This window comes from Capsicum annuum, chromosome 2, assembly GCF_002878395.1.
Source record: "Capsicum annuum cultivar UCD-10X-F1 chromosome 2, UCD10Xv1.1, whole genome shotgun sequence".
NCBI lineage: Eukaryota > Viridiplantae > Streptophyta > Magnoliopsida > Solanales > Solanaceae > Capsicum > Capsicum annuum.
The window spans coordinates 1311801-1383889 of NC_061112.1; the positions used below are offsets into that span (position 1 = coordinate 1311801).

The 72089-nt window shown below is 35.7% G+C and overlaps 1 pseudogene; it reads right to left on the reverse strand.

Annotated features, from left to right (window-relative positions):
• Positions 1-707: 707 nt before the first annotated feature.
• LOC107857675 lies at positions 708-39290 on the reverse strand (annotated as a pseudogene).
• Between the last annotated feature and the right edge of the window lie 32799 nt (positions 39291-72089).

Sequence of the window (72089 nt, forward strand, 5' to 3'; positions counted from 1 at the left end):
ATCTCCTGGTCTTTTTGTTAGATTTAGAGTTTAAAATGCTCCATGTCTAGGTTATTTTGCTTATCCTTGATAGCACTAGTGTCGAAGCATATTGCCTATGCTTCCATCTCTTTCTTCATTATTCATTCTTATGGTTTGCTATTACACGCTGTTTTCAAAAAGTAACATTGCTTTGATACTTCTTAATAATTTGTATATTCCACACAAAGGAGCAAACACATTTAAGAATAAACACCGTTCTCGTATGAGATTTTCATCCCCGATAGAATATAGCTTCAACCTTCCTAATGCAAATAATATTACATGTTTACAATCATCAACAGGAAAAAGAGAGAGTCCAAAATCATGTATTATACAGTTTGATAAGAAAAAGTGATTTTAGGTATCGGAGAAAGTAATTGAGCATAGGATGAAACTAACCAAAACTGACAGTAATGCTGAAATATTTTGTAGCCTCAACAATATGCTTCGAGAGTGCCAAAGAACCTATCAGAAAACTCATGACCGATCCTATGCACTTAGTCTGCAAGTTGATCGAGAATCATACACGTATCTTTCAAGGGAAAGCTCAGAATCTCTAAAAGTGTTGTTGCACACGCATCAGGAGGGCCTGACATGCACACGATGACATTTTTGAAGAGTCAGAGTTACGAATTCAAGTTATCATCAAGCTATATATGTTTTGGTTAATTACCTGACGAGTCTAGTCATTCTTCTTTCTGTTGAACAACGTGTCGAAGTTGATATTTTCCCAAAACCTTTCAAATATGATGATAACAGAAATAAGTGTTGAAATTGATTTTATAGATAAACAGTTATGTGTCTGGATAAAATTGTTGAATGTGATTATAAAAAATCGATGAATTTGGTAGAAAGTGATGATAACGCTTCTGTTAGAATAGTAGAAACACCCTTTACATGGAAAACAAGGACAAATATTGCAGCAAAATAAAAGATGTTATGTTGTAGAATGATAACTTTTGATAATGTTTATAAAGAAATATTACCTCCCATATCTCCTGATCAGTGTGCTCTGACAAGGGGTCAAGATTTTATCAACTGTACTGCTAAAAAGTGTAGGATCTTGTGGAATGATGGATTAAGAAGATCGAAGATCATGAATATCGATTGTTGAAATATTTAGTCCATATATGATGATCCTTCCTTCCGTTGGCTCTACCAAGAGAAACAAGGCACTAATAAGAGTTGTTTTTCCACTACTGTCCTGCCAACAATTCTAACTTTATATCCACTTTCAATTATGTAGCTAATGCCTTGTAGAACTAGTGGAGCATTTGGCTGATATCTGACCTGGCGTCAATGAATACAGGAAGATGGAAAACTAAGGAATTTGGATACTAACCTTTAAATCGACAATCTCCACTTGACCAGTGGAAGGCCAAGAGAGATCAGGTCTGTTGCCTTGTATTATTTCAGGCCATTCACTAGGAATATGCATGTATTTCTCTAGTCTTTCTAATGAAATGATGGAGTTTTCTAGCATGCATTGGTTTTGGACTAAAGCAAGTAGAAATATATTTAAGGAAAGAGCGTACGATAGAGCCATGCCAATATATCCTGAAAATTAAATGCCAAAATCTTAGTATATGAATTGAAATTTATTTTGTTCTAGTTTAGCTGCATGATATAATGAACTTCATTACCTGAGTCAGAAGCTTCAAAGGGAAGTAAAATCATGGCTAAGGCCGACGATAAAAGGACTATTGCGTAGAGAATTTCTAGATGTTAGATCAACCACTCGGTTGCTGAAAAATTGTGGAAAATACGATTGAACTTCTATCAATAAGGTGTATCTATTCTATACAAAAATGGTCCTCCTCCTCGAAAGCTCTTATAGTCATTTCTCCTGCTATGGTTTCAGCAAGATTGCAAGCAATCGATAAATTTGTTGTACCATCAATTCTCATGTTTCTTTGCTAAAGCAAAGTAGAATCTCTATGCAGAACATTAAAACAGTAGACTAAAAGTTTGAGTAGACAGTCGATATAAGTACTAGTAATGAATCATGATTAGGTAATATATGCATTTGTAAAATCACTGTTATATAAATTATTGGTATAATAACAATCAAGATTTGCCAGGTAAGAGCAGCCAATAGTCCTAAGCTGAAGTATGTGGTGAAGGTTGAGGCCAGGGTTTGACTGAATCAAAATGACATGTCAAGATCTAAAACACTGAGGTCTGAGGACAACTGCAAAAAAAGGTTATGTTAGTTCTATATATACTCTCAACTCTCAAGCGTTGTTGTTATAAGTTAGCTTAGGTTGTCATTTCTTACTCGACTAAGTATTCTTCCAAGTAGGGTTGAATTGTAAAATGACATTGGTAATCAAAATATAGATATTAGTAACTTAGTAAAAATAGATTTTGATGACTTAAGGACTAAATCAATCGCTGCATAGGACCTAAGTAACAAAGTCAGTGATATACCAAAACCTATGGGTGAGTATACTAGGATGAGATTAAACTTGGTGGTTTTTGAACTCTATAAATCAGCAGCTAACAAAAATTTTTGTACTAGCTGGCCAACCATAAATATGAGGTGTGAAAATATAGAAAAAAGGAGATAGAATGGGCCATTGCTTTGGCCAACATTGTTTGTATGACTTAAGACCGATGTATCCTAATTCTCTTTCTTCTTGTTTGATCAACTACTCACTAATGGGGGTTATTAGTTGTTCTTCTGCAGACAAGTAATGAATGTTTTATTCTGAGCTTTTGGTCATTCCTTTGGGGAGCACACCTTTGATTACTCTCACTTTTAGTTGCTTTGCCATGTGCATGAATGAGGTTTTAAAACTCTTTACTAGAAAGAAGCAGCGGACTAAGGAAGCTGACTGCATAATGTTCCCTTCGGACAGTCTCTTTAGACAAAATAGAATTTTGTTAAATCCCACACTTGTATAAAAACAACTAATTAAGTGCATCAAACAAGGTCATCGTAATCGAGAGAAAGTTTGAAATTATTAATTATAGGATCATCATGCATAGTAAGTGAGATTAAGCTATCCAAAATAGATTACTAACCAATATTGAATTAAATGTGGGAAGGGAATCTACTTGGTGAGTCACAAGCAAGACTGTCTTTCTAGAAAGAGATCCCATGACATAATACTGATAGCATTCCAATTTAGCAACTTTACTAAATGTTTTCGGTCTTTAGTTTGTCGAAATGAATGTTCTTACATTAAACAAACATGTTGAGGTGTGTGTATCAAATATGCTGAATAGATCATCCAACAGGTATATGTTAGAATCTTGATACAGTGCATGTGCCAGCTGAACTCGTTGTTTCTATCCACTATTGAGGTTAACACCTCTTTCTCCAATAATTGTGTGGTTGCCAAAAGAAAAAATTTCAAGGTCCTTGACAAGAGAACACCTTTCAAGTACTTGTTGGTATTTGGTCTGATCCAGGGTGGAACCAAAAAATATGTTTTCCCTTATTGTTCCTTTTTGAATCCATGCATTCTGAGAAACGTATGCGACCATTCCATGAACTTGGAACCTAAAAATTGAGAATTCAATGAAACAGGTTTATAATTTAAGATCTAAGTATTATAGAAAAATTTGATAGTTAAAAGAGAATGAGAAGTTGACATAAAACTTACCAGGCCATCAATTTATGGAACCTCTCCTAGGATTACAGCTAAACGAGTTGATTTACCAGAACCAACCTCTCCACAGTTGGCTAGATTTTGCCCTTGTCTAACATGAAGCTTTACACTTTTCACTGTAGGATTGGGAGAGCTTGCAACCCATTATATCCCATTGTACTTGATGATTATGGAAGGCTCAAGTTCCTTTCCCCAGTACTTCTGCTCAATACGTCTGTTTTGCAACTTGAGAGCCTCAAGAAATTCCATAATTTGAGATAAGAAGACTTTTGCTTCTATGAATACTCCAAAAATATTAGGAACTGACCTAACAGGTTCTTGAATAATGCGTAAAGTGGCAAGAAATATGAAGACATTAATGGTAGTAAAAGGTACTTTGAGTAAGTATCAAGACCAAAAAGTAACTACGGATACAATGATTGGCGTTGACCAAAACAAAACCAGGTAATAGCCTTTCTGCATATACACTGCTGATAACCATCAATATTCTTCTTCTTTAGCTTTTCAATGGCATTTTTAAAATATTTCTCCCACACGTACAACTTCAACACTTTCATACTAGTATGCTATTCTGTTATACCCTTTTAGCATTCTATCTTGTGTAACCATAAGCTCTGTCAATTACTTGTGCTGATATTTTACAATCGAAGAATTTAGTAGCACACTTGCTACAACTGATAATAGAGCTGGTATGGTAGCCAGTCCTACAACATAATACATTATGACTAATGCAATGCATATTTGAATATATATTGTCCATATTTGATGAAACCAATATAGAAATTCTCTAACTTTAAAGGTATCAACTATGGCATAGTTTATTATCTCACCAGGTAAATGAGTATTCTTAGCCGCATTTGAAATGCAGAGTTGTTTATCATAGATAGCTGCAGTTAACAAAGATTTAACCTGAAGGCCTATTAATTTAGTCTTGAAAAACCATTGCGCCTCTGCTAATGATTCTATGTATTTAGCAATAAGGATTGCCCCTGCTAGCACATAACCTTTATATTTGAAAGCTCCTTTTCCTTTGGCAACTTCAATGAAGGCATAAAGAAATAAAGGCCCTATTGACACCATCACTGTCTTGATCAGAGCAAAGAATACAGATACCACAATGGATGGAAAATTTCCATTGACAGAAGACTATCGGTAAAATACAGAAGGCTGAGAAGATAAGGTTCTATACACCTAAAATCACTAGACTCTTGCGGAAAGCTCAAGAGAGCAGAGCAAAAATTATGATAGAGTTGGAATATTTATTAGGCAGGCATAAACATTAACATTCAAAACTCTCTATTACGTATGTGTCCCCTATTTTGGATCCATTATAGGCAAATCATCTTTTATCATTAACATAACAAATTATAAATCTCTATGTTATCTCTTGTTACAATTCATGACCCAAAAGCTAAGTTTACCATAATGATTTAGAGCGACAAATTACAAAGATGGATAAAAAATGATGAATAAACAAAACATAATGACTCTTGGTACTTATGGCAATGACTCAACCCTAATCACAATGACGAATAAATAGAAGACAAATGGTGGTTTTATGCTAGATCTGCTGAAAGCATTCTCAAGTACCAAATTTATCAAAAAGTAATTATAGTATTCAAGAATTAGACATACCCAGAACAATATAAATAAAATTTTACCAAACCAGATGAAAAACACACCAAATTCATTGAAACTAATGCAAACTAACACTAGATTCATGATAAAACACAAAACAAGTTAGAGAGGAAAAAGAGAGTAAAGTAGAGCTCACCGTAGGGAGTCGAGTATCAGTAAGTTTGCGCACGTGAATCCTACTATCAATCAAAGAAACTAGCTAGGGTGAATTTCACACTGTGAGAAGTTGAGAATTACGTGCACAGTAAAAAGAGAAAATTGAGATGCAAATTAGGATAAATTTGTTATACAGAGAATATTAAATGAATTTTATTTTTATTAAAAATTTTACTAGAGTTTTGGGGGTATTTCTTTCTAGCTTAAGATTCTAAATTATTAGAGACTAGTTAAATTTTTTTTAGGACCAAATTTTATATCTTCACAATAAATTGCACAATTAGGGACGAGAATATATTCTCGTCTCAATAAATATACTTTTAGAGATGAGATTATATTCTGGTCCTTAAATATTGGTCTTAAATAGCACTTTTTTTTGTAGTGTTACTCGAGGGAGTATCCCTGGGTGAGATGATTGAGTCTTTGGTTCAGCCTATACCGTCGATCAGATAAGTACTGCCTACAATTAAGAATGGTGCTCAGGGTTATAAGATGGTCATAAAGGTTTGAGAAGTGGTCCTTAGGGAGGTAGGACAGGCATTCGAGCTCCGATAATGGACAAGGTTGTTTATATGTTGTACTAGGTAAAACAAAGGATGGGACTTTGGATGATGTGATTACATGTATTAATTCAAAATTCCATCAAGCTAGATTTTACTTTATTTGATCCCAGATCATATTTTTGTATGTTTCTTCTTATATGCACCACATTTGGGTTTGTCTTTAGGGATGTTATTTATGTCTTTGTATGTAGCTACCCCCATGGGTAATTGGTTAGTAATGGATTGGGTATATAGATCATGTTTGGTGACTATTAGAGAGTATGATACTTGAGTTGATCTTATTGTGCTGGATATGGTGGATTTTAATGTAATTCTAGGCATGGAATAGTTATCCCCTTACCATACAATCTTGGATTGCTTCGCTAATACCATAACCTTAGCATATCTGGCATACCCCCAATTATGTGGTAGGGTTCTTTAGTTGCACTTTGATGGGGATTATTTCCTGTATGCGGGCTAGGATACTAATATTGATGGGTTGTGGGTCATTTTTTCTTATGTTTGGGATATTAGTGCAAAGAGTCCTTGGGTTGACTCCATTCCTATTGTCTATGATTTTCCCAATGTTTTTCCTATTGACCTACCTAGCTTTTTTCTTGAGCTATACATTGAGTTGGATATCAACCTTGAGCCAGGAATATGACCTATCTTTATTGCTCTCTATCGAATGGCTCCTTTTGATCTAAAGGAGCTAAATATTCAGCTTTAGGATTTTTTAGGTAAGGGCTTCACCAGACCAAGTGTATCACCTTAGGGTGATCTAATTTTGTTTGTGAAGAAAAAAGATGGCTCTATGCATATATGTAGTTTGACCATCTTCAGGGTGCAAAAGTGTTTTCTAAGATTGATTTGAGGTCTAGTTAGCATCAGTTAAGGATCAGGGTTGAGAACATCCCTAAGACAAACTTTAGGACCCATTACGGTCATTTTGAGTTCCTTGTTATGTCTTTGGGTTGACTAATGCCCCAACAACATTTATGGATTTAATGAATTGCATTTTCAGGTTATATTTAGAATCCTTCGTGATAGTTTTCATTAATAAGATCTTGGTATATTTGAGGTTCGTAGTTTTATTTGGTTAGCAAGATACTACAGGTAGTTCATTGAGAGAATTGCTTCTATTGTAGCTCTTGTGACTAGGTTAGCTAGGAAGGAGGTTCCATTTCAGTGGTCCACAAGTTGTTAGGTGAGCTTTCTTAAGCTCAAGTACTTGCTCACTTCAGTTCCTATTTTGACTCTTTTAATTGAGGGTGAGGGTTTACCTTGTATTGTGATGATTCTGGTGTTGGTTTTTGGTCTGTTTTAGTGTATTAAGGCCGTGTTACTATATATGCATTGAGGCATTTGAAGGTACACAAGCGCAACTATGCCACTCATGATTTAAAGTTGACAACAATAGTCTTTAGTACAATATGAACCTGAGAGATCTTAATTTGAGGAAGCAATAAATAGATTAAGTTGCTGAAGGACTATGATATCTCTCTTCTATACTATTCGGGCAAGGTGAATATGGTAGCATAGATTTTTATCTAGAAGTTAGTGAGTATGGGTAGCTTGGACTTTATTTTAGTTTTGCAATAGTTATTGGCTATTGATATCTAGTCCTTATCTAAATTAATGGTTCATCTTGATGTTCTTGACCCTGGAATATTTATTGCTAGTGTTCGAGGCTAGGTCTACTCTATTGGAATAGATATGGAGTCATTAGCTTGAGGATAGCAGTCCTCACAATATTTGAAGGCAGGTTGAGAGGTGATTCTAGGAGGACTACCTTAGATTCTATTTGAAAGATTGCTGTATTTGTGTTTTGAGAATTTGAAATTTGATTTAGTGGAGTCTACATGAGACTCAAATCTCTTAATATTTATTTACCCTATGAAAACTAAGATATATAGGGATTTTAGGCAGCATTACACATGGAGTGGTATGTAGAGAGATATAGTAGAGTTTGTGGCTCGTTGCCTTTATCTTTTATAGGTAAAAGTTGAGCATTAAAGACCTGATAGATTGCTTCAAGGCTACTCATTCCCAAGTAGAAGTGGGAGTGGGTTACTATGGATTTTATAGGTAGATTACCACATACTTCTCGTGGTTTTGATATCATTTAGATCATTTTGGCTTAATTGACCAAATCTACTCATTTTATCCCTATTTAGATATCCTACAAAGCTAAGAGGTTGGCCCATATTTTTGTTTGAGAGGTTCTTCACCTTCATAGGGTAATGGTGTCTATCATTTCAGATCAAGGTTCTCAATTTACTTCTGTAACTCCTTGAGTGTTTGGTCCTTGAGAATTTCTAAAATTTTATCCTAACTGCCCTGACTACAACTCCCCTGACGAGTCGTAGGAAGATATGGCAGGTCGTAAGGACCAAGTCGTAAGGTGTCCAATAAGTTTGGCCCAAGACACTGTCTTTATTATGAATTGAGTCCATAAGTCATAAATACTCATGACGAGTCATTAAGTCCCCATCGTAGGGTGTACACCGTGTCATCCCAAATTGTTGCTGTCTTGAATATGAGAAGTGTTTATGAGTCGTTAAATGTGGTTACAAGTCGGTGGTATGAATTGTAGCCAAAACAGTATGGGTCTTTGATGGTTCGGTCTTGACTACAACTTCTTGTGATGAGTCATAATTTATCCTTATGAGTCGTACGGTAACTCGTAGTTACTTGCGATAATTTTTAGTCTTTTCATTAAGGGCACTTTGGACATTTCCCCTCTACCCCAATTTAACCCATGACCTAAAACCCTATTGGGAACCCCTTTAGCATTGCAAAACTTACTCAAACACTTCTAAATCTCTCTTAAAATTCTCTCAAGCAACCATAGTTAGGGTTTCCAAGAAGTAGGTCATCAATGGGCTCAAGGGTTGAATTTTTTCCATGAAACTTGGTATTTCAGGCATGTTATTGTTCCCTCATTATTAATTTACCTAAAACATATATTTTAAAGTATTGTTTATGAGATATTGATGTTGGTTTTGAAACAAGGGTTGAGGGTTTTGAATGCTTATTGTTGAACAATGTTTTCCCATGATTATATATGCTTTAAACATGGTTTTGAACTTGTACGTTAATGGGTATGGTGAATGATCTAGGAAATTGTGATTTTCAACAAACTTGTGACTTTTAAAGTGGTTATGACCCCAACCCCATAAAGTTTGTTTTAATTATGAGAAATGTGCGAATTTAAAGTATTCTTGAACATTGCATTATGATTTTAAATTAAACTTTATGGAGATTTTGTAATTCCTCAAGATAATGTAAAATTTAACCAAGGGGGTTGTGAATTCCTCTAAGTGATGTAATTGTGTTGGCATGTTGTTATTACCTTGAAAGTCTAGTTGGTATGACGATATCAATAATGTATGCCTTAATGTGAAATACGGTTCAATGAATGGAAATGTGTGATACTTGTTTTAAATTGGGCTTAAAAGAGGGTTGTGTAGCTGGTCCCTACAATCTCCTATAATTTTCGTATATTTGATTTTCAGGTCATGGTTCTAGAAGATTTCATGTTCATGAAAACTCTTCTGTCCCATCTAAGGACAATGTGGATAGGGCTCATCCTACTACAGGAGTTCATACCCGGTCTAGGATTGTTGCTTTTGATTTCCCTGAGGGAGCCCCACCAGTACGCCCGATCCCTCCTCAAGAACCTTAAGCTGATTTGTCTAATGATAAGTTTCTCCATTCAATTAATTTTCTTACCTAGTTGGTGGCCTCCCAGACTGAGCATGTTGCTTCTATTTCTTTATCTTCTGAGGCCACTATAGTTGGCCAATTTATGAGGCTGAGTCCTCCTACTTTCACTGGTTCTAAAGTTGAGGAAGATCCTAAAAACTTTACTAATAAGATAGAAAAGATATTTTGTATGATGCATGCTACTGATGGAGGATGTAGAGTTCGCAGATTATTAGTAAAAGGATATAGCATACCAATGGTATGAGGAGTGGGACCAGTCTAGGGGTGATGATGTTGAGTTTGCTTTTGGGATGATTTGTCAAGTGCATTCCTTGATCGCTTCTTTTATCAGAAGTTGAGAAAGGCGAAGGCCGAGGAATTTGTGAATCTGAAGTAAGGCAGGACGTCCATAAAGGAGTATGCCTTGAAGTTTCATCAGCTATAACATTATGATGCAGAGTTGGTATATAGTATGAGGGCTAAAATTAGGAAGTTTGCCTCTGGGTTATCCCGTAGTTGATCTTAGAGATCAAGGCTGCTTTGTTGAATACGGATATAGACATCTCTATACTTGTATATGCTACAGGTAAAAGAAGAAAAAAAAATCAAGTAGAGATGAGTGAAAGGCATAGTAAAAAGATTTATTATTTAGATCAGATTAGAGATCAGCAACAAAGTGGTAGAGACGGTGGAAAATGGTCTAAGAAGAAGTAGGGCAATTCTAGTTCCTACTCTACGTCTAGTTCTCCTTATCTAAAGCCATCGGGTGATCATCATTCTCAATGTAATAGTGAGTTTAGAGCACCAGAAGCCTAGCCTTAGGCTAGCAGGTCTCAGTCATCTCCGTCGTATCCTCCTTGTAGATTCTGTGGTCAGGTGCACTGTGTTGTTTTTGAAGAAGAGAGGAACAAGTGCTTTTAATGTGGTTAGATTGGTCACATGCAGATAGATTGTTCTTCTTAGGTTGTTTCTGGGTCAAACAAGATTCTCGTTGCTACTTCATCCGCTCCTACATCAAAGGGTGCTACTTTTGCTTCTGCTCTTGCCACCCACTAGGATTCTGAGGTATCCCTCAATATTTTTACTAGTAAATCAAACTCTTTTCTCGTGATGTATATTGTTTACTTTATACAGGGTCTACTTTCTCTTATGTGACCCCTTATGTGGCTATCTATTTTGGTTTTGATCTTGATATATTTCAGACCCTTTCTTTGTGTCCACCCCCATGGGTAATTCCATTGAGGTTAGAGGGGTTTATAGGGGTTATCTAATATCGGTCTATGGTAGAGAGACCTTGATAGATTTGATAGAGCTTGACATGTTAGACTTTGATGTGATTTTTGGATGGATTTGTTGCATTCATGCTATGCATCTCTTGACTGTCAGACCTGAAGGGTCAGTTTTCATTTCCTAAATAAGCTAGTAATTGAGTGGGAAGGTAGTTACCTAGTACCCAATGAAAGGTTTATTTCGTATTTTAGAGCCCAGAAATTGGTTTCTAAAGGGTGCCTCTATCACTTAGTGCATGTTACGAGTTCTAGATTCGAAGGTCCTTCTTTGAAGACTATCCCTATGGTATATAAATTTCTCGAGGTATTTCCTAATGATCTTCCCTGTATTCTTCCCGACAGAGAAATTAACTTTGGGATTGATCTTCTTCCAGACACCCGTCCCATTTCTATCCCTCCTTACAGAATGGCTCTGACTGAGTTGAAGGAACTCAAAGAGTAGTTAAAAGATCTTCTTGAAAAAGGTTTTACCTCCCCTAGTGTGTCTCTGTGGTTTGCTCTAGTTCTTTTCATACATAATAAAGATGGGTCCTTTTGGATGTGTATTTATTACCTCCAATTAAATAAGGTGACCATAAAGAATAAGTATCTCCTTCCGAGAATTGATGACCTATTCGATCAACTCCAGCCTGCTAAGTTCTTTTCTAATATTGATCTTTGGTCGATTTACCATCAGTTAAAAATTAGGGAGGTAGATATCCCTAAGACTTCTTTTCAAACCTGGTATGGTCATTTTGAGTTTTTGGTGATGTCCTTTAGTTTGACCAATGCCCTGACCATTTTTATAGATCTTATGAATTGAGTTTTTTATTAGTTTCTAGACTTGTTTCTCATTGTCTTTATCGATGATATTTTGGTGTATTCGAATAGAGAGGCAGATCATGCCGATCACACCCTTAAGGAGCAATAGTTGTATGCAAAATTTTCTAAGTGTGAGTTCTGGTTGAAGTCTATGATCTATCTGGGTCATGTTGTTTCTAGTGAAGGGAACATGGTAGATCTATAAAAATTTATGATGGTTAAGAAGTGGCCTAGACCCATGACTCCTTCTGACATTCAGAGCTTTCTGGGTTTAGCTGGCTTTTATAGAATATTTATGAAGAGTTTCTCTTCTATTTCTTCCCCATTGACTAAGTTGACCTAGAAGAAGGTGAAAGTTTTGTAGTTTAATGCTTGTGAGGCTAGTTTTGAGAGGCTGAAGGATAAGTTGCCTTCAGCTCTGGCCTTGACTCTACCTGAGGGCACTGATGGTTTTATTGTCTTTTATGCTATGTCCTGGGTGGGATTGGGTTGTGTGTTGATGCAGCGGGGCAAGGAGGTTGCTTATGCTTGTAGGCAGTTGAAGGTTCATAAGAAGAATTATCTAACTCATGATTTGGAATTATTAGTTGTGGTGTTTACATTAAAGATTTGGCGATATTATTTGTATGGGGTCCATGTTGATATTTATTCTGATCATAAGAGCCTACAATACATGTTCTCTCAGAAAGATCTAAATCACAGCAAAAAGGTGTCTTGAATTGCTCAAGGACTATGATATGAGTCTTCACTATTATCCAGGTAAAGCTAACGTGATTGTTGATGGTCTTAGTAGGTTGTCCATGGGAAGCTTGTCTCATGTGGATGAGGAGAAGCAGGATTTGGTAAAGAGATTCTCCGTTTGGTTAATCTTGGAGTTTATCTCTTGGACTCCAAGAATAATGGTGTGACTGATTATTTAAGAGGTGGACAGGTCATAGCTTGATGCTGAAGTAAAGGAGAAGTAAGTGTTGGATCTTATGATTTTTGAGATTGGTGGTGATGGTATCCTATGGTACTAAGGTATATTATGTGTTCTCAATGTTGATGGGTTGCGAAGAAGAATTTTGGTCGAAGCTCGTGAGTCATGTTACACTATTCTTTCTAGTTCGACAAAAATGCATCATAATCTTAAGGAAATCTATTGGTGGAATAATATGAAGAGGGATGTGGCCAATTTTATAGATAAGTGTATAGTATGTTAGCAAGTAAAGGTAGAGCACTTAAGGCCCTGTGGGCTGACTCAAGAGATTGAGCTACCGGTATGGAAATGGGAAATAATTAATATGGATTTTGTTACCGGTCTTCCGCGGTCTCGCCAATAATTTGATTTTATTTGGTTCATTGAGGATAGGATGACTAAGTTTGCTCACTTTTTGCTAGTGTGGACTAATTTCTCTTTAGCAGACAATGCCAAGTTGTTCATTAAGAAGATCGTAAAGTTGTATGGTACTCCAGTCTCCACCTTATTTGATCGGGGAACTTAGTTCTGTTTTACTTTTGGAGGTCATTTCACCAAGGTTTAGGGACTAAGGTGACCCTTAGTACTGCTTTCTACCCGCAGACAGATAGGCAAGAGGAAAGGACAATTCAGGTCTTGGAAGATACGCATCAGGCTTGTGTATTTGATTTTGGTGGTATTTGGGTTGACCACTTGCCTCTCATAGAATTTTCTTACAACAACAGTTATCACTCTAGCATTGGTATGATTCCATTTTAGGACTTATATGGTAGGAGGTGTAGGTTTCCTATTGGGTAGTTGAGGTCAGTGAAAATAAGTTATTTTGTCTTGCTTTTGTTCACCAAGTTAAGGATAAGGTGACGGTGATTAGGGATAGACTTAAGGCCGCCCAAAGTCGCCAAAAGTCCAATGCGGATGTAAGGAAAAGAGAGTTGGAGTTCAGTGTGGGTGACTGGGTGTTTTTGAAGGTTTCTCCCATAAAAGGAGCAATGCGGTTTGGTAGGAAGGGAAAGCTCAATACCCGTTATGTTGGTGCATACTTGGTTGTGAAGAAGGTTGGTAATGTTGCATATGAATTGGATTTTCCTACTACTTTGAACTCTATTCATCTGGTGTTTCATGTCTCGATGTTGAGAAAGTGCATGTGTGATCCTTCATTTTGTACCTTTGAAGGAAGTGGGTATTTCAGATTCCTTGTCTTACGAGAAGGTCCCAATTAAGTTTTTGGATAGGCAAGTCCATTGGTTGCGGACAAAAGATGTGGCTTTAGTAAAGGTTCTTTGGAAGAACCAAAAGGCCGAGGAAGCTACTTAGGAAGCCGAGGAGGACATGAAGTCCAAGTACCCATTCTTGTTTCCCATTTCAGATAATCATGCTTGAGGTATGTGTATTTCTTATCATCTTTATTTTCTGACCTTTTTAAAGAAAATGGTGATTTCCTTGGCATATTTGTTTTCTGTCTTTGTTAAGGGTAAGGGTATTTATATGTGGAGTCAAATCATTTTAATAAATGCCTTGTCCTGTCATTCGAGGATGAATCCTAAGGGGGAATTATGGCCTCGGGTTTTTGGTCCTTGAAAATTTCTAAAATTTTATCCTCAATTCCTTTATTACGACTTCCCTGATGAGTCGTAGGGAGCTTTGGTAAGTCGTAAGGACAAAGTCATAAGATCTCCAGTAAGATTGGCCTAAGACATAGTCTTCATTACAACTTGAGGCTACGAGTCATAAAGACTCTTGATGAGTCATTATGTCCTAATCGTAGGGTGTCCAGTGTGTCATCCCAAATTGTTACTGTCTTGAGTATGAGAAGTGGTTATGAGTCAGTGGTATGAATCATAGACAAACCATTATGGGTCCGTGGTGCTTTTGTCTTCAGTACGACTCCTTGTGATGAGTCGTAATGTATCCTTACCATTCATTTGGTGACATGTAGTCACTTGCAATAATTTTTAGTCTTTTCATTAAGGGCACTTTGGACATTTCCCCTCTACCCCTATTGTAACCCATAACGTAAAACCCTATTGGGAACCCCATTAGCATTTCAAAATTTACTCAAACACTTCCAAGACTCTTTTACAATTCTCTCAAGCAGCCATACTTAGGGTTTTCAAGAAGTAGGTCATCCAAGGGCTCAAGGGTTTAATTCTTTACGTGAAACTTGGTATTTCAGGAATGCTACTCTTCCCTCATTTTTAATTTGTTAAAAATATTTGTTTTAAAGTATTTTTCATGAGATATTGATGTTGGTTTTGAAATAAGGGTTGAGGGTTTTGAATGCTTGTATTTGAACAATGTTTTCCCATGATTATTCATGCTTTAAACATAGTTTTGAACTTGTGGGTGCATGGGTATGGTGAATGAACTAGGGAATTATAATTTTCCCCAAACTTGTGAGTTTTTAAGTGGTTATGACCCTAACCCCATATTGTGAAATTGGTTTTAACTATGAGAAATATGGGAATTTGAACTATTCTTGAACTATTGCATTATGATTTTGAATTAAACTTTATAGGGATTGTGTAACTCCCCAAGCTAATGCAAAATTGAACCAAGGGGGTTATTAATTTTCCAAGTGATGTAATTTTGATGGCATGTTGTTGATACCTTGCAAGTGTAGTTGGTATGACGATCCTAACAACGTATGCCTTAATATGAAATACGGTTCAATGAATAAGAATGTGTGATACTTGTTTTAAATTGGTCATAAAAGAGGTTTGTGTGGCTGAGTCATGAAATTTGAGGTTCGAGTGATCAATACTGTAAACCGTAGTTGCCAATGCTGGGGTTGAAATAACAAGGGAGGTTCGAGTCCCTCTTAATATTATATCATATGATTGGGAGGATACATGATTTGGTGCTCGTGTCACCTTATTATCAGGAAGGTTTGAGTCCCCTATAGTGCATATGTATACCCTTTGGTTTGTGCGGCTACACGCACTGGGGCTCTACAAGCTGGGAGGAGATCTGGGCCCATATAGCCTGTAGGTGCCTTCTTATATTATGAAGGGTGAGCTATACAATCCAGGTTAAAGCTTTAAAATTCATGTTAAGACTTATACCCTATCCCGTCATGTGAAGTATATTTGTATATGCATTTTATTATGTGCAATGGTTTTTAATGGTTTTGAACTTTTGATCATGGCATTATGTTATCTTTATCCTCGAGTTACATGCTAGTGTTCACCCTACTAACCATCTTTGGATGTTGTATACCACGCGATGCAGACACCAAAGCTATTTCTAATTTTCCTGCGCAGAGTTAGATGGATCGACTCGGTTAGTCGTTTGGTTGTGTTGAAGTCGTGAGCTTCCATACTTTAGAAGACTTAGACATTTCATCCGTTCTTATCACAAACTAGTGTTTCATAATCATTTTCATTCTCATTGTCATTTGTTAGACTCGGGGACATATCCCGACCAAGATTGGTTATAGTTATTTGTTTAGAAGGCTTTATTTGGATTACTGTGGATATTGGGTGGTGTTGGTCGGTTGTTTGGCCGGTCACCGGTCATCTGTTATAAACATATTTTGAATTTTCTTAAGTTTGTTGTATACTATCTTACTATATGTTTGAAATTCATCCGACATTGGGGGATGTTGTGTCTAGTTTGGTTAGGTGTAGGGGGTGATCTCCTATCTATGTGGGACTTGAGATACCTATCATAGCCAGGCCCTGGTTTGGGTCGTGACAACTTCTAGCTTCTAGAGGACATTTCTGCAGGAGTTGGGTCCTTAGGTTGATCTTAGCACCATATTTCATCCCCCAGACTAATGGGTAGTCGAAGTGGACTATTTAGGATTTAGAAGATATATTTTGTGCTTGTGTGTTGGATTTTAGAGGTCAGTGGGATCAATATTTAACTTTAGCAGAGTTTGTGTATAACAATGACTTTCATTCTAGTATTTGGATGGACCTATTGAAGGTGTTATATGGTAGACGATTTTGATCTTCAGTTGGTTGGTTCGAGACTTCTTAGGTTAGGCCTCATGATGTCGCCCAAATTACACCTTCAATAATGTATAAAGCAATTGATTGTCTAATATTAAACCCAATAAGGTTGGGTCAATCCCAAGAAGAATAGGTCAAAAATCTATCACAAGCTTGCTGATGTAATTGGAAATTGAAGAAAGTAAATGATTTTTTTTCGTAAAAGTAAGACTAACAGTAATAATGTCAAACAATTAAGGTTGTTATCAAATTGAGAAGATCACTGGGATTGTGTCCCCCCTGATTTCTTAACTCCATAGACTGATCATGATTGTCAAACTATCTTGGTGGTTTGCATACAAAATCTAACAAGTTATGTATCACCTAACCATCTCTTGACCTTGGTTTGGGTGAATTTCACTTATTTTATCTCAGTCTCAGAGTACCCCATTACTAACCCTCGTTCACGATCTCTGATTAACTATCTTCTCTCGATCTCAAGTTAATTAGATAAAGGTTGGTATCTTCAAATTACTGTTGTGATTTATTTTTCCTAATCTCTACCTTCCTCGTGAGTAAGTATCTAACAAAAGCAAATTCCTAACATTTGAAACCATTAAGAAAGCAATCAAAACATAACCAAGCAATCCCAATATATGCAAGAACACCAATTTAGAATGACATTGAACTATATTTGCTTTGTTAATCTATCAGGGTTCCCACAACCCTAGTTATGGGATTTACCTACTCATGATTGTAAGAACATACATAGATTCCATACATAAAAGCATAAGAATGAACTTACAACAACAACAAACCCAGTGTATTTCCATAAAGTGGAGTCTGGGGAGGATAAATGTATGCAATCAATGCCACTACCTCCAAAGGAGTAAAGAGGTTGTTTCTGATAGACTCTCGACTTAAGACAAAGAATATTAAAAAAAGTTGTAATGAAACATGAAACAGGATGTATGGAATAATAGAAATAAGAAATAAGATAGCCACATAGTAATACCATACACTCACCCAAACTCTCCTAACTAGCAGCTCCTACCTATGGATACAGTCCTAGTATTACTATCCCAACTACACCAAAGCTTTCCTAACTACTTGCTATGACTCACCTATATACACTAGCCTTCTAACCTAATCTGTGACCTCCATACCTTCCTATCTAAGGTCATGTCCTTAGTAAGATGTAACTGCTCCATGTCACGTCTAATCTCCTACCTCCAGTATTTCTTTAGCCTACCTCTACCCCTCTTACAATCATCCAAAGCTAGCCTCTCACACCAATAAACTGGGGCATCTGTGCCCTTCCTCATCACATGCCCAAACAATCTTAGCCTTACTTTTTGCATCTTGTCTTCTATTAAATCCACTCACACATTCCCCCGAATAGTCTCATTCCTAAATCTATCATCTTTAGTAAGTCTACACATCTGACAAAACTTTCTCATTTCTACCACTTTCAATTTTTGAATGTGAGAGTTCTGGATTGGACAACACTACACTCCTTACAAAATGGCCGAACAAACTGCCACTCTGCAAAATTTGCCTTTAAGCTTAGGGGGCACCTTTATATCATACAACACTCCTAAGGCGAGCCTCTACTTCATTCAACCTTCCCCAATATGATTAGATACATCCTCGTCAATCTTTATTTTTCCCTAAATCATAGACCCAAGATACTTACAACAATCCCTCTTACAAACAACCTGAGAATCCAGCCTCACTACCAACTCATCCTCTTGCCTCAAATCATTAAACTTGTATTCTATATACTCCGTCTTGGTCTGACTTAACCTAGACCCTTTTGATTCAAGGGTTTGTCTCCAAACCTCTAATTTATCATCCATACCTCCCCACATCTCATCAATCATAATTACATTATTCACAAATTAAATACACCAAGGCACCTCTCCTTGAATACTCCGCATCAACGTAAACAAGAACGGACTAAGAGTCGATTCCTGGTGCAACCCTGTCAAGATAAGGAAATGCTTTGAGTCTTCTCCCGCCGTCCTCACTTGAGTCTTTGATCCATCATATATGTTTTTAATAAATTTGATGTATGCCACCGAGACCCCTCTTACTTCTATGTGTAAGTCCCTGTTCCTTTCCCTATATGCTCTGCCAATCTCCTCACCAGGTGAATTGTCTCTGTCGTTGAGTGACCGGGCATAAATCTAAACTAATTCTTCAAAATAAAAATGATCTTCCGTAACCTGCACTTGACCACCCTCTCCCAAATCCGTATTGTGTAAATAACTAATCATATATGTAATTAACACTAGCCGAATAAATACCCAGTTAACAATACAACCCATGTACCCTCATAGCAAGAAATTCCCAACTCTCATAGTATCATAGTACATGTCAATGCATGGACTATATCAAAACACTCACACTCTTAAAGAAGTTTAAGCAATGTGCATAAATTACCATAGGCTTGCCCTTATTTTCCATACCTTAGATTTTCAAACAGTTGGACTAGGATCACTATAGGACTTTTCTAGGCTTGTAATATAGGCTTGGGATCAGGTATGCTACATATGGGATATGGTAAATCACCCTCCTTGACACTACACTTACATTATTGGCTCCTCTACTTAATCATTCTTCTTTTATTCTCCCATTTTCTCCTTTATTATTTACTCAAATTGGGTGTGGTTTTCTTCTTTCTTTGTATTTCTTCACTTTTCTATTTTTTTCTCTTTATTTTTTCTCTTTTTCTTTTTTTCTTCTTTTTTTCAAACTTTTCTACCATGCTTAACCCTACTTTCTTTATTTTACTCAATACCTTATTTCATATTCATTTGAAACTATGCACCCCTATGATAGCCATACTCAACTTAGGTGATTCGCCTGAGTTAAGGTACACTGTGTCCAAGGCAGGACCAGGGCCAAAATAGGTTCATTGTAATTAAACGGGAAGGTGATAAGGTGAAAATAAGAAAATAGGTCAATTTTGTCTTAAATTAGGGATCATGGGATACCTATTCTTATTGATAGTATTTTAGTCTAAGAGTGGACTTGTTCAAACATGGCCTATGATCATGTCCCTACCAACTATCCTACAACCTAGGTAAGACTAACCAGACAAGTTTAGGATTAAATGCACAAACAAACTAGGTAAATGCTTTACACACACATGGTACAGGGTTATATTATCAACTAATACACTCGGTTCATGCATATTATATCTCTAATATTAATGCCATAACAATATTCAACAATGGTCACACATATATTTATAACACAGTTCACAAAAAATATTAGAAAGGCATCATATTTGACAAACAGATAAAAAACATAAAGCAAAATATTTTGAATGCTCTTAGGTTTCTTATTTTTCTTCTAATTAAACCAAATAGCGCATAACACATATTACAACACAACACAATACCTAAACATGATGACTCTACTATGATAGCACACCCTGGGGAAAAGAGACACAACAACAAAAACCTCGGGTGGTTGGTAAGCCCTCACCCCTAACATAAAGTGGATGTACTGTCCCCAAATGCATACTAGAAAAAAGAACATAAGAATGTAGGGACGTACCTGGGATGCTCTAGTCATTAAAAGTAGGCTCACCCCCATCCAGGGCATCATGTGGCTCATCTCTAGGAGGTAAGAAGCACCTAATGCCATTTGGTCATGCCTCTATTTGTCAATGTCATGCTGAAGCACAGACTCTATTTTGTCCTTCTTTAAGGCCCACCTAAACTCCTTATCTAAGTCGTCCTGCTCCTTCTGCTCACACTCTCTCTTGGACCCAAAATTTTAGGCCTCATCATCCTCAGTAAAAAGACCAAAAACTAATGGTGATGGTCTGGGCAGTGATTTCATAAAGAAAGGTATCACCGGAGGGAAGACTGGAATATGGCTCTTAGCTAAAGAGCGTAGCTCTAATCTTAACATAACCATCTTCTTGCATAGGCCCGATGCCTAAACCTACAAATTTGATCTCCCATCTGGGCCTCAAAACCATCAATACACTCATGAATCTCTCTAGTGAATCCCTCTAAAGTATCCATCAGCCTAGCCTCTACTTTCTCCTTAGAAGCCTCTAATATAGTCCGCACCCATGGCCAAATCTAACCAAATACTATGTCTAACTGAGTGTTGGTGTGTGTCTAGTGATCAATCAACTCCTTCTTCTGATCCACCAACTACTGTAAGAAATCTCAGGTAATCTTAGGTGGATTTATGCACCTAAGTATTGTTATCTACCCTTAATTAGCTTAGTTTTGAGGACTTATCATGTGTGTAATGAGTTAATCCTTGTATAAATGAGCATATAAGTTTTAAGTTACTTTTTTATTATGTTTAAGGTATGTTCAAATCAAAGCTCGAAGCAATATGATGAAATGGATTTCAAATGAGAAAACTAGTCTTAGCTTGAGCTATGTGTTATTCTAGTTTTTCTTGTTGGATTCTATCATGTTGTGAGCTATAATTCATGGTGTTTGATGCTATAGGAAGCTTGGTAAGATTATGAACTTGATAAATTAATGATATAAAAGCTGGAATTTAATAGGAAAAGCTACCATGAAAAAAGGAATCAAAGGCCAAATGCATGGAGCAAAGCTTGATCAAAGCTTGAAATTTTGGGATTAGGGGCAAGCCATGCTCTCTAGCCACCGGTTTAGAGGTTCTCCGTTCCCTTCTTTTCAATTCAAAATTTTCAATTCCAATGATCCTCTATGATAAGGCATTCCACACCCTTATTGCACCAATGTTATAGTGCGGCATGCTCATGTGTTAAAATTAGCCAATTGTGGCCTACTAGAAATAGGACACTCCCAACTCTTTTGTAAACACCTTGGATGACCTTTGGGAATTGGAATACACTTGATTAGGATTATCTTATAGTTCTTATTCCTTCATTTAGTTTAATTTTGGATGATTACATGAATTCCTTAATTATGATTCTTTGTAATTCTATGAGTGGCTAAACACCCTCATCCGGGGTTAAGGACAAGAACAAGAGTAATTTTGCTTATAACTAAGTTGGTTTATGTTATTATCATTATTGTTTGTTCATGTATCCTTGTTTTGACTATAATATGGATTTACGACCCTTAGGATAAACTCATAACTCAATCATGGGCCTAGAAGGAGGAATGATAGAATAGAACTTAAGGTGTATAGAATTGAATCATAATCATTCAATGAATTGAATCTATGATTTGTGTTTAGGATAGAATTATACCTAATTCACCCTATTAGGTTCTTATATAGGAAGAATACAAATACGTTTAACTTAGTACTTGCATCCCCACTCAAGGATGTAGTTGTGAGGCTAAGTTAGATAGTTGATTAGATGTTTGGAAGAACATAGTTATGTTACAAACCTCATGAATCAATAACCAAGATAATTGACTAAACCATAAAGTTTTAAATCTAAGTAGGATTGTTCGTAGTGCATCCACCCTATGTTTTTCCTTATTATTGTCTAAGAACCTTTAGTTACCACATTTTTAAGTTTAAAATTCACAAACTTTATTGGTTACTTTAGCACTTTTTTAATATTCGTAGTGAGACTATAATAGGATAGTTTTTGAGCACAAGTCGTTTTGGCATCAATAATTGGCTTTCTAAAGGCTAATTTACTACTTGGTGTATCACGTACACTTGCATGTGCGCTCAGGTACAATAGTTTTTGGCACCTTTGTTGGGGACCTCGGTATTTATTGTTTAGTTTATTAGACTTTTTTATAGGTTTGATTTATATCTAGTTTATTTTTTTGTATATAGTAATCTTTTTAGTTTCTTTTACTTTTCTATCACTCTTCTTGATATGTCATCCTGGGATAGATAGTGGTCGAATGGTGATGATTCTTGTTGTTTTTATGGAGTACCCCCCTAGGAGAGTATTTGATAAAATTTTTAGGAAAGTGAGTGTTTTTTACCTTCACCAATTATTGTATATACTAGCCAACTCGTGGAGCAGATTCAAAAATTCCATTTATTCAACTATAATTTTTTTCTTGAGACAGACATTAAAAAGGTGAATAAGAGTAAGCATGTAATGGATGGCATAAATTTTAAAGTAGGATCTATTGGGTCTCATTCAAAGCACTTTTCTACATTATGTTTAGAGGATGACATGTCTTTGGAGTCATTTGAAATAGTGGAAGAGTGTAATACCCTATCTCTAAAAATTTTTTGTCTATTATATGACTCATCCCTTGAGTTGTATGCACCGTATATTAGTCATATATTGATCTCGTACCCAAGGTAGTGCATGATGGGTAACAATCTATTAAGTGTACGACTTAACTCTTAGAAGTTGTCAAGAAGCATACGGGTCGTCAAGAAGCATACGAGTCTTGTGAAGCCAAGTCAAAAGTTAAATAGTATAGACTCCTTAAGATTCTGTCCAAGATACGAGTGGGGAGGGCTAAGGGTCATATAATAAAGATACAAGTCGTATGTGGAGCTTGTAAGCTGATCAGTGTATACCCTCTTTGATTTTTTCCATCTTACGATTTATAATGCCTAGTCATACCTTTCCATATGAGTCATATGAACTGACGAGTAAATTTTGAGAAGTTTAGTTAAGGGGCTTTTTAGTCTTTTACCCCTTATAACTCCCAATCCATGACATTTAACTCCAAGGAGCATTAATTTTCCTCTCTTTTCTAATTGATTAAATAACTTTCTCTCCTACCATCTTTAAGAACAAGTTTAGGGTTTCTTCCCTAAGGCATCTCCCAAGTCTCAAATATCAAGTTTACTTCACCAAGACAAGAACTTTAAGGTATGTGGGGTTTATGAACAAGGATATTCTTTCATCCTTATGCCCAAAACTTATTTTAAAGTTTAATTTATGTAATTTACAATTAAGGTTCATACCCAAATTATCTTGTCTTGAGTTTATGAAATTATCATGTGATTGAAGTATTAAAGTGCATACATGTTCTCATCTATTTATGTTTTGACATGAAGATTCCCTATTGTGATTTGAATATCATGGGTTTGATTTGAAAACATTGACTAAAGATTTCAAATTTTAAGCATGATATTGCATTACGAGTTATATGAAGGAAAGTATGAGAGTTAAGGTTTAAGTATAAAAACTAAGTTTACAAGAAGGTTTGATTTATTGATTTAAATGACAAGACCTGAAATCCATAATTTTTTAGTCCGATTATGACTTAAAGAAAAGAGAAGCATAACCGGTTTTTAGTTTACAAGCCCTTATATTATTTTAAGGTGGATTTCTTAAGTATGAGCACATATATGTATATACTTTAGGATTAATATTTAGCATCGAGAAGGGAATGCGAATGAGCGTATCCAAAATTCCCAGAAACTATGAGACAACATAGGTTAAGTTTTTTCCTAATATGGATGAAGTTAAGAATAGTGATCACTGAGATATGATTCTATTCTGATGGAAAGGGTAGGATAACTCTCCCCAATGTGGTTAAGATGTTGAAATCCATGGTAGCTCACATGGTTTATGTCGGTTAGAAGAATCTCCTATAAGTAAGATTAAAAGCAAAGATTTCAAGAAACTAAGCATTATGACTCACTAAGTTATTCATATGCTTCATTATTTAAGATTTATGATTTTGCAGTCTTAAGTTTTACTCAAGTCCAAGGTGAGTCATTTACATTTAGCATGCACAGTTTGAAAGATTATATATATTCAATATTTTTTTACTTATGCATTCATCCTCATATGCTAAGTAAATTCCAAAAGTACTGATCCACATTTATGTATGTGTGTTACATTGTCTTATAATATAGGTTCTGGTGCCCGTTCCCAGCAGCACGAGTGACTTTGGCATTGTTACCTGGATCTCAAAGTTTGATGAGTCCTCATGGTTCGGAGACCCAATCTTTTATATTTGTGTTTTCTTTGATGGAAGTGTTTTAGACATTGAATTCAGTTTATGTACAGGTTAGCTAGGGTCTATCCCAGTGGCTCTCTTGGCTATAGTAGAGGCTTGTCAAACTATGTCTAAGTTTAAGTTCAATAAGTTTGTGTAAAGATTTCTAAGTTAAATATTCACTTTAAGTTATGAGATTGTTTATATTTTGTTTACCTCTTATGTTTACCATCCTTATTATGTGAGTTTTGAGCTGTAAAGATATCATGGGTTAGATTGGGGATCTTCATTTTCCTGAGTACCATGTTACATCTAGGGGTACTTCTGGGGAGTTACAAAGAGTGTGAAGATGAGTAACTAGAATCCTATATTCTTAAATTTGCACCTGACAAGAAACACAAAAGCATGCCTCACTTCAGGGCCAAGTGGTTTAACATGAATCATTAATTACTTGGTTCCTTCATATTTGTACCACCACCCTATTTGTGAAGCAAAAAGATTAATGCAATGTTGGGGGTGAAATCATATCCTCAAGGCAGAGGAAAAATTTGATGGATCGTGCTGCTACGCTAAATTAGGTGCTTGTTGGGAGGCAACCCAATATGTAGTACGTAGTTTTTTTATTAATTAATTTTTTTTTTGTGTTTGTTTTAGTGTCACCTTTTTTGTTATTTTTTATTTTGCATGTTTGGGGAAAGTTTGAGTACCAAAAATCTAAGCTAAAGAGCATGACAAAGAATAGGTGTGGGGTCCTCAGAACTCATTAATGGTTAAAGATGCTACTAGTTAGTCCTGGAGGCCTATTGGAGTATTTCTATCCTTACTTTCAATTGTACTTTTGGGACAAAGTGTGTTTTTAAGTGTGAGGTGGGGAATCTTCTTATGGTTTTGGGTGGTGTGCTACTACAAGATTTTAATTCTTAGTTGTGTCTAGTTTTAGTAAATTTGAAAAAATTACAAAAAGATTTTCTCTTTGTTTGCTTAGTTTAGTGTTGGTGTCAATCTAGTAGGGTAGACTTCACCTCCCCATTGATTGTTCTTTTTGATTCTTTTCCAAGGAGGTGCCCTTTGAACCTAGTATCCCTTTTTCATTTTTAGGAGTAAATTTTAAATTTTTGTGTTAGGGATAAGTGAGATGTTCTTGCTAGTTACTATGTGTGATTACATGATGCAAGTGTTTTTCTTTAGGAAAGCATGTTGATTGTGTTGAATGACTACTTTTGAGAAACCTAGGCTCAAGATTATGACTCTTGTGAAATGTTGGCTTAATTCTAAATTTGTGCGATTGTTTAGTCTCGAGTCTATAATGATCCTACTTAATTTAAGCATGTGCCATGTGTGAGTGAGGTTTTTGTTGTATTCCTATTGCATATTAATGTCTAGAACTTTCTTGGTGTGTGCACAAAGTAAAATAAAAGGTGGGTTTAGGATATGATATAGGAATTTCTTTGATATCCATGATAATACCCCTCTTTTTTATCTACTCTTGTGCATAATCATAGTTAGCCCTATTGAGCCGTTAGCCTATTATTTGGTAGCCTATTTCCCTTTGTTGATTTACCTGAATTTGATCTAAAGCTCCTAAGCTCTTTAGTTAAAAACTTATTAAGGTTACATAGTATAAAATTTAAGAAGGAAAGAGATGAAAGTAAAGACCCTAAATATGTAACTACTGGTGTTTAAGAAAGTGATGTATTGTAGTTAGGAGTTGTGTAATGAAAAAGATAGAAATTGATCAATATTGAATCAAGTGTTAATAGAAAATACTCCCTCCTCAATATATGTTAACTAACTTAAAGAGATGGGGCAAGACAAAAGAGATGTGTGAAGGTGTAGGTGGTGAAAGTGTGGTTGTTGAGAAAAGAGTTCAATGTATAATATGATGTATTAAAGTACTTAGGGAAGATAGTCACTATTATTGGCCACAATATTTCGTACTCATCCCTTAGACCATATTATAACCCTTAAAAGTCCTAATTGATCTTAAGCCTTAACATTCTGATATTAGTAGAGTACTACACTAAGGACAAGCCTATGTTTCATTTTGTGTGAGATGGGAATTCTTGGTAAGAGTAAGAGTAATTTGATTCTTATTACCATTCCTATTATAAATTGCATTTATGTGAGTGAATATGGGTGAAACTTTTGTGGTGAGGGCACCTATTTGATATAGTTAGGTGACTTATATGGTATCCTTGATTGAGTTTAGGCATGAGTTTGCCGACTTGGTTGAGTCACTTCGTGAGGGTAGGATGTTTTAAAGTAGTATTTATGAGTTTCAATTATATAATAAATGCTTAGTGTAGAACTTGCAATTTGAGTTGTGATTATAGTGCTAGCTTGAGTGTCTTGCTGGTTGAAGTAGTAATGTGAAGTCCTCCTTAGATGATTCTTAAGGTGAAAATTTTTTCGATGACGAATAAGGTTTTAAGTGTGGGGTGGTAATCTTAGGTGGATTTATGCCCCTGAGTATTGTTATCTAGCCTTAATTATCTTAGTTTTGAGGACTTTAATCCATATATAAATGAGAATAAAAGTGTTAAGTTACTTTTTATAATTTTTAAGATATGTTCAAATCAAAGTTGGAACAAAATGATCAAATGGAGTTTAGACGAGAAAACTAGTATTCTTAGCTTGAGTTATGTGTTATTCTAGTTCTTGTTGGAGTCTATCATGTTGTGAGCTCTAATTCGTGGTGTCTGATGTTGTAGGAAGCTTGTTGATATGATTAACTTGATAAATGGATGACATACAAGCTGAAATTCAAAACGGACAAACTACCACGAAGCAAGGAATCAAAGGCCAAATTCATGGAGCAAAGCTTGACCAAAGCTAGAAATTTTGGGCTTAGGGGTGTGCCATGCTCTCTAGCCACTACTTTAAGGGTGTTCCATGTCCTTTGTTGTAATTCAAAATTTTCAATACCAGTGAGCTCCGCTATAAGGGTGTGCCACACCCTTATCGCGCTAATGTCATAGTATGGTACACTCATGTGTCAAAATCGGCCAATTGTGGCCTCCTATAAATAGGACACTCCAACTCTTTTGTAAATAGCTTGGATGACCTTGGGGAATTGGAATAAACTTGAGGATACTTCATTTAGGGTTCTTATTCCTTCCTTTAGTTTATTTATGGATTATTACATGAATTCCTTAATTGTGATTGTTTGTAATTCTATGATTGGATAAACACCCTCATCCGGGGTTAAGGCCAAGAACATGAGTACTTTTTCTTATAAATAAGCTGGTTTATGTTATTATCATTATTGGTTGTTCATTTATCCTTATTTTAATTATTCTATGGATTCACTACCCTTAGGATAAACTCATAATTCTATCATGAGCCCAAAAGGAGGAATTTTAGATTAGAACGCGGGGTATATAAAATAGGAACGTAATCGTTCAATGAATTGAAGTTATGATTTGATGTTAGGATAGCAATATACCTAATTCATCCTATTAGATTCATATAAGGGAAAAATACAAATGCATTTAACTTAGTACTTGCATTCCTACACAACGTCGTAGTTGTGACGCTAAGTTAGATAGTTGATTAGAGGTTCGAAAGATCACAGTCATGTTACAAACCCCGTGAATCAACAACTAAGATAATTGACTAAACCAATGAAGTTGTATACCTAAGTAGGATTGTTCATAGTGCTTTAACCCTAGGTTTCTCCTAATTATTTTCCAAGAACCTTTATTTATCGAATTGTTTACTTTTACTTTTAATTTTCAATTTACAAATTTTATTGGTTACTTTATCACTTGTTTAATATTCATAGTGAAACGATAATAAGATATTAGTTGAGCACAAGTCTCTGTGGGATGAATACTTGGTGGGTAAATGGGCAAAGTAGAAGCCAAAGCTAAAGCTGAAGTGCCCATATCCCCCTCACTGCCCACTATAGAAAAGGGCTCTACCCGCTGGCTGTCTCTATCAATATCACCACCCACTATCGGCCTATTGACATGCTCAGCTAAAACAAAAACCCCTCAAAGTGTGTCATGCTTGAAGATATGGAAGTTAGTGCTCTATGTAGCGTAATGCGGTTGACATTATCCTTAATGAACCCATTGTCATGCATATAGGTAGCCTCTACCCTATGATCAACCTCTAGAATACTTAGTACCCTTGCCGCATCACATAATTTATATACCAAATAGGGGAAAGGAATAGTTGTGAACTATAAAACACCCTCTCGTGAATCTTAGCCCAGATCTACATGGAGAAATCAATATCATAGCCAGCTATGAGGTCGTCAATCAGTACAGCTTGATCTTATGTGAGCATATTGTCCACAGATGTCAAAAACAATCGGTGCCTCACAATAGTCCATTAAAACTTTGCTATAAGGCGTAGCAAAGCCTTCTTTATCTCTCCCTTACCCTCGATCCAAGGGGCATTGTACCAAGCTCAGATAGTTGTTGAGCTACCTATCTCTCTAAGTCTATCAGTTGTGCCCTATAATCAACATCTCTCATAGTCCATTGAATTCTTATGATCCTCAATCTATGATCAATCTCTACCGTGGTGGCCAGTCACACAAACTCTAACCCATATAAAAATCGATGAATGGTCTCCTCAAATAGATCAGCCCTAACCCCTTTGACCAGTATATGATTCAGTGAGGGATGGTCCTACACTCTCCAATCAGTGTAGGGTAATCAAATTGATAGATGCTACATAAGAATCATAAAAATCTCACATAATCTTTGGGTAATAAGACCCTTGAAGGCTTGCCCACCTAACCTATTCTATATCTATTAAAAACAGCCTTCAAGTATGGGGACCCTTCCAAAGTTCCAAGATCAATCTTAGTATCCTCAATAATATTGCATCAAGGTCAGCCCTGCTCAGTAATATAACTATCCCTATCGTAAATACCTTGTATGTCTGCCATGCACAATCGCTAAATGGCCTGAGAAATTAGGAAGATAGAGATGTATGTAGACTCCTGGAAGACTAAGGATAAAGAAGAAGCATCATGAGTGGCTAAGGTTGAGGCACAAGCATTCTGAGAACCCTATAAAGCCTTTTTATCCTCATTAAAATGGGATTCATCTGTCTCAAGGGAACCGTTATCAGATGCAGACTCCAACCCCTCCTCGGACTAAAGGATGACTATGTCCTCCTCACCTGTATTAGAAATGGACTTGTCCTCTCCTTCATTAAACTAGGGAGAAATATAAAAATGTAGTGATAAAGTCATGGCTGACTTTATCTGAGGTATAGTCTGAATGACACGAGCTGGGTCTTGGGGCTCGGACTGAGGTACTGGTACTGGAGCGGGCTGAGGTGCCGATATTGGTGCTGGTGCGGGCTAAAATCCCAACTGAATAGTAGCCTTGGCTTCTACCTGCCTCTGAATTTTGCCCCTAGTCTGGTGTGGAGCCAAGGGCATACTGTCAATGGGGTACTCCTTTATGGATCCACTCCATTTGAGAGACTCGTCTCTTAGTCTGGACCGCACGTTCTTCCTCGATGTAGACTTAGGTTCCATATTACTTATAACAAGAGTTGTTAGTTCTTAAATCACAATACCAGAATAGAAAAGTAGAAGAAAATTAAAATTCCAATGCAAGGCCTACCTACGCTCCTACCTATGGGTTGTAGGTTGTATCTATGGGGTCGTAGGTAGAAACATAAGGGTATTTCAACTTTTAATCAAATTTCCCACCCAACGCAAATAATTTTATCCAATTTTTTAGAACAATTTAAAGTAAATTAAGCAATTCCACATGCAACACTTTAATTTTTGCAGGTACTCCATGAATTATTTGAGTTAACCAAGTTCTATCTGTGATTACAAGTTTCCTAAATCAAAAATCATGCATTAATTGAATTTTCACAATTTTAGGTTCAAAATATTTCAAGAATTATGGGTCAATCACCTTATATTCTACTTTTAAGTTCATGCACAGGTTATTCAAGAAAAATCTAGCAATTAATCAAACTTGAACAATGAAAAATCTTACCTTGAGTAAATATTGTAGAGAAAAAAGAAGAAAAAGTGATTATCGCCCAACTTCTAAGTGTAATATGCATAGGAATGTAGAATGTGGGGTAGGGTTTGACTTTTTAACTTTTAAATAGGAGTGGAAGAGTTTGAATTTAAGTGGGAAGTTGTAACTATTGAATTTGTGGGTTATAGGGTTAGATTTAGGGTTGTAAAGGCATGGGTGGGCCGATCCGGGTCAGTTTTTAAGTTCCCAACCAGTAAAAAGTTTTATAAAATTTGTCCATGATCTAAAGCTACCTACGACCTTACTTATGAGTCATAGGTTGTACCTACAGCCCCATAGGTAGGGGTCATAAGTGGCTCCTACAACCTTGTTTTGGTTCTTATTTGTATGACCCAACCTATAGGGTCATAGGTAGTACCAATGGGGCCATAGGTAGGGTCGAAGGTTGAAGTTTAGAGATCCAATTTTTTCTTCTGATTCCCATGACTCAACTGACATGTCATGGGTTGGACCTATGACTCGTAAGTTAAGTCACAGGTCAACTTACCTTGACTTGTCTAAAATAATGCAATTTTTACAATTCTTCAGGTACTTTTCCCCGCTTTTAACCTATAAAACAAAAACTAAGTGAACAGTAAAACCTTGGGTTTTCTCCCAAGCAAGGCTCGATAAGGTATGACATGGCTATGTTAGGTACTTAGACTAAACCAACAAGCCTATGGGTTTCCTCCCATGCAACGCCTGATTTAACATCTTGACACAACTCAGTTTCCTTGGCTACTCAAACTTTGCCAAGGCTAATATTCTCACACACTTCAACTCCTTCATGTTTACCATTTAATGATTAACATGATCCTCGTTCACCTTGAAAGGGGCATCGCCATCTTGCTGTAGCTTAATTGTACTATATGGAAATACTACCATGGTGAATGGTCCAAAACACCTTGACTTTAGCTTAACAGGAAACAAGCAAAGTCTTAAATTATACAACAAGACCACTTCATCGGGTTGGAATATCATCTTCTCAATCCTCTTATTATGGTACAATATTATCTTCTTCTTATACAAGGTAAAACTTTTTGTTTAACTTATTCATCTTGTTTGTTCTCAAGTTTGAAGAATCACTCTACTCAAAATTAAGCTCCTTCAACGCCCATAGAGCCTTATGCTCAAGTTCAACTGGCAAGTGGCATGCCTTATGTAACACCCCGAATCTGGTACTCGGAATGCTACGCAGTGCTAATAATCTCAAAGGACCACTAACCAACCCATGATTTATATTTGTAACTGAGCACTACATAATATACTATATGAATGCGGAATAAAAGGCTTAAAGGCCATAAGGTTCAAATATCTAATAAAACATAACATCTAAAAAATACGGTATATCAATACCAAAATGACTGAAATAACCATCTGAACATGCTATAGTCTGGAAGCCTCTAAACTGTCAAAAAACTGTGTCCCCAAAGGAGAATGGTGGGACCCTCAACTAGCAGTGTTAATCCACCTCACCAACCCTTAACTGTCAGTATTAATGTCTCAACCTATGCTAGCTACATAGTTTTAGAATGCAAGGATTGCTTCTAAGGGTCACACCCTCAACGATCAGTGTGTTCCCTTATCCTTAGGTTCGCTCGGTGCTAAATCCTACTCCCAACTGAATAGACACTGAACTAATTATACTGAGATGAATTGGACTGAGTTCACTGAGTTTCATGGACTGATGGAATATTACTGAATTCTGTTAACTGACTGAGTTCATGAGATTTATGAGTTTTCCTGAGTCATGTAACTGACTGAATTCTACTGATCGTGGCATGACTGAGATTTTCATGAAACTAACACTGGCTCTAGGCACACAGCTAAATTATCGAGTATAAATACCACCAGGACTCGATAGCATAAAAGTAATTCATGGCACACATTCGAAAGCACAACAATGGTTACACATATATCCATAATTCATTAACTAAGACATTTTATCAAATACTTGACATGCATCAACTTGTACATGAATGGGGATTTCATACTATAATGGCACTTTTTCCTTCACATAGGCATTCAATCAAACATATGGGAAGCATACTTTGGTTATAGCATCATCAATGCATCTAATTATCATGGTTGCATAAATAAATTTGCAATTTGAAGGGTTTATCATTAATATTATGCAAATCATCACATACTAGGATCAATCATTGGAATATGAAATTTAAAATATAAATCAAAACCCAACAACAACATGGACATGAATTTCAATTGAACTAAATCATGAACATTCATAAATACACAATCTTTGGAATTTGAAAAGAGATTCTCGAGATTCATGGGTGAAAGGGACCCATGAATCAACACTTGACATACCTTGATTGTGAGTTTCTTGAAGTTCTTGGACTTGAATACATTGAATCTCTTAGTTTCTTAAAGAAGGGTTGGGATCTTGTTCTTGGGGATTGATCTTTGAGAGAAACCCTAATTTGGTGTTGTAAATGAATAATGAAGTTATGATCTCGAGTCTGGTATAATAAGGTGTTAAAAAAGGTGGTAAAGGACCAAAAGGCCCCTTTTAAAAATGGCTTTGAATTTCTGAATGGGGTTTGCGATGGCTTGGGCGACGGTCCATCACTGGCACGACAGCCTGTCAGCCTACCCATCGCGCCTTGGCAGAACATAGGTTCACTGCCTTGGTTGTGATGGCTTGTACGACTGTTCATCGCTAGCTCAACGGTCCATCGATATGTCCATCCCACTTTGGCCAGAAGGTGGGGTTACTACCTAAGTTGCGACAGTCTGGGCAGCAACACCTCGTTGTCTCAATGGTTCATCATTCTTTCCATTGCTGACCAGAAGATGGTCTTACTACCTCAGTTGTGATGGTCTGGGTGACGTTCCATCGCTGGCTCGACGGTTCATCGCATTTTTTGTCGCTCCTGGGCAGTTCAGGCAATTTTCTATAAACGGCTATAACTTTTTACCCTGATATATGATTTAGGCGAATTTTGTATCGATGGAAAGCTTATTCAATTTCTCATGTAACAAAAAGTCAAAATCTTGAAAATTACACCGGTATAAAAGTGGATTCATCTTTTAAAGCAAGTCTTTAACATTTTTGGGATGATTTTAAGCTAGGTAGAAGTTTGGGGTATTACAATATCTCCCCCATGGGAACATTCATCCTCGAATGATTGAGATCGGAGAAACAATAAGATGAAGTACATATTGAACATGAACAACTGAAACATGACTACATGACTGAAATTACTGAGATTCATGTTGATCATGCATATCTGATGCATGATTTTATGACTGAGCTGATACATGAATGCATGACTGAGAGTACTAATAAGCTGATCACACATATCTGATGTGTGAATACATGTCTGAACTACCTCATGAACATGCGACTGAACATGTAAGGTTAAAGATACCAAGTTTGAAACAAAAACTGAGCACAGTTTGTAACTAAAATTTGAACCATAAGCTGAATGAAATTTAGGAAAGCTATTACCTTGGGCTGGGTCTGAATTAGTGGAGAAGAGGTGAGGATACTTGGTTCGCATATATTCTTCTACTTCCCAAGTATCTCCCTCAATGGATTGATTCTGCCAAAGAACTTTGACTAGAGGAACTTTTTTGTTCCCCAGTCTGCGAATCTTATAGTCAAGGACTTCGACTGGGATTCCTCATAAGAGAGATTATTCTGAATGTCTATGCCCTTAATAAGGACTACGACTGATGGGTCACCTATGCACTTCTTAATCAAGGAGACATGAAAGACTGGATGCACTGAAGCAAGATCTGAAGGCAATTCAAGATCAAAAGCTACTTTACCGAAGCAACCTAGAATTTTGAAGGGACCAACATATCGGGGACTGAGCTTTCCCTTTTTGCCGAACCTCTTCACTCCCTTCATGGGAGAGATTTTTAGGTATACATAATCACCAATCTCAAACTTGAGATCCTTTCTGGGGCATTGGTAAGACCAAAGGACATGACTAAGAATTTAAAGTGACCATACCGAGTTTGGAAAGCTACTTTTGGAATATCACATCCTCTAACTCTGAGCTGATAATATCCTAATCTGAGGTATATCTTAGAGAAATAGATGGAACCCTAAAGTTGGTCAAATAAATCATTGATTCTGGGAAGTGGATACTTGTTCTTGACTGTGACTTTATTGAGCTGATGGTAATCAATTCACATTCTGAGAGAACTGTCTTTCTTTCACATGAATAAGATTGGTATACCCTACGAGGACAAACTGGGTTTGATGAATCCCTTATCTAAGAGATCTTTCAACTGTTTCTTCAATTATTTGAGTTCTGCTAGTGCCATTCTGTATGGCAAAGTAGATATGGGCTGAGTATTTGGAAGAAGATCAATGCCAAAGTCTATTTCCCTTTCGGGGGGAATTCCTTGAAGATCTTCAAGAAAGACATCAAAATATTCATTCACTACTGAGACTAATCCGAGACTGGGAGTTTTGGAACTAGAGTCCTTAACTCGAATAAGATGATAGACACATCCCTTAGATATTATTTTTTGTGCCCGAAGGTAGGAAACAAACTGACCTCTGAACGTTGAAGTACTACCCCTCTACTCTAGGATAGGTTCTTCCAGAAACTAAAACTAGACCACTCTATTTTTGTAGTCGACTGTGGAATAGAAGGAATGAAGCCAATCCATGCTGAGAAAGACGTCAAAATCAGTCATCTCTAATTTGACTAAGTCTGTTGAAGTGACTTTATGTGATGCCATAACCAGACAGTTCCTGTATACCCATTGGTCTACGATAGTATTACCCACTGGGGTAGAGACTGAGAAGGGCTCTACTAGAATTTCAGGACTAACTCCAAAATCAACTGCTATATAGGGAGTAACAAAAGACAAAGAAGCTCCTAGATCTAGCAAGGTGTAAACATGTACATGAAAGATCTATAATGTACTAGTAACTACATCAAGAGAATTTTCCTAATCCTGTCAGGACTGAAGAGCATAGAGTTTGTTTGGGCATTAACCATTGGTAGCACTAAAAGAGGCACCATACTGATTTGGGTGACCAGACTGAGCTGGAGGGCAACGCTGACCCTGAGGACCTGGCTGGGGACAATCTCCGACTCTGTGGCCTGGCTTGACACATCTGAAGAAAACATCACTGCCAGCTCTAGAAGTACCCTGATAGTGATTGCCATATTTCTAACAAAGAGGATAGGTTTGGGCACTGCTAACACTGCCATATAACTTAGAGCCTATGCCCTATATTTGTTACCCTCCCTAAACTTAGGAACTGGAGCACTGGCTGAGGAAAGAGCTGGAACGGATGACTTTGGGTAGAACTGAGAATGGTTACCACCCTTTAAATTAGGCAGATTGAAGTTGAAGCTGCCGATTCTAGCTATCTTATTCTGCTTCTCTGTCATCTTAATCTTCTACTCTTTTATCTATTGAGCATGGATCATAAGCCAGGCTATGTCCATCTCACTAATCAGCATTATAGATCTACACTCGTTGACCACACTATCATTCATCCCAGAAACAAACTTACTCATCTTGGCCCTTCTATCTACCACCACATGAGGAGCATATCTAGCTAGTTGAGTAAACTTAAGAGAATACTCTTTTCCTGTCATGCTGCCCTACTTGAAGTTGATAAACTCTAACACCTTAGCTTTCCTTAGGTTTAGGGGAAAGAATCTATCAAGAAAAGCACTGGCAAACTCCTCCCACTCTATTGGCCCTTCGTCACCATCCCCCTCTACTTTCTACTATTTGAACCATATATGAGCCACATCCTACAACTGATATGCAGCTATCTTATCACTCTCACTAGCAGTAACTCCCATGATATTTGTAACCTTTTGAATCTGATCAAGGAATTACTGAGGGTCCTCATCTGACTTAGACCCAAAAAAGGATGGAAGATTCATTTGGGTGAAGTCCTGAATCCTGGATGTAGCTTAATTGGCCACTAGGTTGGCCGGAATGACATCTGGTCATTCATTCTGGGTAGCAACTGAATTAGCAAGAGTAGTGAATACAGCTCTGAACTCTATATGAGAAACATGTTCGTCCAAGGGATCTTCTTGGATAGACTGAGGGGCTGACTGATTTTCGTTTCTTCTCTTGGAAGGCATGTTCTATAGCAAAAAAGGGAGAAATGAATTATACTGGGAGTTAAATTTGAGCTCATATTCATAGGCATGACATGAATACTGAAAGAAGGGAAACTGTTCCTAAAACATCTTATAGCCTTCTGTACATAAATGTGATGCGCAACACACCCATGTATAAGACTCTACTAGATGTGGGTTTCATAATTCCTAGGACACTATTGAACCTTAGGCTCTGATACCAAGTTTGTAATGCCCCAAATCTGGTACCCGAAATGCTACATGATGCTAATAATCCCAAAGGACCACTAGCCAACCCATAACTAATATCTGTAACTGAGTACTGCATAATATACTGTATAAATATGGAATAAAAGGCTGAAAGGCCATAAGATTCAAATATTTGATAATACATAACATCTAAAAAATACCGTATATCAATACCAAAATGATTGAAATAATTGTCTAAACATGCTATAGTCTGTAAGCCTCTAAACTGTCTAAAAATTGTAGAGTTGATGGGACATGTTGCCAACTAACTTCGGACAACTGTAATAATAAGGTAATGAAATAATCATGCTATCCTCAAATGATGAGGACTCACTGCTGGTCTGGCTGTTGAATGTCTAATCTACTAAGGATGCTCTGGAGCTCGTGCTTCTGAACCTATGGTATAAAAACTATAGCGCAAAAGAAAAGTGTGCATCAGCATGTGAGAATGTACTGGTACGCAAGTGAGGTAAGCTGAATGCAAAGGTTCATATGCATGACCAATATTGACTGACTGAGTAACATGAACGTGGGAATACAAGCATAAATACATAACAGTAAATGAGATCGTGACAACACTGATTAATGAGTCTGAATACTAATAACATGGATTTCTGATAACTGATATAACTGATACTGAGCAATTGTGTCTGACAATTTAGGTTTTGATGGAACTAGCTTAGTTCCACACTAAGCTGAGTGACTGTGTCTAAGAGTCCTAAATTCTGTAGAACTATCTAAGTTCTATCACTAAGACTTGAGACTGATACTGTGGGAAGTACTCATTTAACCGACATACCCCTAATAAGCTATTATCATTGAGTTAGGGTCCAATCTGTAACCCCAATTGGAAGGGTGTCAATACCGCACTACTGGTAAGGACAAGCTGTGAGTGATCCTTATCTGGCAATGTCCCCAAAGGAGAATAGTAGGACCCTTAACTGGCGGAGTTAATCTACCTTATCAACCCTTAATTATCAGTGTTGATGTCTCAACCTATGCTGGCTACATAGTTCTGGAATACGAGGATTGCTTCTAATGGTCATACCCTCAATGGTCAGTGTGTTCCCTCTTCCTTAGGTTTGCTCAGTGCTAAATGCTACTCCCAACTGAATAGATGCTGAACTAATTATATTGAGATAAACTAGACTGAGTTCACTAAATTTCGTGGACTGACGAAATGTTACTGAATTCTGTTAATTGACTGAGTTCATGAGATTTCTGAGTTTTCCTGAGTCATATAACTGACTGAATTCTATTGATCATAGCGTGACTGAGATTTTCATGAAACTGACACTGGCTCTAGGCACATAGCCAAATTTTCAAGTATAAATACCCCCAGGACTCAATAGCGTAAAAGTAATTCATGGCACACGTTCTAAAGCACAAAAATGGTTACACATATATCCATAATTAATTGACTACGACATTTCATCAAACATTTGACATGCATTAAATTGTACATGAATGGGGATTTCATACTATCATACTATAATGACATTTTTTCCTTCATATAGGCATTCAATCAAACATATGGGGAGCATACTTTCGTTATACCATCATCAATGCATCTAATTATCATGGTTGCATAAATAAATTTGCAATTTGAAGGGTTTATCATTAATATTATGCAAATCATCTCATACTAGGATCAATCATTGGAACATGTAATTTAAAACATGAATCAAAACCCAACAACAACATGGACATGAATTTCAATTCAACTAAATCATGAACATTCATAAAGACACAATCTTTGGAATTTGAAAAGAGATTCTTGAGATTCATGGGTTAACGGGACCCATGAATCAACACTTGACATACCTTGATTATGAGTTTCTTGAAGTTCTTTGACTTGAAGAACTTGAATCTCTTAGTTTCTTGAAAAAGTGTTGGGATCTTATTCTTGAGGATTGATCTTTGAGAGAAACCCTAATTTGGTGTTGTAAATGAATAATGAAGTTATGATCTCGAGTCTGGTATAATAAGGTGTTAAAAAGGGTGGTAAAGGACCAAAAAGCCCCTTTTAAAAATGACTTTGAATTTCTGAACGGGGTCAGCGACGGCTTGGGAGATGGTCTGTCGCTGGCTCGACGGCCCGTCAGCCTGCCCATCACACTTTGTTAGAACACAGGTTCACTACCTCGGTTGTGATGGCTTGTGTGGTGTTCCATCACTAGCTCGACAGTCCATCGACATGTCCATCGCACTTTGGCCAGAAGGTGGGGTTACTACCTCAGTTGTGACGGTCTGGGTGATGATCCATCACTGGCTCGATGGTTTGACATTCTTTCTATCGTAGTTTGACCAGAAAATGATCTTACTACCTCAGTTACAACAATCTGGGCAACTGTCCATCGCTCGCTTGACGGTTCATCGTGCTTTTCATCGCTCCTGGGCAGTTCGGACAGTTTTCCTGAAACAGCCATAACTTTTTACCCCGATATCGTATTTAGGCGAATTTGGTATTGATGGAAATCTTATTCAATTTTCCACACAACAAAAATTCAAAATCATGAAAATTCCATGTGTATAAAAGTGGATTCCTCTTTTAAAGAAAGCCTTTAACATTTTTAGGATGATTTTAAGCTAGGTAGAAGTATGGGGTATTACACCTTATCTTACCCAAGATTATAAGGTTAGGAACCTCTGGGAGTTTAGTAAGCTATCCAGTAGGCCCAAAGTGTATCATCTAAATTTCTTGACCAGTCGTGTGGTTGACATTCATAGTCTTTGCCAAAATGGACTTGATCTCACGATTGAAGACCTGAACTTGCCCATTTGTCTGAGGATGTTAAGGTGTCTTATGTTTCACACAATTTGTCAATTTGGGCATTGAACAAATGCTTGCAAAAATGGGACCCACCATCACTAATGATAGCTTGTGGAGTACCAAATCAAGAAAAAGATTCTTCTTTAAGAATGTTGTAACACTCCAACCTTCATTATTGAGAAGCGCAACTGCTTTTACCTACCTAGATATATTGTTTATTTCCACCAAGATGTAATTAATACCATGTGAACTCACGAATGGACCCATGAGATCGATACTCCAGACATTAAATAACTCAAGCTCAAGAATAGGCGTCATGGGGAGTTCATGCATCTGTGAGATACTGCCCTGCCTCTGGAATTAGTCACAGGTTTTGGCATAATTATTTGCATCTTTATAGATCATCGGCCAATAGAAACCACATTGAAAAATTTTATGGGTCGTGCGAGTACCCCTATGGTGACCCCCAATTGGATATGAATGACATACCTCTAAAATACTCATTATCTCAACTTCAGGAATACACCTTTAAATTACACTGTCCACACATATCCAAAATAAGTAAGGCTTATCCTAAAAGAACTTTCTTACCTCATGCACAAATCATTTTCACTACTAAAATTATATATTTTCTGGGATAAGGTCACATTCTAAATAATTGGAAAATCCAACAAACCAAGGTATTAAGTCTTGTGATGCTATCAAGACATGATTATCTAGAAAAGTATCATTAATCTCAAGCTCATCCCCTAATTTAAGCATCACCTCCTCTTCTAGGCCGAAAAAAATAGTCTACAACCTGATTTTTGTGTCCTTCCAGTACTTAACCTCAAAGTAAAGCTCTTACAACAATATTACCCATCGAATCAATCTAATATTAGCATCCTTCTTTGCCATAAGGAGCTTCTCAAAAGTAAACACCATTACAAGCAATTCTTGTTCAGTAATAGTGTAATCTTTATGTGCGGTATTGAGTGCTTTGCTGGCATAATAAATGGGGTGAAATATTTTATCACGTCTTTGGCATAGGATCACTCCTAGAGCCATACTATTGGTATCACACATCACCTCAAATAGAAGATTCCAATCCAGACACATAATGATTGGAGCAGAAATGAACCTCTCATTTAGGAACTCAAAAGCCTTGAGACAAGTATCATCAAACAAAAACTTTACCTCCTTCTCTAATAGCTTGCATAATAGATTTTCAATCATAGATAAATCCTTGATGAATCTCCTATCAAACCCTGCATGACCCAAGAAACTCCAAATACCTTTCACAAAAAATAATGGAGGCAATTTTACAATTTCACAGAAAATGATGGAGGCAATTTGTCAATCACCTTAATTTTAGCCCTAACGACCTCTATCCCCTTCTTTTAAATTTTGTGTCCAAGAACTATCCCCTTTTTAACCATGAGGTGATACTTCTCCTAGTTTAGAACTAGGTTGCACTGCTCGCATCTCTAAAGTGTATTAGCCAAGTGAACCAAATAATCATCAAATGAGTCACATCAAATAGAGAAATCATCTATGACTACCTCAATAGTATCCTCTATTATAGCAAAAAAGATAGCCATCATGCAATGCTTAAAGGTGGTTGGGGAATTACAAAGACCAAAATGCATCCTCTTGAATGCAAATGTACCATATAGATAGTGAAAGTAAGTTTATCTTGGACCTTGAGAGAAATAGAAATATGATTAAAACCCGAATAACCATCAAGTAAAAGCGGTCTAACTTCTAATCTATGAATGGCATAGAAAAGTGATCATTCTACATCAAAGTATTTAGCTTTTGATAATCCATGCAAACTTTCCATCCCATGACTTGTCTTATGGAAAATAACTCATTCCACTCATTCAAGACCACAATGATCCTATTGTTCTTCAACACACACTGAAGTAAGACTACCCACTTACTATCAGTAATAGGGTAAACCATACTTACATCTAATAACATAATAATCTTCTGCTTAACTACCTCTTGCATAAGTGGATTTAGATAATGTTAATGCTCAACTCTAAGAATGCACTCTGATTCAATCTAAATCTTGTGAGTGTAGATATTGGATGAAATTTTGACAATATACGTAATAATATAACCAATGGCTCATTTAAACCTTTACAATACCAATATCAAGGCCTCAACTATTGAATCTAGAAAATCTATTGTAATAATAAATGGTAAGGTATTATTGGCCTCCAATAATGGATAACATAAATAAAAAGGGAGGCCCTTCATTTTGAAGATTGGTGGCTCCTCAATAGATGGCCGCGCTGGCGAGGTTGCTCTAATTTCCAAATCAAGATCCAACTTCTTCGACGCATCAGAATAAGAACCTCTACCAACAAGTGTGTTCACCATGTCATCATACTCATTGATACTATTACAATCAAAATTTATAATCGTTATCACCTATGCCTCGTCACCAAGTCTCTCCTTAATGGGTGCAATCAATGCATCTTCATCTATGGTGTCTATCACAAAAACTACCATATATTTTGGTAATGTTATTAACTGATTCACATTAAAAATGACATGTTTCTCATTCAGCCAAAATTTAATATGTCCCATCTCCATGTCAACCAATGCCTTACCCACAGTTAGGAAGGGCCTTCACAAGATGATAGGGATATTAAAATATACCTCACAGTTGAGAATCACAAAGTTAGCTGGGAATATGAACGAATCTACCTTCACAAATACATCACATAATATACCAGCTAGCATTTTAATTGTACAATCTTGCATCAATAGTCTCATAGCGGTTGGCTTAGATGACCCTAACCCTAACTTCTTATATACAACTAGTGGTATCAGATTGATAATAGCTCCTAGATCACATATTGCTAGTTCAAATTTAAGGACCAAATAGTACAAGGAATAGTGAAAGCTTTAGGATCCTCCCTTTTTTCAATCAAAGATCGTAAGGCAATAGCACTACAGTGGTCCATATTATCAGCGGGCTCAAAACTATCTATCCATTTCTTAGTCACTAAATCCTTCATGAATTTTTTATAAACAAGCATCTTCTCCAAAGCTTCCACAAGAGGATATTCACAGATAATTCCATCAACATTAACATAAATTTTTAATATTTCCCTTCTTCAACCTTTGAGAAAAAGATGGAGGAGGTTGTGGAATAGGTTTCAACACTGGTGTGACCTTATTACTCTTGACTTTATCAATATTAGCTCATTTTTCTACACACGTTGGTTTCTATGATGTCTCACCAATAGGCAACAACTTCTCATTTTCAACTTTGGATACATCATTAACATCCACAGTGTCACTCCTCTTATCATCAACTATAGGCATAGATGGATCGATAGTATCCTTACTACTTTGAGTAGTTATGGATAGGAAATGACTATCGTTCTTCAGGTTTTGAATGGTATTGCTAAGAAGAGTACCTAGTTGACATTAATTCAATATAGCCAACATTTTCCCAAACTGCTACTCAAGCTGCTTAATTGCAATGGCATGTGATTCTACTTTTTAGCTCAACCCTGATATACCTGCATTAATCCTTAAAGAAACTTTTTTAGATAACCCTTAACAATCTTAGCAACCAATTCTTCCAATAATGAACTACCAAACTCAACATCATGATTCTCGTTAGAACATAAAGACCATTTTTCTCCTTGTAATTATTATTTCTCCTTCAATTCAACATCACACTATCTACTCTTATCTCTTATCTATCCTTATAGTAGTTCTGACCTTGATTCTTTTTCCTCGAGTTCCAAGTAAACTGATTAGACCCTTGTCCCTTGGCTCAAAAACTCATCATCTCTCTATCCAAGTACTTTGCCTCTTCTTCAAAATAATACTCTTCATGCCTAGGAGATTTACATTGTGCTCCCACTACATTAGCTATAAATTTCTTAGTAAGCAACCCAATCTCAGTCCTCAGTTATGCAACCTCTTGATCTACTATCTTATATAGGGATTTCTACTCTTTAGAATCACCAATAGCATAAGTACCAGCTGACCAGCCTACCTCCTGAGTATCCCACCCTTATTTGGTTTGAGTAATCTAATCTAAGATCTTTGCAAACTGATCCCCTCAAGGACTTATGAAAACTCCTATGGTAATAGTGTCAGCTACAACCTTGGTATTAGCAATCAAGGCTTTGTATAATATCTCCAACAAGTTCTTCCCTATGATTTTATAATTTAGAACATTCATCAACTTCTTTTTGAACCTCAACCATGTCTCATAGAGTGCCTCTAAATATAACTATCTGAAATTATAGATCTCATCTTTCAACCATAGCATCCTAGAAGGCAAGAAAAATTAGTCCAAGAACTATATCCTCAACTCATTCTAAATGGTAATAGACCCATGAGAAAACTCTCCTAATTGTAATATTAATTCACTTGTAAGAGAGAATAGGAATAGCCTAAGTTGTAGAGCTTCTTGACTCACCCTTAACAGTTTGTACAAAGTCAAAATCCCTACAAAGTTCATAATGTACATGTTTGCATCATCAAAAGGCAAACTAGAAAACACTCTCTTCAAATTCAGTAACTAGATCATTGCACTCATAATATCAAATTTATTCTATAGGGCAATTCTGGAGGAATGATAGCACCTATCCAAACTAGTTAACATACCCCTGAATTTTTTTGGATTCTCATAAGCTAGAAAATATTGATGAATTGGTAGTGGTTGAACTCTATTCCTTCTAACTCTATCTCTATCGAGTGCTGCTCAATGATCTTTCTTTTTATGTTGTCTAGCTCTTTCTTCAGCATATCGGGCTAGTTCTAACCTCATATTTTCTTTAGCTATTAATCAGGAAGTTGTTTGCTTGTCAGTTTATTGAATACCATACGGAGGTGGCCAATTTAATTCAGTTGGGCATTATGAACCCCTTCGTTTCGGGCTCCATGCTCATAAATTTTTTCTCTCTCTATCTTATGATTTTATCGTAAGGTTCATTCAATCTCAAGATCAAATGGAATTATGAGATTGACTTGACTCCAAGTATTGGGTATGAACCGATGTATACCCTAGAAACAATAATAAATAAAAAAGAACAAATGAGATGAATAACTTTAACAACCTTAATCAATCAATTCGTAACTATATTCCTCAGCAACGGTGCCAAAATTTGATATCGCCTAAATTACACCTCCAAGAAAGTACAAAGTGGACACTTGTCAAATATAGAAAACAAGTTTGGGGTCGATCCCATGAGGAATAAGTCAAAATCTGTCATGATTTTGCTGATGTAACTAGAAATTGTAAAAAATAAATAAAGGGTTTTGTAAAAATAAGAGTAACAGTAACAATATTGGGAAATTAGGATTGTTATCAATAGGAGAGGATCACTAGGATTATTGCTCCCCCTAATTTCATAACTTCATACACTGTTCATACTTGTCAAACTATCTCGATGCCTTGCATGCAAAATAAAACAATTTATGTATCATCTAACCATATCGACCTTAGTTTGGGTGAATTTTACTCATCTCCTCTCTATCTCAGATTGTCGCATTACTAACCCTTGCTCTTGATCTCAGATTAACTACCTTCTCTCGATTTGAAGTTAATTAGATGAAGGTTAATATCTTCAAATTATTATTATTATTTATTTTTCCTAATATCTACCTCTGTCTCGAGTAAGTATCAAATATGAGCGGCTTCCTAACATTTTCAACCGTCAAGAAAGAAATTAAAATTAAAGAAATCCCAATACATGTAAGAAAACCAATTTAGAATTACTCTGCACTATAATTGAATTATTAATCCATCAGAGTTCCCGCAACCCTTGTTGTGGGGTTTAGCTACTCATGATTGTAATAACACACATAGATTCTATAGATCAAAGCATAAGAACAAACTTACAAAGAATAACAATGAAAAGCCAAAACCTCAAATTAATTTCAAACCTTAAAAACCAAGAACAATAATATATCTCAAAACTCAAAACAAAGTAAAAGTGTGTAAACTGATAATAAAACATCCAAAGGATATTTATAGTTACATAAAAAAACCTATCCTAAATAGTGTAAGAAACTTGAGTCGGCACCAACCACGAGGCTACCTACAGGCCGTAGAAATTACCGAAGAGGCATAAGTAGGCTTGTATAAATCAATGAAAACTTCAAGCTATAGATAAACTACCTATAAGGGTTGTCAATAGTCCGTAGGTAGTATCTACGTCTCAAAGGTAAGGGGCGTAAAAATTAGAGAAAATCATCATCTTGTAAAATCTAAGATAATCAACCTATGTTGACAACCTATGGGCTTGTAGGTACCATCTACGGGCCAATATTCTCATAGCATTTTCATTTATTTTTCTTATTGTTGGCTTTGAACTCTGTTTTTCTACAAAATTAATTCAAAAGCACATCAGATATAACAAGAATACCTAAGACTTGCACAATTTCCTTTTTTAATCATTGAAATTGCCTTGAAATCATGGAACAATACCTCCCAGTACATATTTGATTTATGAGTCATTGGACTAGGTTTGGGTGATTTAGGATTGGCTACCGACAAATCAGAGTAGGCAAAAGAGTTAAGCTGATTGTACACTTTATGTCTTGAAGTTTATAGTTGGTGAAGGGGTCTTCTTGTGAGTATCTCACATAAATGGCATGGTGAGTTTTGAGAGGATGATCAAGCTCAACCCTAGGTATATTTGCCCATTTGAGATCCTACGGGAAGTTAGGAAGGTAGCATATGTGTTGGAATTTTCTTCTCACTTTTCATCCATTCATTCAGTGTTTTATGTATCTATTCTGTGATAATATATTCCATATTAGTCTCACGTGCTTCGATGGGACTCATTATCTTGGTTATCAATCAAGTATTTTACGCCTTATTTAATAGGTTAGGACCCTATTTCAATAAATTTTGGGTCTGTTATCCCCTAATATTTTGTAACATCATCCTCTACCGTGAAGATTAGTACTATTAATACCTTGAAATGGGATTGGGAAGCTTTATACTACACTAGGTTAAGTTCTATCATGGATTTGGTTTTTGGGACCTCATAGCAGTTCCTACTACCCTTTTTAGCTAGTATATATGGCTTGAAGACTCTTTAGGCTTAGTCAGTCTCTCGAATATCATTTTAGGATATTACCTTGGGTAATGTTTGAGCTAGACTTGATTTCTAACCAATTTTACCCCTTTTCCTATGTATAGTATTATTTGACCTAGATCGCTCTTCCTTGACCTAGTAATTGGGGACCCGCCTTGCCTTAGCGAACTTATTCACTAAATTGATGTTATTGAACTTATGGTATTGAAGTAGTATTAGAAACCTTGGAATTCTTTCCTTTATCTATATATGCTTATATTTTCATAAATGCATTTCAATTTTGGTTTGAGTATGGCATATGTTTTATTTTCACTATTATTATGAGTTCTAGTAGTGATAGGTTAACTTGCACCGTTCGTGAGTTATCTTGAAGTGGTGAGCCTCCTTCTTCTAAAAGGATATTACCTCTTGGTTTATTTTATGTCATAAACTATCTCTCATAGTTTCTTTTGTCTATTGTTAGCGGCATGTCCCGACTTAGGTTGTTTTTGGATAGTAGAGGCTTTTTGGATACTGTGGGTTATGATGGTTGTTGCATATCTTAGTAGTCATCTTGAGTTAGATGTTTATCAATCTTGTTATATGTTTGGACTTTTGCTGCTATATTTATATTGTGTTTTGTTTGGGTATGGTAAAGAGGGTGGTCTCCAGTCCCTGTCAGACTTGTGATACCTATCACGGTCGGTCCTTGGTTTGGTCCGTGACATATTTTTTTCCTATATGGTGTGTGTATGTATATATATATATGTGTGTATACATTCCCTTGCTTCCTCCTATGTTACTATTGTTGTGGGTTTTACTTCTTGTTTCTTTTTATCTTTAGCCTATTAGCCCATTACCTGTCGTTCCAAGCTTGGGCTTTTCCTACTAGTGGATTGGAGTTGGTACCATCATAACTTAAGAAATTGGGTCATGACACCAATTGATCCTCTCGGGATATTATTGGTTTTGAGTGTCTGTTACATCTAGGGTGTAGGCCCCAGTCATGACATTCTTATATCTACATTTTAAGACAAACGTTTGTTTTAGAGATAGATGATATAACAACCCTTTCCTTGATTTTTTTGCCATATTTTGACCCTTTCACCCCTCACCATAGTTGTATTTTGGTATTTCTAGTGGGAGACATAGTTCTCGAGGCATTTGAATTAAAATGGTTGACTTTTGTGAACATATGAAGATCTAAGCGTCATATGTAAATTTAGTTAGTTCTATCACTCAAAATATCAATTTTGAGTTAGTATCATGGTTTGTTCAGGTCTTGATACTATCAGTGTAATTTTGAGCATTTAGATAAGATGTTGGAAAGTTAAGGCCTAGAGTTGATTTTTGTCAACATCCCTCGATAATAACCTCCATTGGGAATTCTGAATTTTTTGTTGAGTCGAGAATGTCAAATTTGATCTAGTAGCATAGTTGGTTGAGTTCACAAGATTTTAAATGCATTTTGAATGTCTGTTAGGGAGTTTTGAGCTTGTGTTGTTCAGTTTTTGTTGTTATCTTCTAGTGCTGCAAAAGTTATCTTCGGTATCTTGTGGCCCTCTATTATGATCATGAAGGGCTATCTTGACGAACATCATGATTGCAAGGTATAGCATATAATTGCAAACTTTTCTTGCCCCTGGTTCATGGTCATGAGGTCCCCTATGCGATTGCGAAGTCTACTTTTGGTTTGGTAGTCCAGGTTAACATTGACCATTGAGATCATGAAAGTAGGTCACACGATTGCAATGAGTAACGTCACTAGACAGAAAATAAAATGTGTTTTTATAGTCAAAACTTCATAACTCTATTTTTAAAGCTTGGGATCTCAATTTTAAGAGATTTCAAAGGGAATTTTCAAATCTAAATATTGGATAAGTTTCTAAATCAAGATCTTAATATTCCCCGCTAATTATTCCATGACTTTACCGTCAAATCTTAGTTGTTCAACTTGATAATTTGGAGTTTTCCCAGCAAAGTCAAAGTTTGATAAAATTGAATATTTTAAGATCGACATTAACTACATTTTTTTATCAAATTTCATATTTGAACTTCCCAATTATGGGTAACATGATTTTTTTAATAAAATTTCAAGTTAGCCTTTGTGTCCCCAAGCCTTTGTGTCCCCAGAGTTGACTCTTGGACCCAAATATAAAGTATAGCAATATGGATATTCTTAGTTTTGTATTCTTATAGAGAATTTATATTTGACTAGCTTAGGCTCCTTTATAAGTTATTCTTTAAGGAAAGGCTTTGGTTTGATTTTGTTAGTCCTCTTTTAAGGTAAGTTGAGACTTTCTTTTTGACTCTTTTTTGAAATATTTATGTGTTAGTTGCTTGTATTAGAAGTAACGGGGAATGCAAGTTTCGTATATGTGAGGTAATGAGCATCTATATGGGTATTGATATTATATTAAGAGTTAAAAGCAATTAATTTACTTGTGTGGACAAATTTTCCCTACTTGGTATTGCAGTTGATGTTAAATGTAGTTTTATAATGAATTTTTGAACATACTAGTTAATGATGACACTTCCACTTGATAAGTTGAACTAGTTTTGAGTTGATATATGATTTGAATTATTATATAAGATGCCTAATTTAAATAATATATATTATTGGGGTAAGTGTGCGCACCTACATATTTTATACATATTGGAATAAGAGTGCACGTCTGTAAAATTTATGAACCTTGCGAGTTCCCATGAATCTACTAACTTTACATAGTGGCGAATATGTTCACAAAATATGCATTGCACTCATTCATCTATTAATTTTCTCTGGTGATACAAGGTGTATTGATTATTATGTGCTTATTATTGAGAATATGAGTAGTTGAATATCTGATCCGATTTTCTGGTGGATCTTAATGACTTGTCTTATGATATGTATATGACAGGTGATTATTATATTTTGTTATATTAGGGTGGCTTTGCTGACTGCAGGTGTATTTGGTTATTTTGAATGGATGATTTTGGTGTTTCTCTCCACTACTTTGAATTAGGATAGGTAAATTATGTTATTGAGTATAAATTGATAAGTTCTCATGCTTGTTTTTTCTACACATATGTGCAAGTACAGAGCCAATGACCCCCTAACATTGAACATGCAGTTGCTTGTAGGCATTGCACTTCCAGGAAATTCCTGAGGTAGTGGTTGTTACTTTCAGTTATTACTGGAGTCTGATCTATCACCTCTTATGCTATCTTTCTAACATTAGACATTTTATATTATTTATTTATTTCTCTTATTCTTATAGTCTTGCAATCATGACTATCAAACCTCAGTTACTATTATTTTGTATGTATTATACTGCCTATCTACTTTGAGGCTACTCGGGTTTATTATTATTATTATCCTTTCTCTTACACTTCTTATTTATTTTATGTTATTTGTTAGAATGAGTTTAGACTTACCCATTGTGTTGGGCATGATAAGTGTCATCAGATTAATTATCAGAGTCTTAGGTTCATTGGTCTCACAAGTATAAGTCTAGTCTAGTAGTGTCCCGAGGAACAATATAGAAATGTTTGTTACCTATTTTTGAGAGGCTATTGGATTAAGGAAAAATCTTTTCTTTTTTGTCATGAGAATGATTCATTTGTTTGGTCATTGAGATTCACGTCTTATTCTGTCATAGATGCCGAGGACTCGTACATCTTTAGATGAAGGTCAAGAGCCTGTGTCAGCTGCCTATATATATATATATATTTATGTGTATGTCCCGTCATGAGAAAATACGTGTCCAAACAAACACTCATATTATCAATCAAATGGTTGTTTCAAACATGACATACTCTCGCAAGTGCTCTTTATGCAAAAAAAATGGTCATGATAAATGCAACTATCCCTTGTGAGATGTAATACAGTACATCTCTGGGTAGAAATACCTCTCATGATGGGAGTACCTCAAGATGTTGATTCTCACTGCTAACATTACTAACTATTTTTATGTATGCTCATTAAGTATTATCTAGTGTTGATTATGCTTTATCTATGAAGAAACTAATCAATGTTTTTCTTTCTGTCAAAGTATTTTCTGAGCTTTAAAATTCTTACGCATACAAAATGATAAAGTACAATCAAATAACAAGAAAAACATACAATCTATAAAGAAAATTATTATTCATCTGTTTTTGGAACCACGTCTTCTTTATCTTCATCACTATATTCGAGGCTCCAGTTTGCATGTAACTACTCATTTCATTGTTATTGACTTATCTATGGTAAGGGCATGAAATTTTTAAATTTTTATTTTCCAATATGAATTTGAGTCCAATATAGAAATTACTTTGTTTATAATACCATTTTAAGCTTTCAGGCTAAGATTTGATTTTTTTGATGTGTATAAATAAACCCAAACCTAATAAAAAAATTAGGATTATTAATATAAATTCTTTAGCGTGAAAGTGCATTAGGTATGAACTAGGGCCGTACAGAATCCCTAACACAAAGTTAAGTTGAAAGTGTCCTTACCAATAGAGTTTTGATCTAAGTTTAAACTAGGATAAACTTCAAATGAGTACTCCTCCTAAAATATGAAGAGTTATGACGTCCAATAACCACCAAATCAAAGATCTTTGAGTCTTATTCCAACATCTTGGACCATTCTTTAATCCACTTCCAGAGTAAAAAGTTATGGATGTTTTCCTAAGATTATTTGTGCTAAAAAGTTGAGGCCTCTCAGTAGGACTCGGGAAGTTTATATGCCTATTTTGGCCAAGTTTCAGGTCCCAAATTCACAAACCCACTCCATAAACCTATAAGGGTAAATTTTCAAGGTTTTGGGTGAAAATTCTTTGTTGAGGTAAGATTTTTACTTTATTTTAACATTAATTATATGTTCTTCTTCTAGAATCAATAAAATGAGAAACTGTGCTGAAATGATTAGAGATAAGAACCATAGGTTCATGAAAGTATAATGAAAGCCTATGTGTTTATGTAATATCACCTAAAATTTCTTCTAGATTATAAACTAATTATTCCTAGCATGAATTAATTATTCTTAATCATAAATTTTGATGGTTGGGGACGTTGAATTCTATAAAGATAGGATCTTTAGCTTTAAAACTCCATTAATGGAGATAATGTGTGTATTATAGTTAATCATTAATTAAACCTTTAGATAATGTTATAGAACTTAAATAAGGATTCTTAATCTCAAATGCGGAGAGGTTGGATGTGAGACCCCATAAAATTTTGATCATTTGATTTTTGATCCTCTCACGTATGTAATGTTGATCTTTGACTTGAATTATTATTAGGTATGTAAAAGCGCATTTTTGAGAAGTTGTGGATTTTTTGAAAGGGGTTCAGGGTCATTTTAGAACCTCGGGGCAGTAAGCCTCCATGATAGTGGCATGCCACGCCACTTAGCCTCCGCGATAAGGGCATGGAATGGAGGCTAAGCTCCACGATAGCGGCATGCCATGTAGCTACATATATTTTGTCCAGTTTTTGTTTTTATCACTTGAAGTAAGGGGATTTTGTTCCTTTTACTCCTTGAACGATTTTTAAAAATCAAATATACCTTTTTTCTTTAGTTTTAAAAAATCAAACACTATTATTTTCCTCTTTAACTCCCAACTCAAGAAAGTACAAGGGTTTCACAAGAAATTCACCATTCAAGTACTGAACTTCAATTTCTCTTTGATTTCCTCTATATTTTAGGCATGTTTCTATTTTCTTAACTTTAATTTTGCATTGTGGCTTTAATCTATTAAATTTTCATGTGATTTTGAATTGATGGGTTTGAAATTGGGTTGAGGATTTTTGGTTATTATTACTTGAATTACTTGTCCCACATTTTAAAATGGATTATTAATGTTTTTAATTGATGGTTTTGGGACTAAATCTGTGCATTGTTTTAATGGTTAGAATAGGGGACATGGATTCCCCCAAATTGATGAAATTTTGGCTTGATAATAGCATTAAACTTAACCCACATTGTAAACTTGATTTTGAATACGGGTATTGCATAATTTAACTTGTCTTTTGAACCCATTTCATTGCACTAAAGGATAAATGGATAAATATGATTTTGGAATGCCCTTGGTGGCTATGGTTTTGGATTTTACATGGAACTTGAGAGTCTAATTGTTATAGGGATTGTTGTCATAAATGGAATAGATTGCAAGCATATTAGTATGACGATACTATGTTGGGAAATGCTTAAATAAATGGCTCCTAGGTTAATGGTTGATTTATGTACAAACTATTTTAAATTAGATTTAAAAAGAATTATGTAGCTCACCGTGAAGGTGTAGTCCAGGGGGACTAGCATTGAAAATAACATTTGTCGACATTGGGGGTTTATATGACCATGTATTTGGATACACATTATATTTTGGATGGCTATTTCCTTGGTGTAATTAGCCTATCCTCGGTTTCCTTAGTTCATGCAACTAACATGCACTGGGGCCCTTCTAATAGGGTGATTCGGACCCAGATAACCCGCAGGTGCCTTTATTACTAAGCGAGATAAAAAGTTCAGGCTAATGGTTTAAACTATCATATAATTGGACCCTTGTCCCTATCCCGATATCCTATAAATGTATTTATAAATATTGTGCATGTGGTTTCTGACTGGTTTTTGACAATGACATTATTTTATCCCTTTCCCCTGAGTTACATGTCAGTGCTCACCTTACTGACCATCCCTGAATGTTGCATTATTTTATGATGTAGGTTTAGAGGACTTTTATATTTCTCCTATGCAGTATTAGGTGGCTCGGTACATCTGTTCATCTACTATAAAGTGGTGAACCTCCATAATTTGGAAAGGTCGGTCAATTCATTAGGGTTTTTTTTTATATTTTGGAAATTGTGAATTCTTTTTTGGTCATAGTCGGGGGCATGTCCCGACTTACTTGGTATTTCTGGTTTTGATTCTTTGTGGACAGGATTAGGAAGTTGTTAGTGTCTTGTTTTGACTCCTTTGATTTTCTTTTGGTTTTATTTATCAATTATTGATTTGGTTGGCTTATGTTGTTTATTATTATTTTGCTTTAGAGGTAAGGCTAAGGGGGTGGTCTTCGGCCCATGGTAGGGTTGAGATACCTATCACGGCCAGACTCGCATTCAGATTGTGACAAGTTTGGTATCAAAGCATGATTTAAGGTATTGGGTGTCCACAAATCTGTGTCAGGTAAAATCCCTTTTATGGGTGTGTAGCATGCAACACTTATAAGGGGGAGGCTATAAGGCATTTAGAAAGGTTCCCTTTCTTGTGTTCTATTTTGGACTATAGAGTCTGGTACTATGAAACTTCTCTAACTCCTGGATTACTCGCACTTCAGATCATGCCTCCCTGAAGGTCTAATGGTCGTAGAAACTCTGCTGGAACCTCTGTCCCACCTGAGGAAAATATGGAGAGAATTTGCCCTACTTATGGAGAGTAGACCTGGTCTAGGATCCCTGCTCCTAACTATACCATTCTATATGAGGATCCATTAATCCCTACTATTTATCCTCAGGCTTCCCGAGCTAGTGATACTCATGCTTAGTTACCTTGGGTACCTATCTCTAATGTGGTATTCCATCAGTCTATGCATATGTTTTCCCAACTGGTGGCATCATAGTCTCATTGGTTTGATCATTTTGGCTCTATTGTTAGTTTATCTAAGGTCACTTGAGTTAGCCAATTTATGAGGTTAAATCACCCAACCTTTAAAGGTTCTAAGGTTAAGAAGGATCCCCCCAGTTTTATTAATGAGATAGACAAAATTTTTTGGGTTATGTATGCTATAATTCAGAGGGTGTGGAGTTTTCTGCCTATCAGTTAAAAGTATGGCTTATCAGTGGTATAAGAAATGGGAAGTAATGAGGGGTGATAATGTTGAGCCAGCTGAGTGGGATAAGTTTTCAAGTACTTTTCTTGATCACTTCTATCCTCAGGAGTTGAGAGAAGCTAAGGTCCAAGAATTTATGAACTTGAAGCAGGGTGACATGAGTGTTAAGAATTATGCTCTTAAGTTCAAGTAGTTGTCTTATTATGCTCCTGAGTTGGTGTCTAATATGAGGTCCCGAATGAGAAACTTTGCTTCTGGTTTGTCCCTTGATTTGGTGTTAAAGTGTAAGGTTGCTTTGTTGAATAATGATATAGACATATCCAAGACGATGGTTTAGATACAGCATGTGGAGGATGAAAATAAGAAGCAGGTAGAGGTGGGAAACAGTTAGAACAAGAAGTTTAGATATTTAGAGCAGTGCGGCAATTAATAAAATAATGGGAGAGATGATACACAGTTGATTAAGAAGAGAAATTATGAAAATTCTTATTCGACAGCTAGTGCTCCTTATCCTAAACCTTCGGGTGATCATCATTTTTAGGCTAGCAGTGGTCCTAAGGCACAGAGTGCCAGTCTCAGGAGAGTGGAGCTTAGTCAGCCCCACCTTACCCTTTTTGCCATTTTATGGGCAGCTACAACGAGGATATTGTGAGGAGGGGAGAAATCAATGTTTTAATTAGGGTCAGCTTGGTCATATGTAGTGATATTATCCTTCAGCAAGGGTTTCCACTAGAGTTAATAAGGTCCTGATAACCACTTCTTTGCCTTTGTACCTAAGCGTGCCACTTTAGTTACTGGCAGTGGCCGAAATCAGCTCTATGCACTTGCTACCCATCAGGAGTCTGAGGCATCCCTAGATGTTGTCACTGATATGTTACAGCACTTCTCCCATGATGTTTATTACTTGCTTGATCCAGGTTTTACCCCACCTTTTGTGACCCATTATGAGGCTATATGTTTTGGTTTTGGTTCTGAAAGTATTTTTTATCCTTTTTCTATTTCTACTCTGATGGGTGAGTCTATTGTTGCTAGAAAAATATATAAGGGTTGTTTGGTGTCTATCTTTCTTAGAGAGACATTGCTAAATTTGATAGAACTAGATATGGTGGATTTTTATGTTATCTTGGGCATAGATTGTCTTCATTCGTGCTATGCTTCTCTGGACTGTAGGACTCGAAAGGTCAATTTTAATTTCCCTAATGAACTAGTGACAGAGTGGTAGAAGATTTCCTTAGTGCCTAAGGGGAGGTTTATTTCTTATCTTAGAGCTTATAAAGTGATTTTCAATGGGTGTATGTATCATCTAGTTCGGGTTAAAGATTCTAATTCTGAGAGTCCCTCTTTGTAATCTTTCCATGTGATTAATAAGTTTCCTGAAGTTTTTCCTGATGATCTTCCTGGAATTCCTCCTGATAGGGAGATAGATTATGGGATTGATATTCTACCAAATACCAATCCTATTTCTATTCCTCCATATAGGATGGCTCGAATGAATTAAAGGAGCTTAAGGATAAATTGAAAGATCTTCTTGATAAGGTCTTTATTCGTCCCAATGTCTCTCCTTGGGGTGATCCCATACTTTTTATGTGAAAGAAAGATAGTTCTATTCGGATATGTATATACTATTGTTAATTGAATAAGGTTACAGTGAAGAATAAGTACCCTCTTCCTAGGATTGATAAACTTGTTGACCAGCTTCAGGGTGCTAGGTATTTCTCTAAGAATGGTCTTCATGCGGGCTATCACCAATTGAAAATTGGAGAGGATAATATTCCCAAGATTGATTTCTGGACCTGGTATGGCCATTATGAGCTTTTGGTTTTGTCATTTGGGTTGAATAATTCTTCGGCTGCTTTCATGGATCTTATGAATCGGGTTTTCAAGAAGTTTCTAGATTTGTTTTTTATAGTCTTCATTGATGACATCTTGGTGTAATCTAAAAGTGAAGAGGATCATGTCAATCACCTCTGAATTGTATTTCAAACTCTTAAGGACCAGGAATTATATGTGAACTTTTCTAAGTGTGAATTTTAGCTAAGAGTCCTAATTTTTCTTAGGCATGTTGTATCTGGTAAAGGGATCAAGGTGGTTTACAGAAAGTTGAGGTAGTTAGGAAATGGACTAGACCCATGACTTCAATCAATATTAGGAGCTTCTTAGGCTTCGTTGGGTATTATAGGAGGTTTGTGGAAAATTTCTCATCTATTACAACTCTGCTGACGAAATTAACTTGGAAAAAAGTTAAGTTTCTATAGTCTGATGTTTGTAAACGTAGTTTTGAGAAGTTGAAGGATAGGTTGACTTTTGCTCCTATTTTGACCCTACCCGAGGGTACTGATGGATTTGTGGTGTATTGTGATAGTCCCATGTGGGACTGGGTTTTGTTTTGATGCATCATGGTAAGGTTGTATCCTATGTTTCCAGGCAGCTGAAGGTTCATGAGAGGAACTACATGACTCACGATCTAAAGTTGGCGACAGTGGTTTTTGCCTTGAATATTTAGTTTCATTATTTATATGGGATGCATATAGATATTTATTTAGACTATAAGATCTTGTAGTATGTATTTACGCAAAAGGAATTAAATCTTAAGTAGAGGCTAACTTGGGCTTTCATCTATTGCACTCTAAGGATGGAGGAGTGATTGTTCAGGATGTGGCTAAGTCATCTCTTAGTGCTTAAGTAATGGAGAAGCAGAATTTGGACCCTATACTTATACAAATCAAAGTTGATGTGGGTCAGCAAAAAGTTATGGTTTTTGAGATAGGGGGAGATGGCATCTATAACGCCCCGCATTTCGGGCTATAATATAGACCATTATTCTGACGTGTTGATAAACCTTGAAGCCATAAAATCCTATGCCAATATGGCATGTTAATTATTTGTGTAGCATGTGAATCCATTCCAGCTTGAATTTAGACCATAGAGGTCCTTCAACTCAAGGACGAGTTGAACTATTTTGATCGACTAAGTTTTAGTGGACATTGTAAATTGTGTCAGCTTCCATTGACCATAACTCTCTTTATATGTCGAATTGGGGAGCCTACTATGTGTCAAATGATAGGTCTTCGAGTTAGCTTTCCAACGATACCAATTTTGCTAAAATCTGACACCCGAGCAAGAAGTTATGACCTTTCAAAGTGACATGCGTCGCCTAACCAATCGCCCATGGCCACTGGAAAGCATAGGTGATATCCTAGGCGGAGCCTATGTAAATATAGGGGATAGCCTAGGCGGCGCCTATGTAAACATAGGCAATGGGATGGGCGGCGCCTATGTAAAGAATTCAAGTGACTTAAACACTCCGTTTTTGGGGAAAATGGTCCTTTTCCATCCTTACTTAGCCCTAAAACATGAAATTCAGCTCCTAGGACCCCAAAATACACCTTCATTCATCAAAATTGTTCACGAACTCTCCTTAGGGTTTCAAAATAAAAACCCAAATAGTTCAAGATTCGACCGTAGGTTTTCGAAGATAATTACATATTTGGAATCACCAATCCACAAGCTTCAAGAAACATCTATTATCTTTGGAAATAGAGGTACGTGGGGTTATCCTAAAATCTCATGGGTGTAGTTTTTATGAACATGCATGCTTTTAAATAGGGGTTTTCAATCAAATGCTAATAACTTGCTTTCAATATGATTTCTAAGTCATTTTTCTTTATGTCATGGGAATTGTTTGCCTATATACTTCAATGGTTGAAACCATGCATATGTGATTTGAGATTTTTCATGGAAGTTTGATAAATATGAATGATAAATTGCTTTTAGATTCCCATGATAATGTCTTGATACCCCATATCATATTGTGACCAGGAAAAGAGAGCATGAATTTGAAATAAATATTGTTCACCACTTGTAAATGATGAAGAACCTTGGTTTTTACATGATTATGCATATGTGGAAGTGATATTGAGGACTTACAAGTCGGGTATGACGATACCCTACAGGATATGATATGTGATTGAATCAGATGAAATTTGAATGCATTGATTTTACATGAGATAAGTGGATGCCCGAAGAAGGTGCTTTAGTGTAAGGGCTCATCGCTGGAAAACGTGCTTGCCGACACAGAAATTTGGTACCAGGCTAAGTGATCTTGTGTACTTGACTTTATGTCATTTCCAAATTGGTACTATAGGTAGGAGCCCGGGCTAAGTGATCTTAGGCACTACCATTGGGTCGAGACACCATGCTTCGTGGTCTTATGTGTCTCTCCCTCACTTATACTCTAATCTCGATGGCAATTGATGTTGGAAAGTTGGTGTAAATTATATAGGGTATTCCACGTAGCTTGGTTGCATTTCATTATTATTGAGAAACTATTGCATTACACCCATGTGTTTTCAAATGATTTGATACGAAATTGTTTTATAATGGCTCTCAACTATATTTTGTAAAAAATATTATGTTTTTTTTTATATCTCTGTGTGCCAGTACTTTTGTGCTGACCCCCTCCCCTCTCCAACCTCTTAGGTTCAGAGGCCCAGTGTAGGGGTCAACAGAATCAGTAGATCATTCAGAAAGAGTTGCAGAGACAAGTGGTGAGCCTTCTATGTTTCGAAAGGTCTTATGTCCTGCAGTTCTCTTATCTTATATTCAGTTTTAGGGTCTACTAGGGGCCTTGTCCCAGTTTATATACAGTTACTTGACTCAGTCATTTGTTAGAGATTTTTGCAGACAGTTGTTTAGAGGTTGATTAATGTTGGGGAAACCTTATTTCCCCGTTATTGTTTCTTTTTATATTTATGACCATGTTTCTGAATTATTGTGTTTCTTCCGCATTACTTTAATCATATGAATTAGGTGCATGATTACCAGATAGATAGGGGTGTTTCGGGCCTCCATGGTTCGAAATGCTCGTCACAGCCAGGCCCTGGTTTGGGTCATGACAGCATCTTAAGGTATCAAGGAAGGTTGTGTGTTTCTGGTGTTGATGGGTTGCGGGAAAGGATTTTGACTGAAGCACATGAGTCCAAATATACCGTTCATCCATGTTCGACTAAAATGTATCATGACTTGAAGGAAGCCTATTGGTGGAATAATATGAAGATGGATGTGGCAAATTTTGTTGCTAAATATATGGTTTGTGTGCAAGTCAAGGTAGAGCAATTGAGGCATGGTGTCATGTCTCAAGAGATAGAGTTTCCCATGTGGAAATGGGAGATGATTAATATAGATTTCATTACTGGTCTTCCGCAGTCTCAGAATTAGTATGATTCTATTTGGGTCACTGTGCATAGGATGACTAAGTCTGCTCACTTTTTGCCTCTGAGGACTAACTACTCATGAGAGGATTATGCCAAGTTGCTCATTCAGGAGATAGTAAAGTTGCATGGTGCACCGGTGTCCATCATATTAGACCAAGGTATGTAGTTCTCTTCTCACTTTTGGCATTTGTTTCAAAAAGGTTTGGGTACTCATGTGAACTTTAGCACTGCTTTCCACCCTCAAACAGATGGACAAGCGAAATGTACTATTCAAACTTTAGAAGATATGCTATGGGCCTGTGTGATTGATTTTAAGGGAATTTGGGTTGACCATTTTTCTTGTATTGAGTTTGCTTACAATAATAGTTACCATCCTAGTATTCAAATGGCTCCTTTTGAGGCTCTTTATTGTATGAGGTGTAGGTCTCATATCGGATGGTTCGAGGTGAGTGAGACTAGGTTATTTGTCCCTGACTTGGTTCACCAAGCTATGGAGAAGGTAAAGGTAATTAAGAAAGGCTTAGGACTGATAAAAGTTGTAAAAAGTCTTATGCTAATGTGAGGTGAAGGGATTTGGAGTTTGAGGTAAGTTATTGGGTATTTTTGAAGGTTTCTCCTATGAAAGGAGTCATGAGATTTGGGAAGAAGGGGAAGCTCAGTACCCATTACATTGGTCTATGCCAAATCATAAGGACAATCAATAATGTTGCTTATGAGTTAGAATTACTAATAAATTTGGCTTTGATTCACCAGTATTCCATGTGTGTATGCTGAAAAGTGTGTGGGTAACCCTTCTTTTATAGTGTCGGTTGAGGATGTTGGTGTTACGAATTCATTCCCTTATGAGGAGTTTTGGGTTGAGTTATTGAATAGGCAATTTTGTATATTGAGGACTAAGAATATAGCTTTAGTTAAGGTTCTTTGTAGAAATCAGAAGGTGGAAGAAGCTACATGGGAAGCTGAAGAAGATATGAAAGTCAAGTACCCATTCTTATTTCCCGTGTTGGACGAAAGTGTGTAAGGTATTAGTTTTGTTTCCCACTTGTCGCATTTTGAGTTTGTCCTTAGATTCTACTTCATTCTTGTTTGTACTACAAATGTCCTAACACCTCATTCGGGGACAAATGATCCTAAGAGGGGGATAATGTGAGACCTCTTAAAAATTTTATCATTTTATTGTTGACCCTCCCACATGCGTAATGTTGATTTTTGACTTGAATTATGATTAGGTAAAGGGAATTTTGGATAAGTTTTGGAATTTTTAAAAGGGGTTCAGGGTTATTTTGGAACCCTGAGGCAATAAGCCTCCTCGATATTAGTGTACCACACCACTTAGCTTCCGCGATAAGGGTGTGGCACGGAGGCTAAGCTCTACAAAATTAGCGTGCCACATCGCTATATATTTTTTGTCCAGTTTTTGTATTTTTTTTCACTTGGGGTGAAGGGCTTTTGGTCCCTTTACCCCTTGAATGACATTTAAACACCAACTAAACCTCTTTTCTTTATTTTTAAAAGATCAAACACTATTATTTTCCTCTTTAACACCCCTTCTAATAGAGGAGTCGGACCCATATATCCCGTGGGTACCTTTAGGATGGAGTGAGATACATTGCTCAGGATAATGGTTTAACTATTATGTAACTGGACCCTTGTCCATATCCTGGCATCCTATATGTATGTATGTAGTTTCTAACTGGTCTTTGGAAATAGACTTATTTTACCCCTTTCCCCTAAGTTACATGTCAGTGCTTGGCCCACTGACCGTCCCCAGATGCTGCATCATGTCATGATGTAGGTTTGGAGGACTTTCTATTACTTCTGTGCAGCGTTAGATGGCTCGGTACATCTGTTGGTCTGCTGCGAATTGGTGAGCCTCCATCTTTTGGAAGGCCCGATCATTTTATTAGGTTTCTTCTAATATTTTAGGAATTGTGAATTCTTGTTTGGTCATAGTTGGAGGCATATTCCGACTTAGGTGGTATTTCTAGTTTAGAGGCTTTTGTGGATAGGATGAGGATGTTGTTGGTGTCTTGTTTTGACTCTTTAGATTTTCTTTTGGTTTTATTTATTATAATTGATTTTGTTGGCTTTCGCTTTTTTATTATTATTTTTCTCTGGAGGTAAGTCCTAGGGGGTGGTCTCCAGCCCATGGTGAGCTTGACATACCCATCACAACCATGCCCGATTTCGGGTCGCGATATTGGAACTGAAATTTCACAAGTTATTTGAATGAGGAATTGGACAGTGTTATAGATAAGCATGAAGCTTAGCTTAGAGGTTTACACCTATCATCACATCTAGAATACAAGAATCACAAGATCATGGAGTATAAAGTCAACAACAACATTAAGAAAAGGCTTTGTTATTCTAGAAATTGATCAATGAACAGATAGACTAGCTCACACCTAGATCAATGGCTAAACAAGAGCAACATTGGCTTTGAAATGGTGGAGATTTCTATCATAGAATCTTCACTTTCCCACTTTCCCTTTCTATTTATTTCTTTTTTTTTTTGGTAGATTATGTTTTTTTGTTTTTCTTTATTCTTTTGGGTTAGTCACTTTTTGACCTATCCCATTTGCTTTGTAAATTTTTTTACGGACTGCTTTATTTTTATAATAGGGCTTGGCCTATTTTAATTTAAAAAAGACCTTGAGTAAGGATAGCATGGCGGAATTGAATTTCCAAGGAATTTATTCAAAGAGTAATTGACTAATTGCTCTTTTAACTACTTGTTTATTAGATGATTGGGAAATATTATGCATGAAGGAAGGGAAAGAGCATCCTTGGTTTGGTCACAGCGCCCAAGCACACACGCAAGTGTACGTGGTCTTATCAAGTAGTAAAGTGGCTTTCAAGAAACCAATTATCGATCCCATAGAGACTTGATTTGGCAACGATTCAATTCCAGTTCACCGTTTAGATTAATTTAGTGCGAGAGCAACCAAAAGAGTTTGGAATTCATAATTGCAAATAAACTAAACAAATCATAAAGTAATGGTCTAGAGACAATCAATAGAAGGAAACCCGAGGTTGAAGCACTTTGAATAATCATACAATGTTATTGAATTTATTCGTTAACTTGCTCATCTTGGTTGTTGATTCGTAGGGTTAATTGCATTATTATGGTTTCCCAAACTCTAATTCTTTACCTTAGTGGAACCTTACAACTATATCGTTGGGCGGGGAAATAATAGTTTACTTAAGTTCTTTAAGCTATCATTCTAAATTTGAATCAAGCAAGGCATCTAAGTACATCCATGTCCTAGATACTAATTTGTATTCCTTATTTCATAAAGAAACACAAACCATACTTTGTTTATTCCCATGTTCTATCTCCCTATTCCCTCTTTCGAGTTCACAAGGCTGACAATGGATGTATTCTAAGGGTCATGAATCCTTAAAATAGTTATAATAAGAATAAAAAAACAACCAATATTGATAATCAATTCAAACAAACTTAATTCAAAACAAAACTACTCATGTTCTTGGCTTCAACCCTAGAAAGAGGGTGTTTAGCCATGCATAGTCATAATCGTAATCACTAAAGTGTAATTAACTACTAAGGACATGAATGAACTAAATTAAAACAATAAAAACCTAAGTTATTAAGTTGTATCAGCCTCCTTGATGTTCTATAACGTCCCCCAAGATGTATAATAATGGTTACAAAGATGTATTTATAGTGAACAATAAGTCCCATGTCGTCTAGGATTTAAATAGCACTCTTTGGCCGTGTATGATCTTGACCTCGCGATGCTCCCTCTGGAAATGTTTGTGGAACTCACGACGTGCAATCTGGATATGTATATAAAACTTGTGACGCGACCTCTAGAGACGTTTGTGAAGGTCATGACTCTCCCAAATCGCGAGACCTCTCTGGAATTTTATCTTGAAATTTGGTTAAGTGTTGAACGTTCCTCCTTCTACCCAAGTCTTTGCGGTGTCTTCCCAATGAGTTTTCAGCCTCCATATCATATATATATATCATCATATTAATCTCCAAAAATATCCTACAAGATCACACCACACGAATTAGAGGTTCAAACAACACGAAATCCATCACATCAAATCAAAAAATAAGAACTAAGACAAAGCTATCTCCATGATCTTCCACTTCAAGTTCCAATTCTTTCCTTGACTCACTTGAACTTTGTACACTCCTAAAAAATTGTTCCACTTAAAATAACACATTTAAAACCATTTGTAACACATTAAACACAATAGAATCCAACAAGATAAACTAGGCAAGCACCTAGCTCAAGCTAGTAACATCAGTTTTCTCTATGAAACTCTAATTGACTCTTTGAAGTACCAACTTGCTTGGAATTCACTATGAAGCTTATAAACATATGCTTTAACACTTTGTTACACATTTATCTCATTATCAACTCATACAGCATAGAATCATCCTCAAAACAAAGTGAAATAAGCTAGAATAGTAACACTAGAGTGCATAAATACACCCAACATCATTTGGCTTGCTTGTTTTAAGATATTTGGTTGAGATAGATTATGGTTTGTGAGTAGTAGACTCAGATTAGCTAAATGTATATATTGTGTAGAACTGATAAGATAATGCATGATTAGGACTTCGGGCATGGTGTTTGGATGGATAAAATATATAACTAATGATATAAAGATTTAATATATGTTGTAATATACTGATATATGAATATCTTAAGTTGTTATCATGATGTGCTATAAAATAAAATCAGGAGTTAAGACTATAATAGCAATTTGTTTGTGTGGTGTGTATTCTAAATTACATATTCTCATTGCTATAAATTGACCTAGCATGTTGACTATGAATGGGAAAAATAGAAATGATGTTAAATCCTAAGATTTTTAGAAATACTTGGCTAGACGCTATAGCACAACTTGTTGTAAGAAGAATAAACTAAGGTTACTATTGTATACAAAATATTGACAGCAGTTTCTGTGGTATAGCATTAAGATGAAAGTTAAGGAGTTAATGGTATTATATCTACGTATGAATTATAGATGTATAAATGTACGCATATATGTACATATTAATAAAATTGGAGCTTAAACTCAACTTGGGTGTATGTGTTTGCCCTCAGTTGATTATCTATTGATTGGTCTTCAAACATTGATTGGTCTTCGAACATATTGATGATTGAAGTGTTGTTTTTTAATAATACTTAAATTAATAAGATGTTTATTTAATTTGTCCCTGAAATATATTTGTAATTGATAAACTTATGAATAATTATTAATATGCAAGAGTGTTAGTAATGAATTTGCATACTAAACTAGAGTTTAGGTTCAAGTTGATTGGATGTGTACATATTAACTAAGTGTTGTTTGTTAGTTGAAATAAATGTTTGTAAATAGTGATTTTGGTTAATTGACTTGGTGCAAGTTTGTTTAATGAAAACTTGCAAGATGAATTGTAACTGCAACTAGTACATGATCGTTGTTGTGAATTAATTATTACTAAATGCATGACTGTCACTGAATTAATGTGTTAAGGCAGAATACAAATGGAGATATTGGAATAAGGGCAGAATAATATTTTCTTGGAATAAGGATGGCAAGACACTTAGTTGTCTAATGTGATTCGTACATAAACTGAGCTTATCCCCAGATAGTCATGTTTAATGGACAGTCATAAGTCGCATAGCATCTGTGTAAATTATGTATGGAGAGTTTGTTGGATCCTTGTATGGTCTAGTTATTTAATATTATATTTGAATCTTTGTATGATCCTTGATATTATATTTGGATTATTATGTGGCCTGATTATTTGATATTACATTTGAATTCTTATGTGGTTCGATTATTTGATCTTATCTTTGATCCTTTTCTGGCTTGATTATTTGATATTATATTGGGATCCTATTATGGTCTAGTTATTTGATCTTATCTTTGTATTCTTCTGTGGTCTGATTATCTGATGTCATATTTCAATTCTTGTGTGGTTTGATTATTTGATATTATCTTTGAATCCTTGTATAGTTTGGTTATTTGATATGATACTTAGGTTTCTTGTGTGGACTGGTTGTGTTGATATTATATTTGATTCCTTTTGTAGACCGACTATTGAGTTATTGATAGGATAATTAAGTATAAGCAAATAAAATGATAAAGTTGAGTTGGAAATAATTGTGTTGCTTATTATAAGTAATTTGAGCATGATTTGCCTAAATGGAGTTACTCCTTCTTAAGGGACTCAATTGACATTAATTTTCTTGATGTAATTTTATGGTGTTGAACTTGTTGATGTACTAAATGGCAAGATGAACAAATTATGCATACCTTATTGCTTATAAGTAAAGGGATCTGATTATGCTTAAAAGTGTTAATAAATTACAAATTGACTACTTAGGTGTTGGATAATATTGATGAATTGAAAGCTTACTTGATGATTTTAATGTCTACTTGATGAATTGAAAGCTTACTTGATGACTTGAATGTCTACTTAATGAATTGAAAGTTGACTTACTGACTAGAATGTCTACTTGATGAATTGAAATATTACTTGATGACTTAAATGGCTACTTGATGAACTTAAAGCCGACTTTATGACTTGAATGTCTACTTGATGATTTGAAAACTTACTTGATAATTGAAATTCTAATTGATAACCATATATATTTTAAATCGATAATTGTATGTTGTGGTTGTTGTAAATAATTCCCATATTGTTGATTATTATGAATTGTAGGTGGAGGATCATGATGGATGACATTTGATGTGAAAAGCAATATATGATTAGTGAGATTAAGTGTGGAGTGGTATAAGGGGAATATTGACAGTACAAATTATCTACTAGTAATGAATTGTGTACAACTATAAAAGAGAGAATGATAATGGGAATACTCTCAGACAATATATGTGTGTGTGTGAGAGAGAGAAAGAGATAACATAAGTGGGTGAAAGTAATGTGAATTAAATTGTTATTTTTCATGTTTATCTTGTTTGGTTTTTAATTTTAAAAATATTTATTTAGCATAAAATAATTTTAAAATAGAGAACATGTACTAAATATTTATATGATTTATTTTAACTATCCAAAATTTATAAAATTATTATTTATGGAATGATTTGCTAAATGATATAGCAAATTACTAAACTATTTAAAAATTTAATTTGAAATATTTATTTTTAGATTATTTGAATAGAAAGCTTAAATAATTAATTTAAATACGGAGAGCCAAAATTGAATATCAACACCTGTTGTTGACACCTAATTTTAGCTCTCTGTGCTTAAATTAACGTCTTCAGACTTCCTGGTCATTAAAAGGCACGAAATATAATTTTCACATATTTTTTTATAATTTTTAACAAATTATTAATAAGCATTCTTACTTTAGGATTTTATCAATTTATTGTCATATTTTTACTTCTCATAATTTATTGATAATTCTCCTTATATTAGGATTTTTATCAATTTATATATTTTTAACATTTTCACAGTCATCTTTACACGTACACGGCATGACATCATATTTTCAATAATGTATAGTGCATCATATTTTCAAGTTAATTAGATTGTCAATTTTCTTTATATTTTTCTGTGATTACATTAGAATACCTATATTTTTTACATTATTTAATACAGTATGCAGTTCAGCGTTTTGTCACATCTAACCAAACTACACAATAATGTCTTGTCATATCTGACAAAACTACATAATAATGTCTTGTTACATATAACAAGACTAGACAATGATGTCTTATTATATCTGACAAGACTACACAATAATGTCTGGTCACATCTGACGAGAACTACACAACACTACCTTTTGAATAATAACTGCATGTTGGTTAAAAGGATGAAAAATTCATTGGTCAATAACTTAAGGACTACACACTTGGCCAATGACAATATCTCTCCGTTGGATTTTCGAGGCCGCCCCATAACAAAAAATGAATTATATTTTATCATGTTTACTTATTTTATATCAAGTATCAGTATATGATCAATGAAGAAGCTTCCGTCAGTTTTCAAGGCCTATCCAAATAAAAGATGGACATTACGTATAAAAATACATAATAATCAATAAATAAATTTGGGTGATGATGATATCCTTATAATATCACAACAACACAAAAGATTTTATGATTTGTATCTTGACAAGGCGATTCAGGACAACCGATAAATCTAGCAACCACTTCATGGCCATGGCGCATCTAAAACTTAATCTGAGCCCAATTTATAACAAAATTCTTTATGTGTACACACATATATATACACATATACATATGCAAATGTGTACAAACGTATCTTCATTTATTTCAGTGATTATTTGTTCATTCTTAATATTTCTATCAAATGTGTATACATGTTGTCGGTAACACACTTCGAAGTGAAAGTAAAATGAAAATTTTACTTTTCGGGGTGTCGAGTGGGAACATCTTTTACTTACATATTAATTAAAACATATCTTGGTAGAAACTTAGGTGTTAATAAAGGAATTAAATTGATTTAGATATTTGACTAATTAATTCATACATTTGCATTATAAATATAGTGTAATATTTTTTTCTCAAATAAATCATTATTTTTATCCCCGTGATTTTAGTCAAGCAAGAAGTATCATTTGCAAAATACTTTTCTTTTTATAGTACATATAAAATACTTTTCTTTTCATAGATTACAAAGTGTTTTTTCTTATTCGCATGTATTTCTTACATTCTTATACATAGCTTTTACACATCTTTATAACTATAGATTTATTTATATACTTAATATACATACATTTTCTATATTATTTATATTTCAAAAAATAATTTTTACACCTTCCTATTTGATAAATTTAGTCTAGCCGGCACTATATTTTGAGGATTCTGAAGGGTGCCTAACTCTTTTCCTTCAGAATAACTTGAACCCTTACCTAGAATCAAAATCGATTTCGCAGACAAAAACATAAGTTACAAATATTAATAATTAAATAGGTTATCTTATTTTTCTAAAAATAATTAGGTGACGACTCTGTGTGAAATTCAATTCTTTTATAGTCCATAGGTCATGTGTTTATTTAACCTTGGTAAAAGCAAGGCATGACAAAATAGGGACTCTACTGGGAATAATAGCAGGTTCTGACCATGATAGACTCTATTTTTCAATTGAGGGAGGTATTTCACATTTTTAGATATGCTAATTATTAAATTCATTGATTCTTTATTTGTTATGTTCATAAATACTTTAAATTATTTGCACAAATTAGTTTTGTTGTCCTATCAATTCTTTAATTCATTGCTTGTTTAATATATTTGTATATTGTAAACACTGATACACATTTTTTTCACTTTATTTAATCACTATTCTATCGAGTGTTTGATCGTACACAAACACACACTGAATGCATTAGGGGTGTCCGGCACTCATCCGAACCTTTTTTGGATTTCTTAGTTTCAGAGTAGGTGCATTTGGGTTTCTGTGCCTTCTCTAAATTATTCAGTCCCATTCAAAACTATTTAGGAAAACTCCTATTCTATAAATCGTCCACGCCATATATAAATTCACAAATATGTTTGAACTATGTTTTGAGCTGATTCTTGTCTTGGCAAGATATGTAGGCAACTCTGTATTAGAGTTTGGTCTGGTCATTCTTTTTAGAATAATTTCTCCAGTATTCAAACTGGGGTAATTTCTAGAACAGTTCAAAGACACTCTCCAAAGGTCTTCAAAAGGCACAAATAAATAACTCCTCGAATCCAAATCTCAATAACATTAGTAACTTGCCAGCCTACCTCCAAATCCTCACCTGTTTGGTTTGAGAACACCTAGCTTCTTCTTTCGAATGTCATAAATCATTAAATTTATGAAGTATTATCCTCACTTTAAAAAGAAAGGGTTCAACACTCTTTGAGTCATAACAACCATGCTAATTGCGGCTAAATAGTGTCATAACTTATTCAATGTCCAACTTTATCAATCTTGTAAACAAACTGAGGCAGTGTAAAAGTTCTGCTTATGCTTGACATCTATCCTCTCAATTGTCTAGTCGGAATAATTTTAATGCTATAAGTAGTTCCTTTCTAATTGTCTTTTACTTCATTTTCAAGGATGACTACCACTTTGTGACAATTGTACAATCAAATTCTCATGAACTACATTCTGACCTGATTCTCATCTTGATGAGATACGTAGGCAACCCTAATTTGGGTTCGGTCTCATTCTTATTTTAAAAAATAAATTTTGACTTGGTTGGTACAAACATAGTTAGGAGTGTGCATGAGAAAGAACAAATTGGTATGATGGAGAGGACCGACTTCATGGTAAACCATAGATTCTTTTTATACCTTTTAATCACACTTGTGTGACACTTGAAAATTTTCCTTGCATACATATAAGACAAGAGCGAAGTCAACCCCGTCATTTTATATGCATTGTGTGGTGAGCTTTAGATTAATTTATTGCATTGTATTATTTATCTAGAACATAGCTTAAATGTTAGTTGAGGCAAAATTCTGAGTTACACTTGTTTTGGGAATGTATTTAGGCCTTCTTTGACCCGATTGTGCCTTCCACAGCCCACCAAATGACATTAATCATTAGCATTCTCCCCTTTAAGCCGAAAACCTTTTCTTTGGACAATTGCATCTGAGTCTATACCTTTTTGAGTGCTTATATACAATATCCCTTTCTTAGCCCTCCTTCTTGAGCACACTAAATACATGCAAATTGCGGATGAAGATTCAAGATCAAAGCTACCAAAGACAAAAGATATTTAGTCCCAAAAGAACAAAAGAGAAAAGACGATTTCAAAGAAGGAGCAAAACGCCCCCCCCCCCCCCAAAAAAAAAGGGAAAAAAAAGAGAACTCCATCAAAGGGGGAGAATCATCAAAAAAATAAACAAATTAATTGAAAAGAAGGGGAAAAATTCCAACACAAGATACAAAGGGCAAAGAAGATCAAGTATCAAAGCACAACAAGTGTCTAAAGCAAACATATAGTGTAACACTCATTGAGGAATTAGTCACTTTGATCCCAATTATCATCCTACATGTCTTCAAGCCTACACTACAAGTTGATGACCAATCCTACATGATTTTATTCCAAGTGTTCTTATATTAGTGGATACTTACTTGAAGGCCAAGCCTATAGTATCACAATTGTATTCATTGAACTTCTTTCTAAGTGTGAGTGTATATCTCTAGATGTCCCTAAATTCAAAAAGAAAAAAATACTCAAATAGGTGTGAAAACAAGACTTTCATTTTGGAGAGAACACTTGAAACATAAGAATAGGCACAATTCAAAGTCTTTGTTTAAAGCAAGATCAATAAACCTTTTCGATACTCAGGCATGTTGAGGTACCGCTTGAAACTATAGGCATTATGCAGAAGTCAATCTCGTTTAGTTGGGATGGAGATGGGGAAATTCTTACACACACTACTAATTGTTGGTACCAACTACAATCAAGATATGATTAAGCCTTCTTTTCCTTTCAGCATTGCTTACAAGGAAAATACAAAATAAGTTTCTTTTTTGTTCACGAGGCTCGCCTTCAAATACATACATTATACTTTTCATTCAAGGTGCCCACCTCTAAATAGAGGCAATTGAATTTTCTTTTCAAGGTCTCGCCTTCAAATGCAGACATTTAGCTTTTCTGCTAGGTGTTCTCCTTCTAATTTGGGTAATTTACATTTCTTTAGCCCCGCTAGTCAAGAGGCTATTACCTTTCAAATAGCTCTGTTAGTCGAGAGCTCTTAGATTTCAATAGCCCCACCATTCAAGAGGCTATTACCTTTCAATAGCTCCACCAGTCGAGTGCGCTTACAATTCTGTAGCCCCTCCAGTTGAGAGGCCATTACCTTTCAATGGTTTCGCCAGTTGAAAGCTTTTATATTTCAATAACCCCACCAATCAAAAGGAAATTACCTTTCAATTGCTCCACCAGTCAAGTGCTCTTAGGTTCTAATAGCCCCACCAGTCGAGAGACTATTATCTTTCAATTGTTCTGCCAATTGAGTGCTCTTAGATTCCAATAGCCCCGCTAGTCGAGAGGCCATTACCTTTCAATTGATCCGCTAATTGAGAGTTCTTAGATTCTAATAGACGTAGCAGTTGAAAGGTTATTACTTTTCAATTGTTTTTCCAGTCAAGAGCTCTTTGATTTCAATAGCCCCGCTAGTCGAGAGGCTATTACCTTTTAGTTGTTTCTCCAATTGAGAGGCTATTATATTTCAATCACCTCTCTAATTGAGAGCCTTAGTATTTATAGACAATTGAGTATGACCATCAACATCAATCTCTATAGACAATCGGATATATCATGCATCAAATCTTTGCAGACAATCAAAGACATCATTCATCACATAGTCTCTGTAGATAATTGGAGACGATATTTCTCATCTAGTCTATGTAGACAATCAAAGATGTCATGCATTAAGTCTTTATAGACAATCGAAGACATCATTCATCTTATA